Consider the following 71,652-nt stretch of genomic DNA (forward strand, 5'->3'; position numbering starts at 1 on the left):
GTTGCCGGCGTTCCTGGTGTGTGATGGGTCTGAATCCATCATCTCTCTGTAGGGATAGAACGAGCTCATATCAATTGTACATCTCAAGTACCGAAAGATATCTTTTACACAAATCTAATGGCGTCGCGTTGGCGCAGAGCTATACCTTAACTAACAAGTTCACTGCAAATGAGATGTCGGTCTTGTGCATTGAGCTAAGTACAATAATGCGCCTATTATACTCAAGTAAGTCACTTCTGCCTCTAGCACATCTTCGTCATCATCCTTCAGACGAAGATGATCATTTTCAAGATCAAGACTAAGGATAATCATAGGGGTGCTTGAAGGTTTGACCTTGTCAAAATGCCTAAGCATCTATCAGCACGATGCTCAAGTTCCAAACTGAGGCATAATCGTGTTCTCCCAAAATTATTCATCTCAAACTCGGATTTGAAGTGTTCAGCGGTTTCCCTTAATTCTTTAAGGGCTTCTAATGAAGATCATGTCCAACATGAACCGCGATGAAATCCGAAACTTGTTATGGAAATGCGTGGGCATATCCCTTCCCAATTAAGTAGTCATTTTAGCGAGCATTTCAACCTCTTTGTAAATGCGCTGTGTGGTCTAGAGCCACTGACTTGGGTAAATGAAGTTCACCATGAACCTTCATGTATATTCCGTATCTAGATCCCTATAGAGATACGTAGTGACCACATTTGTAAGCTGCATATTCAGTTATTCGGAAACTACCAAACTGATAAGGTAGTGGAGTGCAATGACATCTATTACGAGAGAATATGTCTCATCGTAGTCGATTTCAGGGCGTTTTATGAGAAGCCTTGCGCCATAAGGCGAGATTGCCATCTCTTTTTCTCATCACTCTTTCTAATGAAGACCCATTAGTCAATAGGTTTTATGTTAGGAGGTGTTGGCATCACTAGCTAGAATTCCTCTTCGTTAGAGAATCCATCTTAACCTAGATCACATCTTTCCATTTAGGCCAAATCTCTCTACGTTGGCATTCATTCATCAACGAAGCGTGGTTTCGATATCATCGGACTCAACAAACTCATACGCAACTACATCAACAATTATGATGGAGTTTATATCCCACGTCTCATGTACATTAGTATAATTTTCTTAGAGCTCTATATTATCAGGAATAGGTTCTAACGTTGAGGCGTCCCCCAACGATAACCCTAACCCGAAAGATTCCCATGAGACGGATTTTGAGTCTTGATGATCAAAGGATTGGAATGTGCCAAAGTGTCATTCGAACCCAAGGGCCTCCCACACATCCTAGCTGGGGCCATGACCTGTAACGCTAGAGTGCCACTCTCTTTGGCGTTGGCGCTATGCCTATCTCCATGTAGGGTGGCGCTACGTCCTCTCGTAGGGACGTACTTCCTTGTAGGCATGTTTGCAGCATATTTGTGTGATCTCGTCACTTTAACAAGGATAGAGATGAGACATACTGGGGACATGCCACTACAATTCATGTCGTTCCTGCTGAACATCTGTGTTCTTATCTCCCCCTAACGACGGGAAGATTGTCTCATCAAAGTGACAACCAGCAAATCTAGCGGTAATGAGATCACCTTGCAGGGGAATTAAGTGGTGGACTATTGTTAGAGTCTTAAATCCAAAGTAGTTGCCCATTCGTCTGTAAGGACCCGTTTTAGAGCGTTGTGGCAGCACAATTGGCACATAAAGGCACACTCAAATTTGCGTAAGTACTATACTTGTACCCAGTCATTAGCTGTAAAGCAGAGGTACATTGAGTGGCGGTGGGTCGTAAACGAATCAGCATAGCTGCATGTGATATTGTATCACCCCAAGTGGATATAAGGAAATTAGTGCGTATTACCAATGTCTGGACTACCATCGTAGTCATTTCCGCGAGACCAATTGGGTGTGTTCATGGGAATATAATATCTAACATTAGTCCCAATGCAATAACCATCGAAAGTCTTCGATGTAAACTCTCTAGCATTGTCAAGTCCAATTGACGGAAGAGGATGATTTGGAGAGTGAGCCCGTTGTCATATGATATGTGCTAGAAGTGTAGCATAAGCAGCATTTATAGGTGGACAATGACATAACACGTGACCAGTGTGTTTACGTGTCAACCAATATCATGAGATATTTAAACGTCCGCAAGTTAGTTGAACTAGTCCACAAAATCCCTACGGATTCTATGTCAGAACGTAATGAGTATTTTCATATCCTTTGCATAGGACGGTCTCAGTCCTAATTTCCCTAAGGAACGGGCTTTGTAAAACTAGCGAGAGGCTTTAAAAGCAACCAATAAGAATTTTGGTTAGGCTTGAGCGTCTGAAACGCTATTTGAAGCAAGTTGGTGATTGCAGCATCACCTGGAGTGCCATTACTATGATGGATGCTATCCATGGTGTCATGGATAGGGACTGTGCCAGCCCTAGGTTGGTGGTGGACGGAGGCGGTGCCCTAGGCAGCAGTGTCAGTTACACTTAGTCCAGAAATCAACTTTTGATCCATGCTTCATTTCGCTCGATAGAAAAGATGTCCATGTAAAGTCTTTAATAGATGGATCATCATATCATGACCAGGATGACCTATCATGTCGTGACAAAGCCAATATGTGTCTAAATCCAAGAGATCTTCTCTCATAACTTTATTGGATTTAATAGCTTGAATAGTGACATAAAGTCCACTAGAGAGACACATAAACTTCTCTAAGATGCGCCTTTGTTCGCAATCATTAGAAGTATTGCAAAGAAACTCATTTCCATTCTCTACATGTGTTTTCACATGGAATCCGTTGGCAATTCATAGGTACGATTTTCCCTAGGAGCGTAGAGAGTTTTTGTGACAGTAATCAAGGTGCCATTTGGCAGAGGGAACTTGGGCTATACCATGTCCTTAAATTAATATCGATGACCCAGCCATCATAGTCGCAAAAGTAATATACTCAGAATCAAAATTGAGTCATCATGAGAAGAACTCGAAATTTTATTTATAAGCCAACTGAGTTACATCATTGTCTCTTTGACCAAAGAAAATCTTATACAAAATGCTAGCAAATGCAAAACAATGGTAGTCATCTAACTTCTTTCGGTAATTCCAAAATAAATGTGACCAGGTGAGTAGAGAAATGTTGGTGGAGCAAAGCTCGCTTAAGTACCACTAATCTCATAACCTTCCTAGACATCACACTTACTTTGGGTGAGCCTACTTTGAAGAAAGACTGAACCATTGGCATCTACTACAAAAATATATAGCAATTGCCTATTACATCTCTTGGAAAAATAAAGACTTAAAATAAAATTGGCGATCTATTGATCCTGGCCAGATTTGCAGTCTTCAACCCTTCACTCTAGATCATCTTCTTGATCTTCTTGTTCCACATAATGAGCTTCTCTTGCTTAACAATATGCTTTGTAGGCGGTGACAATTTCTTCACGAGCTCTACAAATGTGTGCCCAATGATTAGACACTCCACATCGAGAACATACATCTCTTTGCTCAAACTCCATTGATTGAGGCGCTTTGAAAGCGTCATTTAGATGGCTCTTAGTGTTGGTGGCGCCACCAACATGGCCAGAGGCGTTGCCTCCCTCTCTCTTTCCACGTTGACCTATTCGGTTCCGTGTTTGCCTATTTTGGCGGTTACCTTCCCAAGTAGAGCGATTATATGGAGCAGAACGTCCAAATGTATCCCTAAGATTATGGTTTCGCTCTTGGCGGCCTCTCTTTGGGGTGCGACTATAATTGGATTCTAGAATATGCTATGTTCCCACGGATCTCGAATTATAGTTCTTCACAAGGATGTTGTCATGCTTTTCAGCAACATTCATAGCTCCAATGAGCTCTTGAAACCTTGTGATCCGTCTTGCAGTCACATCCATTCGATAGTTCTTAGCAACCATCAATGCAGAGACAGGGAAGGTAGAGAGAGTATTCTAAATCAACATCACATTTGTGATTTCTTTACCACAAAATGCCATTAAGGATTTAATGTGAAGTGCTTCCGAGTTGTAGTCAAGAATTGACTTGAAATCACAAAAGCGGAGGCTATGCCATCTCATTTCTGGGTCAGGAAGCATGGAGTCACGGATGTTGCCAAATCTTTCTTCGAGTGAGACCCACAACCTTATGGGTCTTCTTCATTCATACATTCGTACTGGAGTGAATCATCCATATGACGAGTCATTAGGATAATGGCTTTCGCCTTATTTGCCTCTAAGGCTGCTCTATTTGCTTCCAAAGCTTGAGTTTGCTTAACAGTTAGTACGTCTTGGCTAGGCTCGAGAATCGTATCTAGGATTCCATCGGCTTTGAGATGCTGGCGGACATCACGAACCCACCTATGATATCCAGAGGCAGTTGTTCCCAATAGAGCAAAGTCCAATTTGTTCAGGTTACTCATCCTGAAAGAGAACAAGAAATTAGAGTTAGTTTTGGAGCGTAAAAGGCTACCATGAAAACATATAAAATTTCTGAGCATAGTTACTCCCAAGAAATTAGGAATTTTTTAGCGTAATTGCTTCTAAGAAATTCAATTCCAAGAGGTATTAGATTAAATCGAAACAATGAAGTAAGTGGTCGATCATAAATTCTCTACAAACTCTAAGTTTGGAGATCTCAACAAGCTCCAAGCTTAGAGTGAGCACGAACCCCCACAGTTCGGCTTAATTAGGTCTCCCCTGTGATGAAGAAAGTGGGGTAGAAGAAGGGATGTTGCAAGTCCCTGAGAAAAAGAAGAGAAATTGAATAAAAACTCAAAAACGGGAACTTTTAGTAAAAATTACCTTGAAATAGGTCGCCGGAAAAAAAATCGTAGGAAAAAGAGCCCCAGAAAACTGGCCGAAAAAGAGCCCAGAAAAGTGGCATGCGGTCGTTGACTGGCGTTGACCAGGAGCTGACGTGACAGTGGGTCCCTGGATGCTGACGTGGCAGTAGGTCCCCGGATGCTGACGTGGCGACTGACTGTTCTGCTGACGTGGCTGTGGGGTTTGGTGCTGATGTGGTTGTGGGCCTGTGTTGGTGGGAGAGGCCTTGGGCTTGGGCTTCTGGGCTTCCTTTCCTTTCCCTTTTTTTTTTTTCTCTTTCTTCTGCCAGTTTTTCTGTTGCATAATCAGGCGGCTGGTTCAGGAAGATTTAGGCCGATTTTTGGACTTTTTCTTCCCGTTCCTGAATCTTCAGATCAAGGGGCTTCTGCTACCACATTTTGGTGGAAATTGGAGGTCCGGAAGATGGTGAACGGTGTAATATTTTTTGCGGGTTGTATGAAGCTTCCGGTGGCCGGTTCTGGTGGTTCCGCCGCCGGTTATGAGTTCCTGGGGTAGAGCTCTTCAGGTTGTGTGGCGGAGGTAGAAAAGGGTTCAAGGTTTTGTATTCGGATTTAAGGTTTTAGCTTCTTGAATCAGGATTTGGATATTTGTTTCAGGGTTAGGGCTTCGTGCTGATAACGTGTTTTAGGGAAACGATATTTGAGAGAGAATTGCCGTGTGTTCTCATTGATAATAGGGGCCTCTTTATATAGAGGATTACAATGCATAGAATCTGAATTGTACAAGGAAATGTAATCATACAATGAATGAATATCTCTAAGATATTCTCTCTCTAAGATATTCTCCGAGATTCTCTCTAATTAAAACCCTATTACCACTAGGTCAAGTAACCTAGAGTTTGGGCCACACACACAAATAAGGATTTATTTGAACATAATACTAATACAAATTAATACCCACAGGAGTCACAGTCTAGGGCGTAGCCAGATGGTAGGCTGTCTGGGCTGTAGCCTAGATAAGATTTTTGCCCAAAAAGTCATAAGTATATGTATATTTCCCTTCTGCCCATAATAGCCCAAAGAAGAAGAAAAAAAAAATTATCTGGAGCTACTCCACCGAGTCCTCAACAGCAGTACGACACAGCAGGTCAGTTGCTGCTTACTTGCTTAGTTGAACGATTGAACGCTTGAACCCACAAACTCCCGAAGGAAATCACCGTGAGTCCATGATGTCCGGCAACGACCCCGAGCCGCCCCGGTAATTTAGAGATTTAAAGTCCTATTTGGGGGTCATAGATTCACAGGTACAGAAACTCTATCTTTCATCTTCATGGGGATCATTTAAATTCGGATTTGAGGAAATCCCATGAATCTACGCTAAATTTCTGGCAACAATCTTGAAGCCCAATTGTTGGGTTTGTAGGTTTAATCTGAAAAGCTCTAATCTTTGAAATCATCTGGTCGGTTTGTGGTTTTGTTGTAGGCAGACATATTGCTGCTGCGTTTGGATGGAATTCACGGCATGCTCTAGTCTCTAGAGGTGCTTGATCAAATTTTTGTGCACTTCTAATTAGCCTAGACAAGAATCGGTTCCTAAATCCGCCACTAGTCACAGTGGAACTTTGGGGTGTTCTTTATGGCCTTCAACTGACATAAGATCCGGGTTACCCAAAAGTACAAGTACAATCGTGCTCGGCTGCTACTATCTCTTGAATCTGTTCATTGCCTCTGTCTTCACTTGCCACAATAATCAAGGCTTGTCAAGCTCTACTTCACAAAGATTGGTGCTTTAGTGTGAGTCACAAATCTACAGCCAGCGAAACTTTGTTGCTGATTTTATTGCTAGTTTTGCTTCATCTCTAGACATGGGGCTCACCATAGTGGATGCTCCTCTGCTCTCCTGTGAGCTGTTCGTTCCTTGAGGATTTGTTCTTGAGGGTGTATGTATGTATATATAATTAATGCTCCGGCGAAAAAGGACTGGATTTGGCGATACGAGATTGATGACAAAACTCATATCAACGAAAATCTCTTCGCCAATGATTATGTCTATATATAATTAGTTCTTTCTTAGGCCTTAGTTGTGAACATGGTATGAGAATTTCCAAAAACAGAGATGTGTATTTAACATTTAGAGGGATGTATATAAAACTACTCTTTTCGCGGCTAACCTCGATCCATGGTTCCTTTGACTGTTTGAAGTAAAGGCATATATGCACATCTCTTGTTACAAGTATGCAACATTGATGTTGGTTGTTTGCTACTCTGCCATCTTTCTTCAGCATCGCCTTCATCCTAATGTATGGGTGATGATACAAATTAGTTTCATCTAGCTAGGTTCATTGCCTAACTACTCTTAAAACCAAGTACACTTCCAAGTAAATGAATCCCGTACCAACCGACAACTTATCCACATAATTATAAACGAGCAAAATTCTCACTGAATACTTAATCAGTGTTAACATATTGAAGAATCAAGCAAACAAGTTTAGGGATCAATTATTAGAAATCGTCTTTTCTTATTTATTGGAAGTTATCAGATCTGTTACACTGTTAAGCACGCACCTTAAATAATACGTTATTATTTATATAACATCATATTTCATTGCTCAGCTGATATATACTACACCATGCATGACCATGGAGACACTAGTAATTAAGCTAGTTTAGCCAAATTTTCAACACGGCGGCATGTCTGGTGGAGGGGGCGGCAACGTTTCATTTGGGTGTTTTCCATTCTTTACGATGAAGACGGTGTCCATTCCCCATGTTAGGTGACGTTCAAGATGACAGTGTAAATACCACACTCCTGAAATAGAAAAATATTTAGATATTAATTAGCAGCGAGCTGAGGTCAATAATACTAAATAAGATAATATATACTCAATTACCAGGATTTCTGGCCTTGAATCTGACAGCGGCCCATCCACTTAAGGGCACAGTAACTGTGTTCCTAAGAGGAGGATCAACAAGATTGAAGCTCAATGGGTCCTTTTTTACATCAAAATTCCCAAAGCCAGTTCCAACAATGTGGAAGCTATGGCCATGAAGATGCATGGGATGATCTATCCCAGCCACTAAATTTGTGTTTTGAAAAACAATTTCCACATCCGATCCATATTCCAAAACCTTCACCTTTGTGTCCCTCTCTGGTATTTCCAATATCAGAGGGAAGTCCTCAGCTGTGAAGTTAAAAATCAACGGTGGAAAATCTGGGAAACCCTCTTTATAAACCCCGTTGATATAGTAATAGTAAGCTTGTAATATATCTACTCTCGGATCCACAAAGCTTATGTTGTTCATACTGGCAGCTAATCGCGTCCCATTGGGTCCTTCACAGGTTTGATTTCCAAGGCAAGGGAATGTGTTCACCGATACTGTTGAAACCATTCGAGTGGTGGTGGTTTTTACGACATCGGTTTGGTTAATGGCTAGGCTTTTAAGTCTATTGAAAAAGCCAAAGGCTGCATTCGTGTTGTTATAGTAAGGAAGGTAGGGAAATGGAGCAGTTTTACCATTTCCATTGCCATCTTTGTATTCAACTATTGATGTGGTTGTGGTGTTGTCAAAACCAATCGCTAGGTTACCTTGGTAAGCCCTAGCAGCCATGTAATAACGACCAGGTTGTTGGTCTGTGAACAACAGGGCATCAATGGTTTGTCCAGGAGATATTGTGATGTAGGGTGTTGAGATTGGCGCGGTGTAGGCTGCGTCTGCTGCGACCACCGTCAGGTTATGGTTTGCGACTGAGAAGAAAAGGATGCTGTTCATGGCAGCGTTGACTATTCGGAGCAGATGGGTCTTGTTTTGGTCCACAGAGAGTTTGAATGTTTCTGCAGATTAATAAAGAAAGTGCATGGGAATATTAATTGCAGTATATATTGAGTTAGTAACATTTGCTAATTGTTGATTGCTTAACTGACCTGTTTCCCTGTGTAGTTCCTAAGGACTATGGAGATTTAATTGATTAATACATACATATGTACCTGATTTTGAGCAAGGATAGAGGTCTCCTGGTTGACCATTGATGGTGTAAGCATCAGAAACATTGGGAGTTCCTCCGGTTCTAACAAATTCATCAAGTACCTCCATTACATCACTTTTCCACCACTCACCTGCATTTTCAGCGGTATCATCATCAGTTTTTAGTTCTGATGTAAATTCATAAAATAAATAAAAAATTGAAAGAAAGGACGTCTAAAAGAGAGCAGCTTCCTGACTTGTTTATTTCTGTTCTTTTAGAAACTTGAGTACCAGAGACATAAAAAAAAGAACCAAAAAAAAAATAATAATAATAATTAGGATACCTAATATTATGGGAACTTCAGCATAGGGCTTGGGAAAAGGGTAGCTAGTTCCTGGTTTTGGATAGACAATAATTGCTCCATGAACCGTCGCCCGGGACCAATCACTATGAGCGTGCCACCAAAGGGTTCCTTCCTCAACAGAAAATATGATCTTCTGCCTGAAACTCCCACCCGGTTGAATACCACATTGTGTGATGTATTCAGGACCATCAGACCATGGATTCCTCGGTTGCTTGACTCCATGCCTGCAGTTGTCCTCTATATTAGTTTGATTAAGAAAAAGTACTGTTTGTGCAAATGCTTTCTGAAATAATCAGTTGTTGAAGAAAGTCAAACAAATTGAAGTTATATATGTTTGTGTACCAGTGAATAGTGATGTTGTATCTGCCTCTGTTATGAACATTGACATAGACAATATCTCCTGCATAAGCTCGTAAAACTGGTCCCGGAAATTTTCCATTAACTGTCAATATTGACTTGGTGCTGCACAGCCTTGTATATGTGGATTCTTTCACCTATACAAGAGTTGAGAGTCATAAAGTAATTAACAAAGCAGTGCAGATATAATTGAAATGACAAGCTCAGGAACTAATTAAACAATTACGTACGACCCAATTATAATCGGCTGAAGCTTGGCGATGAAGGAAGAGTACTAGTAGAAATGATAAAGCCTGAAGTGCTGATTTCCACTTCTTAGCAGACCACATCTTCCTTAATTTGAATTGAATGCACAGTTGCTTTTGCTACAAATTGTTGGTGTTGAAAGCATTCTAGTTTGCTGAATTTATAGAAGAGGAGGCAAGCTGATGAGAAGAGGGGCGGCCATTTTTCTTATTAGTTTAGTATTGCGTGATTATGACTATTTTTTTTTCTTACACAATGTTATTATTAATTAGTTCATCTTCGTGCCAATTAAATATTTTTAACACTCAAGTGTATATCAGATGCTTCATAATTTAAGTTTCACTTACATTTGTGTATTTATGCCAGAAATGAAGGTATCCATTTATCAAAAGACACGATGTACCGATCAAAACCTTAATTGGCTAATCCGCGCGCACTTAATGCAGGATTAATTTAAAAGAAATCGACATTCACAGTTTGATTTCGTTAGTCTATGATAGGAGTTCATCGTTACACCATTCGGATAATAATCATTATTTTAATTCAAAAGAAAAAATTTCTAAACATGTTTCTGGGAGTGGACATTATTTTCTAGATATATTCAGTAGTACGCTTCCCATTTCAGCACGCAATAAATGAGCAACTAATGTACTCAAAGGGAGAACATCTTGGTTAACTGCCTAAGCTCTAGGCCCTAGCTAGTAGCTACCAAGTACGGACACTCTAGGCCCTAGCTAGTAGCTACCAAGTACGGACAGTTGCAGAGCCATCAATTTAAGTTTAAAAAATAATAATATAAAAACATACAAAATTTTAAATGTAATTTCTATATATTATAATGATAATTATCTTCGACGAGATTTCATATTTTGAAATTGTTGTATGATAGTTTCATCATCTATACTAGTAAAAATATCTTTCTCAATATATGAAATCCAGCAATCATTTATAAACTCGTTACACATTTGACTACGTAAACGAGTCTTCACAATGTTCATAGCAAAAAATAATCTTCACAAAAAGAATTAGTTGAGAATTATTTTTTGACGATACACACACACACACACACACACACAGTCCTTCTTGGCTAAGAACGTCCTTATCTAAGCTTTGGTACAGATTTCCAGTTTTTGACCACTTTTCGATTACATATTCACATCTTCACCGTTCAGTTTTTAGGTCCTAATGTATAGATCATCTCTGCAAAATTTCAGCAAAATTGATGATTTTTAAGACATTCAAAACTGCAATTTACCATAATGAACACGAATGGTTCCAGTTTGACAGATTCAGTTCGTTCGTGTAAATTGCAGTTTTGGATGTCTTAACGATCATCAATTTGGCTGAAAATTTGCATAAGTGATCTATACATTAGTACCTAAAAACTTAACGGTTAAGATGTGAATATGTGATTGAAAAGTGGCCAATACTAAAAATCCATTCCATAAGCTTAGGTAAGGATATCCTTACCTGAGAAAAATCCTACACACACACGCACGTTATTGATATAATAAAATATTTTTCTAATCGTTTCTGTATTGGACTTGAAAATCTGTAAATAGTAAGGAAATAGGAATCATTAACTATAACCAATTGTATTATTGATGTTAAAAGAATTTGGGAAAGAAAAATATTATATAAAATATTAATAGTGATTAATTATCAAGGTTGGGAGGCTGGTCCATCTCCTCAAATAATCCCACAAGAAAGAACAAAAAGAAGAAGCACGTGCAGCATTAGTCAAAGTTAAAAAAATTAAGGTAGAATTTGTTGTGAAAGAAATAACAAAATTCTTCATTTACCAAACAAAGCAAAGAAAGTGCTTTATATTAGTCTTTGAAATTATTGCAATAAGTTGTCTCCAGCTACAATGCGTACCAAAAAAAAAAAGTTAAAAAATTAATTTAATAATATATAACAAAATTAGATTCTAATATAATGTTAATATACTATATATATTATAATTTTTTTTTCAAAAAATTGAGTGGGGAACTGGACCCACTGGGCTTCTACCTCCCTCCGCCCTTGGCTACCGAGTATAATATTTAAAGACTTTTCTCAAATATATGCATGAGAATCTCAGATACAAGATATGAATTGTAACTGGAGACAACTTATTGCTATAATTTCAAAGACTATTATAAAGCACTTTCTCTGCTTTGTTTGGTAAATGAAGAATTTTGTTATTTCTTTCACAACAAATTCTACCTAAAAACTCCAGCATTTCTCTTTCTTTTCCATGTGTATAATCTACAGTGCAGTAAAATCTATAGTACAATATACACTTACAAAATCAGTTACGTGTAGTACTATTTATATAATTGTATTCATCTTTTCTTTTGAACTTTTAACAAGAAGTATGTGCCTACAAGCAATCGCGTAGACACACTAGGTGAGAAATTCTGAGTTTTTGAAAATTGTCCTTGATTTGTTGAAATATAAACAAAAATTATACTTTAATATGTTATTTGACCCTTCTGACATAAAGGAAAACAAAATGGTTGAAATTTTTTTTGTCTCATTTACCAATTATCTACAGCTTGGACAATTGTAGTATTGCATAGCTCCACTATTCTTTTAATTTTTTACTATATTTTATTCATTTTCTTTTTTTAGGAAAAAAAGAATTTTATTATTGAAACATATGATTACAATCGTAAATGAGGGCATTCAGAACAAACTCTGCAGCGTTTGAGAACCATTCAATATGGGTATTAGCATCAAAACCATAACTTGCAAACCTGTGGGCTACTCTATTGGAGGTTCAATAAGCATGTTATATCCCAATCGAAGGCAACTCATGAAGAAGAGCCTTGATATCTTCCACTAAGTTGTCTAGAGTTGTGAAATTCTCACCCTCCTCACAAATAGCCTTGATAGCCAAGAGACAATCACTTTGAACAATAACATTCCTTACTGTCATGGTTTGTAACAATTGCAGCCCATGTTTTTTTTTACATGAAAAAAGAGGATTAAAAGATTTCACTCCTACCCCCATGGTGACTCTAACCACTGAGCTAACACCACTTCGTCTACAGCCCATGTTTAATTGCAAGAAGTTCCACATGCATTGCAGAAGTGACATACTCTTTATGATAAGCAAATCCAGCGATAAATTCACCATTTTCATTCCTCAAGACACCTCCACTCCTCCATGAGTTGCTGATTGTAGAAATGCTCCATCTATGTTTAATTTTAGCATCCCTGCAATAGGTGGGCGCCAAGGTTGATTGCCTTTAAGTCGAGGAGAAACCTGACTTGCAGCAGCCTTGTTTATGCGGCTATAATCTTCAAACTAGGCCATATAGTACTAGCGACAATAGCAGGAGCAGCAATAGCAGAATCATTCCAAAGCTAGTGTAGGTATCTAACTCCATTGAGAAATCAATGACGGTTTGGTAGATAATTTTTTTTCATGAATCTAGTGTAGAAATTGTAAATCTTCTAATGGTTAAATTTTGTGTTATCAACATTGTACAACTATGTTTTTTGTGTTTTGTGCCGTTTCAAATTTTATAAATAAGAACTCTTGTACTTGATGTGTTTGTCTATTAGCCTGGCCACAGATTGCTAGTATATGAACAGATGCTCAATCGGGCATTTGGTGATTTCAGAATTGAGACAATTGGAAGGTGGAAGTGCAAAAAGTATTTTGTTCTCTGGTTTAATTTTAATTTTAATTTTTTTATAAATTAGGTTTTATAATGAAACTTGCCCTTCTAATGGTGAATATTGCTAAGAAGAAAGTATTTACATCCCCTTGCTCAAAATTTGAATAGGGAATCTCTCAACCTATATTCTCAGAAGAATAATATATCACATGTTGGGATGTTTAAACAAAAATCGCTCATCCAACCATATAAAAATATCAACTTCACAAACTGACCCGAGCAAGTTTATGAGCCATTACATTGCACTAGTTGACTTGAAAAAGATTTTTGAGACAAGGCTCACCCAAATCAATAAGATACATTGCTTTTGCAAAATTGGATTCATTGATTGGTGTTATCAAAACTCAAAAGCAACCAAGTTCCCCTATTCCTCCAGGAATTCAACTATATGATGGGGGCCAAGTATCTAAACTCCTATACTTGTAAGAATTTATTCTTATTCATCTCATTTTTACTCCATGTAAGTAAACGTATCACATTAGTTTAGCGAAGAAAATGAACAGGGATGTAGCTAGGAATGACAGGAGGGTTGGGCTAATTTTATACATACAAAATTTTTGCCAAGAACTCTTTTTTATTTTTTTTAGGTTTGGAACCCAATGGGAGGCTCATCCTCAAGTCTTTATTATTCAAAACATACAATGGAGGGGGGGGGGGGGGGGGGGGGGGACATAAAACCAAAACCCCGTAAATTAAAAATTACAAGCATTTGAATCGTACCCTCCCAATTTCATTCCCACTACCAGTTGATGGACTATCACTTGTAAACCATGAAAGAATATTTTTGTACCGCTTGAGTTTTTGGCGATCGGTCATTTTATTCAATACCTATAATATATATACATACATTTCAATATAACAATTAACAATTAACAAGCAAGATGAAAATCAGTAATGCAAATATGCAATTATCAAACACCAGACATCAACTAAGCTTACGGACAGCCCTACGGGGCATCAATATTGCACAGAGCACCTGAGTAGACCCATGAATATTTTGAACTGAGATTGACAACTAAACAAGCCCAAATTTAAAACTGGTTGGTGACTACTGGTGTTGTAAAACACCATTTAAAAAAAAAAAAAAATACTAATCAGCCCATTCGGCCATTCTCAATTATCAAACATCATCAGGCATCAGCAATGACAAATTGACAATCAATTATCAAATATCAAGCATCATCAACAATCAACAACCCATTCCAAACCATTACCAAACATCATTGTAGGCTTTTAGCTGGACAACCCATTCGGCCATTGCCAATTATCAACCCATCATCAACAACCCATTACCCATCAGCAATGACAATCAATTATCAAACATTCAACAAGACAACAACCCATTCCCACTACAGCAAATCAGCAATGATAATCAATCAACCAAAAATCCAATACCTGGGATCTGGGATGGAAACCTTGAAGCCTTGAAGGAGTCGCACTGCGACTGTGGCAGACTCGCAATGGAGCCGTGAAGGTGGCTCGGTGGACTGCCGGGACTCGCTAATCGAACCTGGAACTCTGGAAGGCTGAAGCAAAATGGGGCTATACCCATACTTGGTCGATTTTGGCCCAAATTTTCCCTTGGGCTGTAGCCCAAGTAGCCCTTGTCTTGGCTACGTCCCTGAAAATGAACACTGTCGGAAAAACAACAGAGGCCTCCTCCACACATGTTGCAACGTCATAACATCTCAAAACTTGAACCATAGTACCATAGAATAGCCACATAGGGATACACATCACCTTTTCCTGCCAAAAGTTAGTAGTCCTGTTGGGCAGCATAGTGGGCTTTTCGTTCGGCCTTGTTTTAGTAGCAGCAGTATACTCTTCTCCCTCGCATCACTATCTCACTTCAGTTTTACATTCTTTCTATGTTTCAGTTCTGCCGAGAAAATGCTGTAAAAACCATATACATACTCACAACATATGCACATCAACTTGACAACAATCACAAAAGAACTAAAACTTACCTTTAGCAATAACAGGCATGGATTCCATCTTATGCAACTGCAAACTCTGATCACTGAATATGGCCTTCTGTTACTTACCAACTTGTTTCTCAATGGACAGAACTTATGCAAATAACGTCGATCGGTAACAGGGACCAATTCGTCCATATATATATAGGTGACTTAACCCTCAAGGAGCTTCCCATTAAAGCATTCCTTATCGGATTAGGTTTCCTAGTTAGATTCTTAATGTATCACATCTTGTAGCCTTTCTTGTAGACTAAGCAATGGATTACTATCCTTAATGAATTGATACACTGCTTCATTAAGCTACTAGTATTGATTTATAGTTTGTGTCCATGTTGAACTAGTTTTGACATTAATCTAATTATCAATTTACTATATGTTAATGTGTGACAAGTCCATGTTGATTCTAACAATCTCCCCCTTGGACTGACACATATTAAGCTTGATAATTTGCACCAGAAAATGTCAGATACTACTCAACTTACTGTAGTGCGCGCCAGACAACAAAATCAAACCAAAAATCCATTCCAACATGGTCAGATCACAGTTACTTATGCAGAGCAAGAAACAGTATACATTTTAACAAAAATGCAGAGTTTCAAAACCACTAACACAAGCTTCTGCAATCCACATATGTTCAACTAGAAGTGATACAATATATGTTAATGTGTATTAACTAGTAAACATATATTAGGTCCTACTTTATGTTTCTAAAACCAGAAACTCAAGCAAATTTACTGAACATTGATGGCTTAAAATTATTGCTTGAACCTTAACATCATGCTAAACACGATTTAAGCCACCTGATAGCAAGTATAACTTTAAGTAATCGACAATTTTCAGAACATTTAATAAAAGCTGCAGCAATAACCAAAATCTGAAAATACCTCAAAATTTACTAATAATAAAATCTGTTATTACAAACAAGTTGTGATAAACAAAACTAAAAGATCACAACTAAAAATACAAGAACTCAAAAACCTTAGAAATTTAAATTGCTCCAACTGGACTAACTCTCTACTGAACATAAGCATCTAAATTAGCTAAAATTCCAATGCTTACTGTATGCTTCTGGAATGCAGCTAATGACAATGCCTTGGTGAAAGGATATGCTAGCTGTGAATTTGTGTCAATACTCAAAACAGCTATTTCACCATGCTTTACTCTTTCTCTAACATTGTAATACTTTAAATCAATGTGTTTAGAATTATTTGATCTTTTACTGTTCTTGCTAAAGAAAACTGCAGCCTCATTGTCACAATAAATCACAAGTGTGTCTGCCACAATGTGACTCAATACTTTGGTCTGCATGAGAAAATTCCTAATCTAAAGTCCTTCACACACAGTTTCATATACTGCAATAAATTCAGCTTGCATAGTAGAAGTTGAAACAAGTGTTTGTTTCATGGTTTTCCAAGCAATAGCACCTCCTGCAAGCATGAACACATATCCACAAGTCGACTTCTTGGAGTCTGGATAATTCCCTGCAAAATCCGAGTATGAGAATCCAATGAGTTTCAGTTCCTCCACTTGCCTATAAACTAGCATGTGGCTTTTAGTTCTCTGCAAGTATCTCAACACTTTCTTCCCAGCTATCCAATGCTCATGGTCTGGATTAGACTGGAATCTTGACAAATCCCTACTGCAAAAGACAAGTCTGGCCTAGTGCAGACTTGTGCATACATGAGACTTCCTACAAGTCTGGCATAAGGCTTTGACTCCATATTTTCCTTTTCAACATCACTATTAGGACTTTGCTTCTTGGTTAACTTATCTCCTTTGGGCATGGGAACTTCTCCAGCTGCACACTTCTCCATACCAAATCTCTTTAAAATTTTGGTAACATAATTCTGTTGAGACAAACCAAGTAGTCTCTGTGCCCTATCTCTTTTAATCTCAATACCTAGTACATAGGATGCTTCTCCTAAATCTTTCATGTCAAAATTCTTTGACAGAAAATTCTTAGTGTCTTTGAGCAATTTTAGGTTACTACTAGCCAAAAGAATATCATCCACATAGAGAACTAGGAAAATAAAATTGTTCCCAATTGTCTTCAAATAAACACACTCATCAACAAGGTTTTCTGTAAATCCAAAAGTAGAAATCACATAATCAAATTTCTTGTACCACTGTCTAGAAGCTTGTTTTTAGGCCATAAATTGATTTTCTTAACTTACACACAATGTAGTCACTCTCTTCCCCCCCATAAGTTGGTTTTCTTGCTCTTTGTGATCTTCTAGGCTGAGGATGTTCAGGATTAGGTTGAGCTACAGGTACTTGATCAGTTACTTGGTCAGTTACTTGACCAGTTACGGGTACTTGATCAGTTACTTGGTCAGTTACTTGACCAGTTACAGGTACTTGGTCAGTTACTTGACCAGTTACTTGATCAGTTACTTGACTAGTTACTTGATCAGTTACTTGACCAGTTACTTGATCAGTTACTTGACCAGATACAGCTACTTGATCAGTTACTTGGTCAGTTACTCGACCAGTGACTTGATCAGTTACATCTTGTTCTAAAGGCAATGCTACACTTATATTCTCATCTGACACAATTTCCTCAAAATTTGAGGTTAAATCCTCAAGGTTTGTATTGTGAACTTTTTCACTTAGAAACTTTACTTGATGTGTTTCAAAAATTCTAGGTGAATGATGAGCAGAATATAATTTATAGCCTTTAGATTTATCTGGATAACTTATAAAATAGCAACTAACAGTTTTGGGGTCAAGTTTATTCAAGCTTGAATTATAAATCCTAGCTTCTGCATGACATCTCCAAACATGGTAGTGATGAAGACTGGGTTTCCTGCCACACCAAAGCTCAAAAGCAGTCTTTTCTATAGCTTTTCTAGGTGTCCTGTTGCAAATATAATTTGCAGTTTTTAAAGCCTCACCCCACAGAAATTTAGGCAAACCAGTTGTACACATCATACATCTAACCATGTTCAAAAGAGTCCTATTCTTTCTTTCTGCAACATCATTCTGTTGTGGCTTATAGGGTGTTGTATATTGAGCATTAATTCCATTGTCTTGCAAAAACAAGGCAAATGGACCCTTTTGTTGGCCTGATTCAGTGTACTTGCCATAGAACTCACCACCTCTATTTGATCTCACTGTTTTGATTTTCTTTTCTAGTTGATTTTCTACCTCAGACTTAAAGATTTGAAAGGCTTTTAATGCTTGTGCCTTTTCTGAAAGTAGATAAATATAACTGTATCTAGAAAAGTCATCAATGAATGTGATAAAATACACATTCTCACAGATAGTTTGATGCTAAATGGTCCACATATATCAGTGTGAATGAGTTCTAATAAATTTTGGCTTCTATATGCAGTCTTCTTTCTAGTATTAGTTATTTTTCCCTTAAAGCATTCCACACAGTCTGTTAGATAAAAAAAATAAAGTTCATTTAGAATGTTATTTTTCACCAAAATTTTCAGTCTCTCTTTTGAAACATGGCCGAGTCTTCTATGCCATAAAAATGCAAACATTTCATTTAGTTTGGTTCTTTTAACACCTGTTAAAGTGCTAGTACTGTTTGTGTTATTTTCAACAAGTAAAATTTCTTGTTGAGCCATTGAACAATTTAACTGTAAATAATCATTCGAGATAACACCAGAACCAATTTGAACAGAATTTTTAGAAATAAGAATTCTATTACTATCCATAACAAGTCTACAACCAGATTTTACTAAAAGAGAAACTGAAACCAAATTCCTTCTCATGGAAGGTACATAAAAAACATTGTCTAGAACTAACAATTTTCCTAATCCTAAATCGAGCTTTAAGGTTTCAATAGGCTTGACTACCACTCTCATGCCATTGCCCACACACAGGTTCACTTCATCACTTTTTGAGATTCTCTCCTCCTTATGAATCCCTGCAAGGAATTTGTAATGTGAATAGGTGAGCCTGAATCTATCCACCAAGATTGTGGTTCAACATTTATAAGATTAATTTCTAAGGAAAAAACTGTATTAGAAAAAATCTTACCCTTTTTGGCTAACCAGTTCTTATAGCTAGTGCAGTCCTTTTTCATGTGTCCTACTCTTTTGCAAAAGTAGCACTTGAACCTGAATGGCCTGTTTTCCTTGGCCACTGTAGCTGTTGAACTCTTAGTTATGGCTTTGGTAGGTTAAGCTTATTTTGGGGCTTTTTCCTTATAGGCTTCTCAATGAGGTTAATGGTTGTAGCGGGTTCCTTTTCTTCCTTGATCCTAGATACCTCATCCACACAGATGGATATAAGTTTATCTAGAGTCCAGTTTCCCTTTTGAGAGTTGTAACTGGTCCTAAGATGACTAAAACTGTTAGGCAAGGAATGTAGTGCATAATGCACTATCTGCTCATCCCTAACCCCCATCAAGAGTTCCCTGAGTCTGCCATTTATATTGATCATCTTCATAATATGCTCTCTAACTCCCCTTGGACCCATGTACTTCAAATCATGAAACTCCTTGGTTAGCCTAGCTGCTTCTGCTTTTTCACTTTCTTTAAACTTAGCACCTATGAGTTCCAAAAAATCTGATGCTAGCTCAGGCTCTTCTATACTTCCCCTGACAGTTTTAGACATGGAGGTACGAATGAGGTTCTTAGCCATTCTATTGGATCTATGCCACTTCTTGTAAAGGTTAGTTTCTTGGTGCTCTTTTCATTCAACTCTTCAGGCTTATCCTCAGTAAAGCAATAGTCTATGTTTTCATGCATTCCCATATAGTTCTCTACAGAATCTAGCCAAGCTCTATAGTTGGTTCCAGTTAGCATCAAGACACTGTTCAAGTTCATGTAAGAGTTACCTAAGGAGCAAAACAAAATTCATGTGAGTTCTCAATTTTTAAAGAAAATAACTTTAAGTTTTCTGTGTTTTATTAAGTTTTAAGCAACCAAAACAAAAACATACAGAAAACCTAAACAATCCATACTTGCATTCATGTCAGTCCATAACAAAAACAATGTTAAGCAACACTTTTGAGCAGAAGCATAACATCCTGGAGATCTTTATCAATATACCATGTTCAATGAAAACAAGTTATCCAAAGAAACTTATCCACATCTTTAGACAGAAGAAAAATTTCTAAGTATCCATATTTATTTTCATCAAGCATGCATACTGCTGTTTTGTATTCTAAAACCATACTTGACCACTTCTTTGGAAGATAAAACTAAAGCATAGTTTTAAAACACAAAACACAATTTCAGTTTTGTTACTCGATCAGGTACAGTTACTTGATCAGTTACTTGGTCAGTTACTTGACCAGTTACTTGGTTAGTTACTTGACCAGTTACTTGGTCAGTTACCTGATCAGTTACTTGGTCAGGTACCTGATCAGTGTTCTCTGCCAACATCAATGAAGAATGCTTTGTGCATCATAATCACTTATGCCAACATAAAACTACAAAACTCATGAGGTTTTAACTTTATATTCTACCCAGATGATTGTCTTTATAAGAAAATTAAGCTCTTGCATCTGTCAATTTCTACAATGTGTCAAGCTTTTGGGAGATTCTTATTCTTTATACATTATCACACAATCACAGATACAGTACCGTATAAGCAATCAATTCATCATGCATATTCAAGCACAAATAATTGTTTCGATTCCAAGAAACCATAGAATAATCAAGAAATTGTAAATTTCATCCGGTCACCATTTACTCTATCCTAACGCACACCGGGAATGCTACTAGGGTTCTTGAGCACAATAAAAAAACTTAATAAATTATGCTATGAATCGAAAACAATTTTCACAAAAAAAACCTGTTTTTGCTTTTTCCCCAATTTGCTGCAAAAAATCTCAGCGGAAGCGTGAATTTGTTATCCAGATGCAGCAAAACAATTCTCTTGGTATCTTGATTCACAGCAATCGGGGTTTGAATCCGTTCTAAGATGAAAACACCTCAAGCACTTTCGAATCCAGTCCCATACCCTCTTCTTGATCGAAACTGACCGTTGTAGAACAACAGTCCTTTGTTCTTAAGGCTTCGGGTCGGGTTTTGGGCCTGGCTCTTATGTTTGCTGCGACTGGTTCAAGAGATTAAGTAACTTACTTTGATCAGGTACCTGACCAGTTACTTGGTCAGTTACCTGGTCAGGTACGTGATTAGTTATATGACCAGTTACTTGGTCAGTTACCTGATCAGTTACTTGACCCGTAAAGCAAAAAACCCTCCTTTTTTGTTTGTTTGTTTGTGTGTGTTTGTTTTGCAAAACCCTAAAATGATTTTGATATTTGTGAGCCTATGCTCTGATACCAATTGTAAAAACCATATACATGCTCACAACATATGCACATCAACTTGACAACAATCACAAAAGAACTAAAACTTACCTTCAGCAATAACATGCATGGATTCCATCTTATGCAGCTGCAAACTCTGATCACTGAATATGGCCTTCTGTTACTTACCAACTTGCTTCTCAATGGACAAAACTTATGCAAATAACGTCGATCGGTAACAGGGACCAATTCATCTATATATATATATATATATATATATATATATATATATAGGTGACTTAACCCTCAAGGAGCTTCCCATTAAAGCATTCCTTATCAGATTAGGTTTCCTAGTTAGATTCTTAATGTATCACATCTTGTAGCCTTTCTTGTAGACTAAGCAATGGATTACTATCCTTAATGACTTGATACACTGCTTCATTAAGCTACTAGTATTGATTTATAGTTTGTGTCCATGTTGAACTAGTTTTGACATTAATCTAATTATCAATTTACTATATGTTAATGTGTGACAAGTCCATGTTGATTCTAACAAATGCTGGAAAGTATCAACACTTTGAATTTCAACTTATCAGTTCAGAGTTCCGCTGGACCCCTAAGGGCTTTAGCTTCAAGTCTCGCTCAGGAGGTTGGGATTTTACTGCCCCATGTTTTCTTTTGCACCGTTTATTTATTTTTATTTTTATTTTTGGTTTTGTGGTGGTGGAAAGTTGAAACCTTGGATACCACCCATGAACTTAAATAGCATTGGTATGAATGAGTGTTTACATAGTAACAAAAACCAAGGACTGAAAAATCGAAAAAATCGCCGAAAATTTCGTTTTTTTGGAGGCCCGATATATCCATAGTATATCATGACAATTTCGGTCGAAATTTTCGATATTTCCCGATATTTCCCCATACATTCCATCTCCACCAACAATTCTCACATGCAAAGTCAATCTCCATTTTCGATATTTCCCGATATTTCCGATATTTCTCGAAATTTTCGATATTTCCCCCTACATTCCATCTCCACCAACAATTCTCACATGCAAAGTCAATCTCCGTGGGCCCAGCACGTGTGGTGGATGAGTAGTTGGTATAAAATTCAATCCAAAAAACCAACAACAACACCAAGGATCGAACCTTGGTCATCCCACTACCTTTGAGAGGGTTTGCTAACTCTGCCGCACAAACCTTTATGTATTAATCACAACATTCTAATATATATTCATTTGCCTACGAATCTGAAAACTTAGATACACGTCCAATCCAAGGACTAAAAAATCGAAAAAATGGGCGAAATTTCGCCGAAAATTTCTTTTTTTTGGAGGCCCGATATATCCATAGCATACCATGACTATTTCGGTCGAAATTTTCGATATTTCTCGATATTTCTGATATTTCCCGAAATTTTCGATATTTCCCCATACATTCCATCTCTACCAACAATTCTCACATGCAAAGTCAATCTCCGTGGGCCCAACACGTGTGGTGGATGAGTAGTTAGCATAAAATTCAATCCAAAAAACCAACAACAATACCAAGAATCGAACCTTGGTCATCCCACTACCCTTTGAGAGGGTTTGCTAACTCTGTTGCACAAACCTTTATGTATTAATCACAACATTCTAATATATATTCATTTGCCTACGAATCTGAAAACTTCGATACACGTCCAATCAATAACTAACTTGAAACGCTTAATTACTATATTGAATTTTTTTTTTACTAAATGTTCAAATATTTTACAACAACATTTCAAATTATAACTTCTATAAATAGTTTAAAATAATCTTCATACCTTGCACCAAATAATCTTCATACCTTGTACCTCATAGGTTTTCTACGTAGTTCTAAGTTACTCATGTAATTCAAGGTGTAATGTATGATATGTACAAAAAATGTATATAAGGCGTGATGGCTTAGCCTCCCATTGGGTTTCCAGCCATAAAAAAAAAGATGTTTATCTAAAAAAATTTCAGAGTTATCGGCGATTCAGCATTTACCGTTTCATCTTAAATTATTACAAATGACTATATAACAAGGTTTATTCAAGGTTTTCTTTCTATATATAGTAGACAATCGATAAAATAAACATATCTAAAAGTTTCACTTAAAATTTCCATGTTTTTCTTCAAATTTCCATCATTTTTCTTGATTATTTACCGAAATCGATATATCCTCGATATTCCCGTCGAAATTTCCGTTTTCGGGACCATCGATATTTCCTCAAAACTCGATATTTTGGTCCTTGACAAAAACCCATAATTCATATACCCATTTATATGGTATCAAGTAATTCAAGTTTTAGTCTTTGATGAGAGCATTGGTGAATCTATTTTGCGAGTTTCTATGTTTGGCAGCCAGGTTTGAGAGTAGAGATAGAAAATTTAAATTAACGTTTCCACGGATGCTGATTTAATTTATTTAGAGAAACATGGATGTTCCATATGAGTTTACCATCTGAATTATTGATATCAATTTCTTCGGTTTTGATTGCTATGGTCTTTGGTCCAACCTGTCTCTTTCGAAGTCTCTTGGGTTTCTTATACTATTTTTGATTACCAATCCATTTACTTAACCCTTTAGGTGCAACTTTTAGCATTATTTTTGAAATAATGATCCGTGTTTTTTTTTTTTTCCTGTAAATTTTTTCCCTTTGGTTGTTTTGGGCTTCAGGGCACTTGAATTTTAGAGTCTTATGTTTATCTTCCTTAACTGATCATGTTTTTTCGCTGACTTTAATTGAAACATTTAGCAATTTCTGTGGCCCCAAAAGTTAGTAGCTCCTGATCTAGTGAATTGGAAGTGTATACTTGTTCACTTGTTTTGATTTAAGTGTTTAGATGGATACTGCACCGTGTTTTTCTAACCAGCTACTCATCTCTAGATCTCATTGTTAGGTTTGTCTGTGGTCGAGCTTAATGTACTTGCACAGGTACTTAAGATGGAATATGCTCAGTGAGCCTCCATCTTTTATAATATTGTTACCCTATGAGTTGAACTGTTTTACCCCTTTTCAAGAGTGGCCTTTTAGTTTTCATGGTGCTAATGTTTTCTTTAGTATGGTGAGGAATTTTTTTTTCTTCGTAACTCAATAAATATTAATTCTCAGGAGAGCCCCAAATGAGGATTATAGTGAGGATTAGATGAAGAATTTATTATTAGACTCATTTTTCAATTATATTTCGGCAAATCAACTGTTAGATGTTTAGATATTTATGAGTAGATAATTTCTACAAATTTTCAACTAAATTGAAAATCGTTAAGGCATTTATATTAGTGATTTATTATTTATGAATATGAACAGTTCAAATTTGACAGATTTGGTTCGTTCATATATTTGATCTAGTTTGATACTTAACGATTAGTAATTTCAAAGAAAATTTTCAAAGGTGATCTACTCATGCATACATAAACATCTCATTGTTGATTTTCTGTAATATAATCGATAAGTCGGTCTCCCAAACCATTGATTAGAAAGTCATCAACTAATCCTTATTTTAGTGATCCTCATTAAAAGGGCTCACACTCAATAAATACTAATACTAATTAATACCCCCAGAGTCACATTTGAACTTTGGGGTGTTCTTTATGGCCTTCAACTAACATGGGATCCGGGTTACCCAAAAGTACAAGTACAATCGAACTCGGCTGCTACATGCATGACCATGGAGACAGTACTAGTAAGCTAGTTTAGCCAAATTTTCAACACGGCGGCATGTCTAGTGGCGGAGGCAGCAACGTTTCATTTGGGTGTTTTCCATTCTTTACGATCAAGACGGTGTGCATTCCCCATGATAGGTGACGTTCAAGATGACAGTGTAAATACCACACTCCTGAAATAGAAAAATATTTAGATATTAATTAGCAGCGAGCTGAGGTCAATAATACTAAACAAGATTGCAAAATATACTCAATTACCAGGATTTCTGGCCTTGAATCTGACAGCGGCCCATCCACTTAAGGGCACAGTAACTGTGTTCCTAAGAGGAGGATCAACAAGATTGAAGCTCAATGGGTCCTTTTTTACATCAAAATTCCCAAAGCCAGTTCCAACAATGTGGAAGCTATAGCCATGAAGATGCATGGGATGATCTATCCCAGCCACTAAATTTGTGTTTTGAAAAACAATTTCCACATCCGATCCATATTCCAAAACCTTCACCTTTGTGTCCGTCTCCGGTATTTCCAATATCAGAGGGAAGTCCTCAGCTGTGAAGTTAAAAATCAACGGTGGAAAATCTGGGAAACCCTCTTTATAAACCCCTTTGATATAGTAATAGTAAGCTTGTAATATATCTACTCTCGGATCCACAAAGCTTATGTTGTTCATACTGGCAGCTAATCGCGTCCCATTGGGTCCTTCACAGGTTTGATTTCCAAGGCAAGGGAGTGTGTTCACCGATACTGTTGAAACTATTCGAGTGGTGGTGGTTTTTACGACATCGGTTTGGTTAATGTCTAGGCTTTTAAGGCTATTGAAAAAGCCAAAGGCTGCATTCGTGTTGTTATAGTAAGGAAGGTAGGGAAATAATGGAGCAGTTTTACCATTTCCACTGCCATCTTTGTATTCAATAATTGATAATGGAGCAGTTTTACCATTTCCACTGCCATCTCTGTATTCAATTATTGATAATGGAGCAGTTTTACTATTTCCATTGCCATCTCTGTATTCAACTATTGATGTGGTTGTGGTGTTGTCAAAACCAATCGCTAGGTTACCTTGGTATGCCCTAGCAGCCATGTAATAACGACCAGGTTGTTGGTCTGTGAACAACAGGGCATCAACGGTTTGTCCAGGAGATATTGTGATGTAGGGTGTTGAGATTGGCGCGGTGTAGGCTGCGTCTGCTGCGACCACCGTCAGGTTATGGTTTGCGACTGAGAAGAAAAGGATGCTGTTCATGGCAGCGTTGATTACTCGGAGCAGATGGGTCTTGTTTTGTTCCACAGAAAGTTTGAATGTTTCTGCAGATTAATAAAGAAAGTGCATGGGAATATTAATTGCAGTATATACTATATACTATATATTGAGTTAGTGACATTTGCTCATTGTTGATTGCTTAACTGACCTGTTTTCCTGTGTAGTTCCTAATTGACTATGGATATTTAATTGATTATATAATACATACATATTTACCTGATTTTGAGCAAGGATAGAGGTCTCCTGGTTGACCATTGATGGTGTAAGCATCAGAAACATTGGGAGTTCCTCCGGTTCTAACAAATTCATCAAGTACCTCCATTACATCACTTTTCCACCATTGACCTGCATTTTCAGCGGTATCATCATCAGTTTTTAGTTCTGACTTAAATTCATAAATAAATAAAAAATTGAAAGAAAGGTCTAAAAGAGAAAAGTTTCCTGACTTGTTTATTCCTGTTCTTTTAGATAACTTGAGACCAGAGACATACAAAAAATAAAAAATAAAAATAAAGAATTAGGATACCTAATATTATGGGAACTTCAGCATGGGGCTTGGGAAAAGGGTAGCTAGTTCCTGGTTTTGGATAGACAAAAATTGCTCCATGAACCGTCGCCCGGGACCAATCACTATGAGCGTGCCACCAAAGGGTTCCTTCCTCAATAGAGAATATGATCTTCTGCCTGAAACTCCCACCCGGTTGAATACCACATTGGGTGATGTATTCAGGACCATCAGACCATGGATTCCTCGGTTGCTTGACTCCATGCCTGCAGTTGTCCTCTATATTAGTTGATTAAGAAAATGTACTGTTTCTGCAAATGCTTTCTGACATAATCAGTTGTTGAAGAAAGTTAAACAAATTGAAGTTATATATGTTTGTGTACCAGTGAATAGTGATATTGTATCTGCCTCTGTTATGAACATTGACATAGACTGTATCTCCTTTATAAGCTCTTAAAACTGGTCCCGGAAATTTTCCATTAACTGTCAATATTGACTTAGTGCTGCACAGCCTTGTATATGTGGATTCTTTCACCTATACAAGAGTTGAGAGTCATAAAGTAATTAACAAAGCAGTGCAGATATAATTGAAATGAAAAGCTCAGGAACTAATTAAACAAATACATACGACCCAATTATAATCGGCTGAAGCTTGGCGATGAAGGAAGAGTACTAGTAGAAATGATAAAGCCTGAAGTGCTGATTTCCACTTCTTAGCAGACCACATCTTCCTTAATTTGAATTGAATGCACAGTTGCTTTTGCTACAAATTGTTGGTGTTGAATGCATTTTAGTTTGCTGAATTTATAGAAGAGGAACCAAGCTGATGAGAAGAGAGGCGGCCATTTTCTTAGATGAATATGTAGATCGGAAACAACACTCGTTTCAATTATTGGTACCACCGTGATTATGACAATTTTTTTTTTCTCACAAAGTTATTATTAATTAGTTCACCTTCTTGTTAATAATTTTTTTTTAACACTCAAGTATATATCAGATGCTTGATATTTAAGTTTGATTTACATTTATGTATGCCAGAAATGAAGGTACCCATTTATCAAAAGACACGAATGTGTTGAGGATATATAATCCCACATGAAAAAAATTGGACCTTGCTTATAGGTTTATAAGACTTTGGGCCACTCCATCAATTATTAATTGATTTTATATGTTAACCACATATTACTTTATCATAATATTAGAACCAGGTTATCCCACATGTGCATGCCAATTCATCACATGTGCGGAGGCGTGGGTGTATTGAGCATATATAACATCCCACATGGGAAACAAAAAATTTCTACACATGTTTCTTCTTGGTTAACTGCTTAAGCCTTTTTTTTCCCACATGTTGCTTCTTGGTTAACTGCCTAAGCCCTAGGCTCTAGCTAGGAGTCGTTAAGTACAATATTTAAAGAATTTCTTCAAATATATGCATAAGAATCTCATATATAAGTTAGAATTGTAGCTGAAGACGACTTATTGCTATAATTTGACTAATATAAAGAACTTTTAACAAGAAGTACGTGTCCTACAAGTAATGGCGGAAACAGACTAGGACAAGAAGGGTCAAAGTTTTTGAAAACTGCCCCTGGTTGGTTGAAATATAAAAGATTTCCATACAAAATTATATTTTAATATGTTGTTTGACGGTTTGACTTTGACCCTTCAACATAAAGGAAAGGAACTAAGCAAAACACCCAACATTTCACTTGACGATTAACTAAGCAAATTAAGATGATATCTAACATGCATTGATAGGAAATGATGCTCAAATTAAAGGGCTAGCTTGCATATTAACAAGAAGCACTAGCTACTAGATCGAAAAATTGCACAGCTCCACTACAACAAAATCAGTCTTTTACGGCACACATTTTACGGCGCACATTTGACGTGCGCCGTAAAAGACTGTAATTTATGATGCACATTTCATGTGTTCTGTCAGAATGTCTTTATTCGGGTCATTCACGGCATGCATCTTATGTGTGCCATAAATTTAGAAAGTTATTAACGGCATGCATAATATGTGTGCCGTAAATGAATTATTTTACTAGTTTTTTACGACTTACTTGAAAAGTAAGTCGTAAATGAGTTATAAAGTTTTTTTCTTTTTTTCTTTTTTTGGATCGAAGTATATTAAACAAAAAAGAAAAACAAGACTCCGACTATGAAATCAGAGGGATCTGATAGGCAATATGCTAAGGCTTTAAGGATTTGCAGTTTTCATTGTTGGCTAATAAGTAATTATTGATGGATTCTTGACTGGTTGGATGATGTTAGGGATGCTCTCTATATAAGTTTAATTGTTGCATATGTTGGCAGCCAGGCATAAAGACTGATGAAATTGACCAAACCATTCACCAAATGCTCTATATTAAGTTTAATTATTTTTTTATTAAAAGATATCACGGAATATATTGTTTAACTCTGACCTAGCCGTCTCTGCTAGGGTTTCTCGGTGCAAGTTCGCATCGATAAAATTTCCACAAATTCATCTCTACCCAGTTGATCTCCTTCTTTGTTGATGGCTGGGGTGGTGAATGGTTCGGTGGACACTTTGAGTCAGACGGACTCGGCGTTGGTGACTCTTAGGGATGCAGGGGCCTCGGCGTTTCAGGACAATCATTGGTACATGGTTGGCTGACTGTTGGCACCGAAGGCAAGGCTTCCAGGGTTGAAGGGTACAATTTCTACTATCTGGCATATTAGATCAGGCCTTACCATTCAAGATGTAGGTGAGCGCTTCGTGTTTCAATTTGAGAATGAGGTTGTGCGTAATCGGATTTTTCATGGGGGACCCTGGTTCTATCACAACACGATGCTTGTGGTGGGTGAATATGACGGGTTTGCTTTGCCAGAGACGGTGGCTCTGGATTTGATGGAGACTTGGGTCGTGGTGAGGGGTCTTCCTCTTACTCTGAGGAATAAGATGGCGCACACTATGGTGGGAACGACTCTAGGGCATGTGGTTCAAATGGATTTGACTGCCCTGAAAAGAAAAGAAGAGGAGCAGCGGATCAAGATCTGTTTGATGTGCAGCGGCGGATTCGTACCTGGAAGGTTATTGAATTTTCTCCGGTGGTGAAGCTGGAATTAACATTCATATATGAGAAGGTTAAGGGATATTGTCGTGACTGTGGTTTGTTTGTTCATGATGCGATGGGTTGTGATAAAACTTTCATCAAAGAAGGAAGAGATTCTGGCACGTTCATTTGCGGCAGCTATGGCAGGTTTGTCTTTGACCTCAAGGAAGGATGTGGTGCCCTCTGTGATGGAGACGGAGTTGGGCACAGGGAGTACTGCTCTCAATTATTAATCGGGTGGTTTGGGCTTATCGGATCCTAGTGTTGGGGCTTTGAGCGGTGGAGTCGACCGCACGGCAATAGGGACCAGTTTTGAGTTTTTGAGCTCCAAGATCCTAGGAGGTCATGTTAGGATGAACCCAATTTTGGTGAACTTGCTTGCTGGAGGGGGAGTAAGTCCCCGTGTTCCTTTTCTCCTTACCCAGCATAATGGTGCTTCAGCATCATTGATCTTGAGTCCTATATTGTCTGAGGTCGGCAAGAATGAGCTGGTGAAGTTTTCTTCTATTCAGGTGATGCCAACTGGGAGGAAACAAAAAGCTATGGCAATGTTGAGTAGGTTTGGGAAGAAGTTCCTAGCTTTGCCTGATTCGACGATGGAAGTTGGAGAGAATACCTCCTTGATTGTGCAGCACAAGAATGGGAAATTATTGGTCTCACCTAAGAAGAAGAAGCTTGGACGTCCAAGGGGAAGTAAGAATAAGGTGAAGGCTCTATAAAGGAATAGGAGGAGAAGAAGATCCGCAAGTATAAGAGGAGGGGAAAGGCTTTGAAGTTTGAGTCCACTCTGGAAGTTTCAACCAATGAGGTTGTTAATGTATATGGAACTATGCCAGTTGGGGAAGGTGAATCTGCATCCCTGGTTGCAGAGGGCGAGATAGAAGGTGAGATGAGTGATTTAGTTTTGTTTTGTTTTTCGGGTCGCAAAAACCAGTGCCTTAGTTGTTACCTTTTATGCCTGCTTCAAGGTTTCTTGTTTTTGTCAGAATAATGGTGAGTGGACTTCCTAAAAGGTGGGTGTACTAGGAACTAGATGAGAAGCTATTTGTCTAGAATAGGGTTTATTTTAGTCCTAAGGAGCGATTGCTTTCTGTCGATCCCATTGGGGTGTTTCGTTCTTGTACTGCTTACTGAATTTAATGAAAGGGCTGACCTAATTTCGTCAACAAAAAAGTTTAATTTTTTTTTTGAAAGGGGGTTGGAACCCAGCCTAACTGGGAGGCTCAGCCCCATGCCCGAATATTATTAATAATAGGAGAACCAATGTACAACGAGGGGGACATATAACCTTCACTCAAGTAGTAGTACAAGAATCCTCATAGAGTGCGTTCTGAATAATAACAAGAGCCTCCTCTAGCCAATACTCATCTAAATACGATAAACTAGTGAGATGTGCCAATCTATGTGCAATACTATTCACTTCACGATATATAGACTGTACTCTAGTTGAAAGAATAGAGCTCAGATAAGCCTTGCAATCTTCCACAATACAGCCAATCTCTGACAAGTCCTTCATATCTCCATTAACCGCAGTAACAACCATAGCACAATTAGTTTCAATATCAATATTGATCATGCCTTGATGAATAGCCAGGAGGAGACCAGCTCTCATCGCTTCAATTTCCATGTGTAAAGCAGATCAAGCAAAAGAAAAAGGGCGTGCAATACCAGCTAAAAACGTACCATTTTCATCTCGAATAACTGCCCCAATTCCTCCCCGTCCACTATCTGCATGGAATGACCCGTCAATATTCAACTTCAGTCTACCACTAGGTGGGTGCTGCCATCGAGTCATGGGACGCTTCTGCTTCAAAACTGTAGCCTTGTGAACCTGTTGATGGTCAGAAAGAAGTTTAGATGCCCCACAGGCAGTATTCAAAGGGTTGAAGGTGCCACCCTTCCAAAGAACTCTGTTTCTTTCGGACCAAATTGCCCATAGTAACATAAGAAAGACGTCACGTTGTTGCTGGGATAGTGTCTCAGTGACAACACGTACCCATGCAGCTAAATTAGAAGCAGGTAACATCCTCGGCTCCGAGGTAAGTGGTCCAAAAAACTAAAACTCTTCCACCCTTTTGCAATTTCTTTGGTGATTGAATTATTTCTTAGATCTGGGGAAGTTAGAGAGTTGCTCATGTGGATTAAAGTCTTATATCTTTTAAATTCACCTTGAAATTTGGATTATTTGTTTTGACTTTTATGGATTATTCATTTGAACTTATTGAAGGGCCAACTTCACTAATGCTTGTCATTGCTTGTCTTTGTAGGCTCTATGAGGTATGATTTCTTTATGGGAAATGGTTGGCATGTGACATCATATCAAGCTATCATCAGCCCCTTCAAGTACGCATTAATCAATCTGAAGACAATTCTAATCTAGCTAGCATGTTCTATAGTTGAAAACTATTTCAATTAATTATACTATGATTTTATAATATGAAGTTATTTAATTGATATAATTTACTACATGAATGCTTTTGTTTGCTATGCTTGAATGAAAGGGTTTAATTGAAAGTATTGTCTATTAGGAGAGTGAATGAAGATATTTTTAATGACTCGCAAAAGGGTAATTGAAAGTATTGTCTATTAGGAGAGTGAATGAAGATATTTTTTATGACACGCAAAAGGGTCTTTTACGGCAAGCAAAAGGGTATTTTATGACACGCAAAATGGTCTTTTACGGCACACAATCAAAGTTGTAAAACATCTTTCACGGCGCACAAAATAGTGTTTTACGACGAGCAATTTTATTTTTTTACAGCGCACATTTTGTGTGCCACAAGAGAAATTTATCTTTTACGACATGGTCTTTTACGACACATTTCTTTGTGCCGTAAATTTGTCTTTTATAGCGCACATTGTGTGTTGTAAAAGACCAGTTTTGCTGTAGTGCTCCACTATTCTTTTAATTTTTACTATATTTTATTCATTCATCAATGATTATGCATATATATATATATATATATATATATATACATATATATAGGTATTTTACCTTCTACTTTTTTTTGTTCTCTCAATCATCTTTCTACGTATGTATATCTATATTTCACCAAAGAATTCATTCCAAAATTTTCTCTCCTACAAAAGGTAAGACTTCAACATCAACTAGAGAGTATGCTTTTTTTTTATTATTTATTTTTTAACTTGTTAATAAATTCAATTCAATTCAGTAAAATAACTTTCTTTAATTCTCTATATAAATTAGAAATTTTTAGAGACTTGAAAATTTAACTTTTTTTTTTTTTTTTTTAAGAATATCATATCAATATATTAATACTCAGGCTAAAAAGAACCATTACATATCCTTCCTCTACCATCTATGGGTAGATAAAGAGTTTGTGGTAAACCACAGCGATACATAGATTAGGTCTGATCATTTGATGGTACCCATGCTCATTTATTTAAGAAAGTCTAGAACTATGCTACCAAAGGCAAGTAAATAGGCTAAGGAAAAAACCCTAAATAAGACCCAACCCTAGAAGGCTGACCCACTCCTCGTGAGGTCCAAGATAAGGCCCAAAGACCTCATCCCAACCCCAGAAGGAGAAAGCTAGCCCAACAGGCCCAGTCAAGCTTGAAGCCGAGCAGTCGCATCCCAGCAGCGACCAAGCATCACGCCGCCACTAGAAGCTGCGTCGCTGTGCCTCTGTGTCACCGGCACCGCTGAGACCTTGTCGAGAGGCACCGCGCCATCCCGTGGAGTGCCAACTACCTGCACCATCTTCGAGGAGCCAACCTCCAATGCGATCGCCCATACCCCAACACTATGCTCCAAAACTGATCGAGATCAACTTGACAAGGAGTGCCTCGATTTGAGGTTGATCGATTTTATTCCTTCCTTCGCCGGAGAAGACTAGGTTCCCCAGATCAGGTAAAGTAATAAGCAGAGGGCAATCAGGTTTCTCTGCGTTTCCTTGGTGTTGAGTCGGAACCCTCACATCACATTCCATCCTTTGTTTTTGTGTAATGGCCAGAGCCATGGCTAGTATTCAGATCGGCTGTTGGTGGCCGGAGGTAGACGGTAGGCTAGGGTTAAGGGAGAGCGGTGCTGCTCTCATAGGCGCTGAGATAATATATCCTGATTGTACATACTACTACGTAGTTAACTAGGTTTGGCAGTCAACTGGGGCCCGTAGGAAGACCCATGTACCAGGCCACTGGCCGGGTTCACATCCCACCATGATGGTTTGCATCAGGGACGGCACCCTGGGCATGGAGGGGTCCGGACCTGATCAGCACAGTCCATCTAAATATATATACACCAGAAAGTTGATATAGTTGCAAGGGGACAACATGCGTCCCACATCAAAGATAGGGGAAACCCCTTTCCCTTGCTCGAGTATAGCATCAGCACAACCACCTTTTACGGGTAATAACTCTTTCATCCACTATTTGTATAGTTCAATATATATATTAGTATCTTACTCAGGCATCGAAGGGGCATAAACCGTCCGGTACAGTTTATCCCTCTAACGCTGTGTTCCTGGTACAGGATCAAGGAGTTGGATCGATACCCCAGGCGGTATAGCATTTTGAGTGAGGTACCCGGAGAAAGCCACCAGAAACATTGGCGCGCCAGCTAGGGGTCCTGAATCATGACCAAGCCGGAAGAAACGACAGGTGAGGGTAGAAGTGTTGCCGGGCGCTGATATTCTTTTCGGGCACTTCATTAGCAGGGACGCCAAGTATAGGAAGAGAGGCACTTGGTCTCGGATCCTTGGACCCACAGAGCACGATCAGCCCACCAGTCATCCAGGACTAAGTGGCCCTGGTCTCAGAGCTGGAGTCCATGCGAGCAGAGATCGCAGCTTTCCGAGAACAAGCCAGGATCGATTGGGAACAGCAAAGAATCGATAGGGAGACAAACCTCCTGTCACAACAGACGCTGCAGGAGCTGGAAGATGAAAACACTGTGCTTGCCCGGGCACTGGACCGAAGGCACCAGCACAATGAGGCACTCACTCAGGCCCTAGCTAGAGCATCTCAAGTAACGACAGAGTTAAATGCTACCCCCATTCCAAGAGTAACCGGCATGGCACTGACCTCGTCCACAGTACACGGTCACAGGGTCATCCAGGTACCGGTGGATCTGTACCTGGAGAGCTTGAGGCATATGCCACTACCACCTTTGCCCCAACCTACTCAAAGCAACCCACCTGTAACTGATCCAAACAAGGCGTTACTCTCACAAATGAGCAGCTCCTTGTGTGCCCTTTAAGCAAGGGTAGAGGCAGCAGAGAACAGGGACACCTGGCGGCCCCTGACCGCTTATGAGGACCATCCGGGTCCTTTTAGCCAATAGGTTAGAGGTGCCATTCGATCAAACATATCAAAGCCGTTGAAGATTGCCTATACGGGAATTGGGGACCCGTACCAGCACCTACAGACTTCCCGCTCACAAACAAGCGCCAAGGGATACACAGATGAGGTGTGTTGTAACATGTTCCAGGAGACATTATCAGGGGAAGCTTTGAGTTGGTTCTACGAACTGTAGGCCGGTTATGTAGGGAATTTCAAAGAACTAGCAGGCAAATTCTTAGCTCGGTTCATCCTACGTACCGACGGGATACACACCCCGAAGGGGCTACTGAAGGTTCAGCAGGGGGAGAATGAAACGTTGAAATCCTTAGTCAACCGGTGGCAAGCGGCTACCGCTAAATGCCGAGACCTTAACAAGGAACTGGCTGAGCTGGTTTTCAGGAGAAGCTTAAGAGCCGGGGAGTTCCTTTACCAGATCCATCATCGTCCCCCACCTAGCTACGACGAGCTGATGGCCACGACCATCAGACATGCCCAGGCTGAATTTTAAACGTACGAGGATAACATCAGACCAGAGATGAGAACCTCTACCCTAGCCCCGATGGTGAGGGAGGAGCCAAGAAAGCGGGAGTGGGTGCATGATCAGGGACAATCACCTCACAACTCGAGTAAGAGAAGCAAAGAGTCCTCGTCCAGGTCTAGCAGTTACGTGACCACTCAGTCTCATGTCGAAGAAAGGGCACAGCAGGCCCGCGAACACCACCACCACCCCGGTATGAGGTATTTACTATCCTCAACGCCTCGTATGAAACTATTTAGAACGAGAACAAAGATGAGATACCTAGACCACCATCCAGGAAGTTTCCGAAGAGTAAACTTACTCAGCAGGATACCGGAAGGTTCTGTACATACCATGAAGATACCGGCCACAATACCAACCTCTGCATGGCTTTAAAGAATACGATCGAGTCGCTAATTCAGAAGGGCAAGTTTCAGTGGTACCTACCCTCTAAAGAGATAGGAACTATCGATGTATACGGCCAGATCTTCACGATCCATGGTGGAGGCCCGAAGGATTTACTACCCCAGAGGAGGAAGCGAAATTCCAGTTTCGGCCACCAAGAAGTTTTCAATTTCCGCAAAGCCCCGTGCAACAAGAGGGCGACGCTGGGTGGAAGTCAGTCACGTTCCTGCAGGAGGAAGAAGCTAATCTAAAAATGCCCCATGATGATCCCTTCCTGATCATGCTCCAAATGGACCACTACATAATGTCTCGGGTACTCGTAGATACCGGGGCTTCGGTTAGTGTACTATTTCGTGATGCATACAAAGCTTTGAACAGGGGAAGGGCCAAGTTGTCACAGGATAATGAGCCCCTCATCAGCTTTTCAGGAGATATAGTCCAACCACTGGGATCAGATTACTTATCGATCACAGTGGGAGAGAGCCCAATCTGTTCAACCATCAAAACAGAGTTCATTGTGGTTGACTGCGCTTCATCCTATAATGCTATCCTGGGCCGACCGGCATTCTGGCACCTGAGGAATTTCATTGCAGGCCACATGCTCATGATGAAAGTACCAACCCCAGTCGGAATAGCAACCATTCAGTGTGATCAGGCTGCGGCAAGGCAGTGCTATTCTTTAAGGGTATCTCGGGGCAAAGGAAAGTCAGAAATGTTGTCCATGGCCACTGACCCTCTCACAGATAGGTATGAGGACCGCAGAGATGATACTGACTCTGACGAGGAACGTCCCGATGCCGTGGAAGACATCGAAGAGGTCGTGCTATCTAGGAAGTTCCCAGACAGGATTGTCAAGATAGGTACCAAGTTGGCTCCGACTATCAGGGAAGACCTAATCTTGTTCCTCCGCTCTAACGCATCAGCTTTCGCCTGGTCATATGAAAACATGCCCAGTATACCAACTGGCATAGCCATGCACAACCTAGGTATTGTTCCTTACTTGGCACCGGTAAGACAGAAGCGCAGAGCCTTCACACATGATAAGTATCGGGCTATCCAGGTTGAAGTAAAGAAATTGATGCCCATCAATTTTGTCAGGGAAGTAACATATCCCCGGTGGTTGGCCAACGTGGTCATGGTACCAAAGAAATCTCCAGGATCATGGTACATGTGTGTAGACTATACAAATCTCAACCGAGCATGCCCCAAGGATAGCTTCCCGCTCCCATGAATTGACCAACTAATCGATTCTACTGCTGGGTACCGATTACTCAGTTTCATGGATGTGTTCAGTAGGTACAACCAAATTCGAATGAATCTGGCAGATGAGGAGCATACCGCTTTCACCACAGACAAAGGTCTTTATTGCTACCAGGTCATGCCCTTCAGATTGAAGAATGCAGGTGCCACTTATCAGCGACTTGTCAACTCCATGTTTGCGGATGTCATCGGTACTATCATGGAGGTATATGTTGACGCGCGATATGCTGGTCAAAAGCTTAACCCCCGAGGATCACGTAACCAACCTATCAATTGTCTTCGTTATCATATTACGCAACAGTATGCGGCTTAACCAGCAGAAATGCATTTTCGGGGTCGAAGTTGGGAAGTTCCTCAGGTACATCATTAGCCATAGGGGAATTGAGGCGAACCCATAGAAGGTGTAGCCTATAGTAGACATGATATCCCCAACCTACAGGAACGAGGTCCAATCCCTTACAGGTAAGGTAGCCGCTCTGTCAAGATTTATCTCCAAACTAACGGATAAGTGCACTCCTTTCTTCAAGCTGTTGAAAACCCAGCAGGTCGAGATAATAGCTTGGACCGCTGAGCACGAAGCTACTTTTCTCGGCCTAAAGGCATACTTGGCAGAGGTACCTTTACTTTACAAACCTGTTCCAAGAGAAATGCTTTACATATATCTCGCGGCATCTTCTACAACCGTCAGCTTCTCTCTGATCAAGTGGGATTCTGATTGTGAGTACCCGGTGTACTACGCTGGAAAAGGTTATACTGGTGCGGAATCCAGGTACCCAGACATTGAAAAAGTAGCATTAGCCCTCCTAGTATCGGCCCAGAAACTCAGACACTATTTCCAGGCACACTCGATCACCGTTTTCACTAATTACCCATTGAGACAAGTTCTACAGAAACCATAGACATCGGGAAGATTAATTAAATGGGCCATCGAATTAGGAGAATTCGATATTAAATACCAGCCCCTGACAACAATTAAGGGCCAGGCTGTAGCAGATTTCATTTCTGAGCTTATTTCCCCTCATGATCCACCATCAGGAACACCGGAACCACTAACCTCGAACCCACAACCACCAAGAACTTGGCGATTGTACGTGGATGGCGCATCCAACAAAAAGACAAGTGGCGCTGGCATCTTTCTAATCAGCCCAGAGGACCAAGTCTACGAGTATGCCTTCAAGACATCCAACAACGCCGCAGAGTATGAAGCACTCATAGCAGGCCTACAGATCGCTCAAGAGCTAGGAGTCCAGCACCTTCACATCTTCAGCAATTCCCAGTTGGTTGTGAACCAGGTCAGCGGTAACTTTGAAGCAAAAAAGTCGCACATGTCTTCTTACCAAGCCCTAGTTAGGGCACTGGTTCAGAGATTTGCCTCCTACGTTATCACTCAAATACCCAGAGAAAAAAAATGACAAAGCAGATGCCCTTGCAAAGATTGCGGCTACTTCCCCAAGCCCAGCTTATTGGGCTACCAAGGTCGAAATACTAGAAAAACCGAGCACCTCTAAAACGGTGTTAGAAATATTCACGGTGGACCACACTGCCTCATGGATGGATCCAATATTAAGGTATATAGTCGACGGTCTGACCCCGGACGATAAGGTCGAAGACAGGAGACTCCAATTAAGGTCAGCTTGATACACGATCATGAACGGAAAATTGTACAGAAGAGGTCATTGCTTCCCCAGCCTCAAGTGTGTGGCACCAGAGGACGGCCACAAAATAATGAAGGATATACATGCTGGTGTATGCGGTAACCATGCAGGGGCCCGATCTCTTGCACACAAGACCCTGAGGGCAGGATACTTCTGGCCAACCATGTCGGCCCTAGCTCAAACAATATTGTGTTCGTGCCGTAAGTGCCAAATGTATGCAAACATCCCAAGGGCACCACCCATTGCTCTCTCCATACTCCTTGCACCTTAGCCATTCTACCAATTGTGCATGGACCTGATTGGTAAGCTTCCCACAGCAGTGGGACAATTCAAGTACGCCATCATTGCCGTTGACTACCAAACAAAGTGGGTAGAAGCAGAACCTCTTGTCGCTATAACCACGGAGAAAGTGAAAAACTTCTTGTGGAAAAACATTTACTGCAGGTTTGGAGTCCCGTACACCATAGTCACAGACAATGGCACCCAGTTTGACAATGATGAGCTTAAGGCTTACACCGAGACACCTGGGCTAGGTGTCCCCGGCTCACCCCCAGACCAATGGTCAGGTTGAAGCTGTCAACAAGATAATCAAGAAAATACTGAAGAAGAAATTGGATAAGGCCAAGGGTCTTTAGGCCTCTAAACTCCTCGAGGTATGGGCTATCAGGACCACTGCGACAAAAGCTACCGGAGAGACCCCTTTCTGCATGGCTTTTGGGTCGGAGGCGGTCCTCCCCATTAAAACTCAAATCCAAAATCCCAGGATTGAATACTTCGACGCGGATACCAACACAGAGGGCCTACAGCTCGATACTGATTTGCTCGAGGAACGAAGGGATGTGGCGCACATGCATAATCTCGCAAACAAGCGGAGAATAGCTCATTACTATGATGCCAAGGTATAGTCCCAGACTGAAGTTAAAGGACTGGGTCATGAAACAGGTTTACCCAGAGCCCCGGGGAATGGATCCATCCTGGATAGGCCTTTACGAGATGGTTGAGGAGGTAGGCCCCGCGACCTTTTACATTCGGGACATGGATGGAGTCGTTTCACGACATCCATGGAATACACAACGCCTCTGGTACTATTACAAGTAGCTCCCGGAGCATCTTACCCTAGCTTTTGATCATCCAGCTATGGAAAGCTACCCATCGGGTACTCATTTTGTAAGCCACTAGTGTTGTTTTGAATGAAAAAATGGATTATTCAGACCATTACTTGCATTTTTTTTTTTTGCCTTAATAACCTGACGTACCGGACAACCAAGCTACATTGTTAGTTACTTTATTCCGGTAATGAGTAATTTAAACATACACGCTTCAGTAAGGCATAAAATACAAGCAATCTTAGCCCCTTTAAACATTTCCATTCAAAAAAAAAATCCGCTTGGAGGCAAAGGAATTTAATAAGGGACTACCCCAAACACTGGCTCGAGGCCATTGTTCAAAAGAATGTGTGACAAAATAAGAGCCCCGGAAGGCAAACCCCCTAACTAAGCAGCGGGTTGACCACCACTTGCCCCTTCCTCAGGTCCGGCACTCTGGCTTCCCTGTTCCCTCCTCTTAGCCTCCTTCTCTTTCTTCTTTTCAAGAAGACCCCGCCTGAATTTGGCTTCATCCAGGTACCCGGCTGCCACCCACTCTTTGTACTTAATAATCACGGCCTTATCTTGAGCGGCGAGCAACATATCAATGAGGTCTTGGGAGCCTTTGTATTCGGCAACGACCTCTTGCCTTTGGATGGGAAGTTTCTCCTCTAGCTGCTCTGCCCTCGCCTTCCATGACTTGGCAGACTCCACAACTTCTTTCTCAGAGTCCCGAGCTCTCATTAACTCATCCCTTGCCCCAGAGAGTTCTCGCTCAAGCCCCGTGATCTTTTTCTCCTCCGCCTCCAGTTCGGCCACCTTGGGGGTCAAGGACTCCACCTTCCCCTTCAAGGAGTCCCGCTCCTTCTCCAGCTTAGCCTTCTCCCCATGGAGATACTTCACTTGCCCGGAGAGGTTGCTCACTTCCTCCTTCAAGTTGGTATCCTCTTCGCTGACATCGATGGTGTAAACATTGTATAGCGCCTATACTAGGAAGCAGAATTATTAGTGATACTCTTTTAAAAATAATAATAATAATAAAATTTCGCAGGCACGTGCATCGTACCCGCATCATCGATTGACTCCCTTGCCAGCCTCATGTTCTTTTGGGGAGTGTTATCCTTGGCCCGGATGCGGTTCAGGTTTATGTCCTTGAGGTCCCCAAGCATCGACCTCATAAATTTCTCATCTGCCACACCGTACTAGGAGAGTAGCTGCTTGATCGGTTTATTAGGGACAACCGACAGCACCGGAGACAATAGCCTAAGCGACTGGGTTGAATCCGGAGGGGCTTGATGACTCTTCTTGGAGTCCCCCTTCACATCCAGACCAGTGTACGTCACCTCCACATTCACCCCATTGCGGTGGTGATGACGATGAACCATTTTCCTCTTCTCCCCGGGCAGAAGCGTGCCTTCGCTACCTAGGGACCCGCTTGAAAGAGAAGCCTGGGACCCAGTCCCTTTTCCCTTGCCCCCTTCTGGGTCCACAGGGTAAGCACACCTTCAATACCAGAAGCCTCCCGCCTCACAATTTGGGCATTAGGGTCCGGTTCCCCATACCCTTCATCCGGTATCTCCAGCAGGATATCCTCAACGGTTGTCCGGGTCGTCTTGCCGTCCAGGTCCACGTCGATCTGTAGGGCCTCGTCTCCCTGGTTCATCAGTCTATCCATCAGCGCCAAGTCGTCCATTCTGTCTTCTTCCTTGCCTTTCCTTGGCTTCCTCTTCAGTACTTTGACTGCAACACGAATAACACGGTTCAGTAAGAAGACAAATAAAAAAATTGTTAGTTGGTTCAATTACTCGGGTGTCGCTCCTCACCGGGTACTCTTCCTAAGCCCAACCTATCCAATATGGAGTACTAGATGAATCTGTAAGAACTCTTTCTTCCACGTCACCCCATAGGCGTACATAAGTCCCAGGCAATGCGCTTCTTCTCCACATCTGACAGTACATAAGACTGGTCCCAGATGGCTTGATAAGTCCCAGGCACCTGTCATTTGCTATTTTTGATCTGCCACCTACCCCCGACGAGGAATACTTTGTTCTTCCACTTCTTACTTTGAGAAGTCGGTAGATCGATAACAAGCGGCTCATAGTCTTGTGCAATAAAGGTTACCGTCCCTCCAAACTTCTTCGAGTAATTCACTCGGTATACTGCCCGAAACTCATTTATTATAGGCCAGCCCTGCTTGCACATGTCCCACATTACCAGCATACTGAAAAGTTACCTCTAGGCGTTTGGGGTCAATTGCCCTGGTGACAAGTTCAGCATCCTTAATATGTACTGAATTGGTTTTGGCAGCGGTAACGATAGTCCTTGATGTAGCTGGTTCTCGTATAGCGCTGCCCATCCCATAGGCGGATTACATGCCAACTCGTCCAGTCCCAGAGGCCTAAGGTCCACTTGGTCTAGTATGCCCCACCTTAGTCATACCGAAGTAATCTCTTTCATGGTCATGCTTCTTACTGGCTCATCACACACTGTTCTGTCCATCAAGGTATACCTACGCAATGGCACCCCTGACGGAATGGCAATGGTAACCTCGTCGTCCGACCCTGGACCTTCCTTGCTCCCACTAACCTCTTCACTCCCAGAACAAACGGATACCACCCCGACAGATGAAGCGGTCTCCTCATCCCGGTACCCACCGCGAGTACCGCTTTGGGCGAGATAGGCATCCTGCCTGCCTCTTAGAGGCTTGATGCGACGACTCCCCCCCAGCTGTGGCTCTTGTTTCTGATTCCATCCTATTAGCCTACGAATACCCTAGTCGTCACGTCCACCTGGAATCAGAGAAGGGAGAGTCCGCCCAGATCCAGATATAGGGCCCCAAGGTAGTGTGGATCACCCCCCACTACCATAAACCCAGAAAAAAAAAAAAAAAAAAAAAAAAAAAACCTAGACATTCATCAAACCCAGAAAATCTATACATTCCTACACCTATATATCAGTGCTAAACATAGATTTAGTCACCAATATGCGTACTTGGTGCTGCAATCAACAGTTCAAAGGCAAACGAAAGCCAGATTCTTCAAAGCTAAATCCCAGAGATGAGCATAGTTCCAAATTGCAAACACATCAAAACAAAACCAGAAACAGAAGCAGAAAAAACCCAGACATTTTCTAGAAATGCAAGAAACAATTTCTTACCTCGTACTACTGCGGTCGCTATTTCGATCAAACCCTTCGTAAAATCAGGTCTGCTGCTCGTCTCTCTTCTTCACAGTAATATCAAAGACCAACGTAAATTTGGGCAGAGCTTTCTCACAATTTTCGCAGAATGATAACGAAAAAACAGAGGCTTTCCGTCTTAAATTCAACTCTTCTGCAATCACAACCGTTGATAGCGAAACGTCGCCAACCGCCCGATCACGCCACGTGTCCCACCAACCCTTTAACTCCTTCAGCACGCCAACCACCAGAACCTAAGGCGACGGGCATTTATTACCCCCTCTGAATCCGACCCGCCACGCGCCTTGCATGCATTTGTAACCCCATCGGGTACCTGAGGCTCAAACCCTCTTTCAAACCCCAATGGGTACTAGAGACTCAAGCCCTCCTTCAACCTCATCGGGTATCAGAGGCTCAAGCCCTCTTTCAAACCTCATCGGGTACCAAAGGCTCAAGCCCTCTTTCAAACCCCATCAGGTATCAGAGGCCCAAGCCTTCTTTCAAACCCCATCGGGTATCAGAGGCCCAAGTCTTCTTTCAAACCCCATCGAGTACCAGAGGCTCAAGCCCTCCTTCAACCCTATCGGGTATCAGAGGCTCAAGCCCTCTTTCAAACCCCATCGGGTACCAGAGGCTCAAACCCTCTTTCAAACCCCATCGGATACCAGAGGCTCAAGACCTCCTTCAACCCCATTGGGTATCAGAGTCTCAAGACCTCCTTCAACCCCATCGGGTACCAGAGGCTCAAACCCTCTTTCAAACCCCATCGGGTACCAGAGGCTCAAGCCCTTCTTCAACCCCATCAGGTATCAGAGGCTCAAGCCCTCTTTCAAACCCCATCGGGTACCAGAGGCTCAAGCCCTCCTTTAATCCCATCGGGTATCAGAGGCTCAAGCCCTCTTTCAAACCCCATCGGGTACCAGAGGCTCAAGCCCTCCTTCAACCCCATAAGGTATCAGAGGCTCAAGCCCACTTTTAAACCCCATCGGGTACCGGAGGCTCAAGCCCTCTTTCAAACCCCATCGGCTAGAGGCTCAAGCCCTCCTTCAACCCCATCTGGTATCAGAGGCTCAAGCCCTCTTTCAAACCCCATCGGGTATCAGAGGCTCAAGCCCTCGTTCAACCCCATCAGGTACTGGAGGGTTAAATTGGGAGCACTGTGGAGTAGCTACCTGTAGTGTAACCCGCTCAAGACATCCCTTGCATATGCACTTGGGGGACTCCCTACAGGCACATCTGTGCCAAACCTTATGACCAGAAATATCAAGTCCCCACCCAAGAAACATCTTGAATGGGAACTTGGGGGACTTGTACATACTACTACGTAGTTTACTAGGTTTGGCAGTCAAGTGGGGCCCGTAGGAAGACCCAGGTACCAGGCCAAGGGCCGGATTCACATCCCACAGTGATGGTTCGCGTCAGGGACGATACCCTGGGCACGGAGAGGTCCGGACCTGATCAGCACAGTCCATCTAAATATACACCAGAAAGCTGATATAGCTGCAAGGGGACAACATGCGTCCAACATCGAAGATAGGGGAAACCCCTTTCTCTTGCTCGAGTATTAAAGCATCAGCACAACCACCTTTTACGGGTAATAACTCCTTCTTCCACTTTTTGTATAGTTCAATATATATATTAGTATCTTACTCAGGCATCAGAGCTGCATAAACCATCCGGTACGGTTTATCCCTCTAAGGCTGTGTTCTTAGTACAAGATCAAGGAGTTGGATCGGTACTCCAGGCGGTATAGCATTCTGATTGAGGTACCCGGAGAAAGCCACCAGAAACACTGATAAATTTAACTTTTTTACCATGAAGATCATAAAAAGTGATGATTGGTTTAGAGGAATCTGTTACATTTGAGTATTGTAATAATTTATAATTTTTCTTTTATCAGAAGAATGATATATAAATGAATATATGCAATTTTTTTTAACGATCAAGATATGCAATTTTATGATTTTTTATTTTTATTTTTTTATATGTGTAGTATAATCAACTAATGATGAATATATGAATCCTAACCCTCCAAGTTCATATTCTTGGCTACGCCACTGCCTACAAGAAACATCTTATATGGCTTACACTGCTGGATCATGTTATTTGGACTTAACCTTCCGATTTGGGCTTTCCTTAGTATTGATTCTTGGACTTGGGCCTCTTTAGCGAAAAGTTTCAATTGACCCAAAAAAAAAAATGAAAGAGAGCTAAGTGACCCTTTTCCACTCTGACTCTGCCATGTAAAGAAAAAGCCAATGCCCTTTTTCTCTGTTCTTGTCCCTTTGGTTCTTCCAACCCTAAACTAGCTTTGATCTTTCATAAATTCTCAGACTTGTTCTCGAAGCAGAATTGTCTCTTGATTTTAATGTATTTCAGGTAAAACCCATCTACTATAAAGCTATCTTCCTTTGTTGTTTAAGTTGTTTTCCTTTATCATAGTTTGCTGCTAATTTTTGGTAACCAGAATTGGAAAATTGGGGATTCTGTTGCTTCTTGAACACCCCCCCCCCCCAAACAAAAAAAAAGAAAAACCCATATAAGGAATAAATGCTTCTAGAGTTAGTGTTGTTGATTTCATATACATGCATAGGGAAAATTCTACAATGTGTTAACGTATGACATACATACAATTGCCTTAAAAGTGGCAAAATGAGTCATCAAAATAATAATATTAGTCCTCAAAGTAGTATCATGAGTCCTTAAAGTGGTAAATTTTCTTAGTTACCACATGAATCCTCAAAATAGTAAAATATTAATTAGTCCTCAAAGTGGTAACTTGAGTCCTTAAACAGGTAAATTTTCTTAGTTTACCATATGAGTCCTGAAAATAGTAATATTAGTCCTCAAAGTGATAACATGAGTCCTCAGAGGGGTAAAAATAGTTGATGTATGAGAAATGTTAACATACCACAGCTTTACCCATATGCATAGTTCTGATTTCATGTCTTGGATTTTTTAGGTGTAAAAAGTAAGGTGCTTTTAGCATAGCAAAAGCAGAAGATACTAGGTACAATGGAACAGAAGCATATGTTATCTGCAGTTGGAGGTTCTGAAGCTCAAGTAGCTCCTAGGGATAGGAAATTAGACAGATTTAGTGGTCTTCCAGACAATGTGGCTCATCATATTCTTTCATTCCTCAATTTTAGGGCACTCACTCGACTGGGTGGTGTTTCCAAAAGGTGCAGAGAGTGGTATCTGTCGAACCCATCATTTGATATCTATGATTATGGACGAAACAAGCAAGATCAGTTGGGCTTGTTGAATTTTATTGGTAGGTTCTTGGTCCATCGTGGGAATAGTAAGATGCCATATGTTCGTATTAGTTGGGGTTTCTGTTCTGGCATTTCTGATGAGATTTTTCAGTTGATCACATGGATCCAAATTGCAATAAGGTGTAATGTTGAAGAGCTTGAATTTCAGGTTATGAATTGGCATTCACCTGAGACTATAGAATTTCCATCTTGCATTGTTCTTTGTCGATCTTTGAGGTCTCTAGTGCTTGACTTCCATGCAATTCTTAAGTTTCCCACCTTTGCTTCTTTCACTAGTCTCCAAAACTTAGAGTTAAAACATGTTGGATGAGAGGTTTTGCCAATGGATGTCAAGTAGTTCCTGCAAATGCATTAAGGATTTGCTTCTTTTTTAGGTTAACCCAGATAACATGATCATCAAAAGCTCATCATTGGAATCATTCAGTTACGTGCATGGTTCATGGTTTCAGTGACCTCTGCAATCTTAGCATCTCAGGTGAGAAACTTGTTCGCGTACATATAGAGTGGGGATTTTATAAGCCCACCAGCAGATCTTTAAACATTTCCGTTCCAAATCTTAAAACTTTGAAATGGTTTGGAAGAGTATTGAATCACCAAGAGTTGGGGGATTTAGTGAGCTTAGAAAAAGCTGAGATTCTTCTGGAGCACAAGGAAAAGTACAAATTTGACAATGTATCTTTGGTTCTTGGCAGTATATCCATAACTAAAGTTCTTATTCTACTCGAAGAAACTCTGAAGGTAGAGAGATACACTCCTCTTCAGACTTAAATTTGGAGTTTTGGACTCACGTAGATTATCTTTTGTGGAATCTTTTTCATGGAGATTATGAGGAATGTACTGCATGTGTGAGGCTGGGGATGGAAATACTAGGGAAAGCTAATTTATGTTTCTTAAACATCGAATGAGCATATCTTTTAGAATAGAGTGTTTCTATTGGGACCTCCAAAACTACTCACTTGACTTTACTCTATTATGAATTATTAAATGACATATATAACCTACTATAAAATGACTATTAAGGACAATAATTATACCAACAAAAATATTATATTTATTTTAAATAGACTTTCCAATTCAATAATATTAGATTGTATTCGTTATTATTTTCCTTATCTATTTTTCATTTTTCAATTTCACTACATACTCATTAAAGCATTCATATATATTTAATAAGAATTAAAAATATTATTAAGATAATGTGACATAAAAATGTATGATATATTCATATTGGTGAGGGAAAACAAAATAAATCCTATTATAATTTATGACCTGAATCTAAGTCTATCTATTATATTTGCAAAAAAAAAAAAAAAAAAAGTAGCAGTTAAAAAATATATATTTTAATAATTAATCATGAGGGACAAAAAGTAGAGAAAATAAATAAACATTAAGAAAAAATGATTTCTTCATTTTCTTTAACAGCTAAAATACAAAAAAAAAAAAAAACCATAGAATAGTTTATGTTATTTTCTTATTGATTAGAAATTAATTTTTGAAACACAATACCTTGTGTTTGATTTTTTTATATTTTATTGGAAAAGCAATTTATGCATGTTGTTTGATTAAGGTATGTATATATAGTTAAGATTTATAGAGTAATTAAATCATTGAAATGACTAAGTTTTTTTATTTTAAAGATAATAATTTGTTTATGAGTGAGGTTATTTGAGGAACTTTAGTGAGTAATTTTAGTATTTAAAAATTTGATAGGAGGTGTAAAAAGCAAAGAGGTCAAGTGAGTAAATTTGGAGGTTCCAATAGAAAAACTCTTTAGAATACTGGTCACACTAGGGGTAATGAAAAGTCAGATTACTGAGCAAATTTGTTCGGAAGCGGTGTACACTAGTCTAGATTATGCCTAAGTTGCAATTTATATAAGGGGTTCTTTTATAGTACTTTTATTCCTTGGTTTATTGTAATTAAAAAGGAGAAAAAAACAACTGGTGGGAAAGCGCAAAGGGGATAAAGATGGAGAGATTTGAGATGTAGAGAATAACTATATATGGGACTAAAATTAAAAACTAAAAATCATTTATTGTTTAAGGATATCTCTATTTGTGTTTGGCCCAAACTCTAGGTTACTTGACCTAGTGGTAATAGGGTTGAATTAGAAGGATCTAGATTCATATTCAATGTACGATTACTTATATGATTGAGATTCTATACATTGTAATCCTCTATATAAAGAGGCCCCTATTATCAATGAGAATACACAGCAAATTCCTCTCAATTCTCGTTTCCCTACAATACGTTATCAGCACGAAGCCCTAACCCTGAAACCCTAATATTATAGCCTTCGATCTCAAGAGCCCAGTTAACAACCAATTGAACGAGCCTCTGTCCCACACAGCTCTCTTGCCAGCGAAAAGAACAGAGGAAGAAGAAAACAAAGAAAAAGAAAGAAGAAGAAGATGGCAGATGTGGCCCACTGCCACAAGAAGAAGAAAATAAAGAAAAAGAAAGAAGAAGAAGAGGCCAGAAGTGGCCCACTGCAGCAAGAAGAAGAAAAGAAAGAAAAGAAAGAAGTGGAGGGGGAAGACACGGCCAGAAAGGAAAAGAAAGAAAAAACAAAGGGGCCCGCAACTTTCACTTAGGTCAAAAGCAGAAGAGAGAAATAAAAGGGAAATAGATAGGTCCAAGAAAGAAGATGCGGCCCACTGCAAAAGAAAAGAAAATGAGGCAGCAGCCCATCTGGCCCACTAACCCGACCAAGCCCATTGCTGCGCCTGGCCCACTAACTACACCAGGCCCAAGCCTTCGGCCTAGAAGCCCACTGACGTCATCAGCCACGTCAGCGCGACATGTCATCTTGCCACGTCAGCACCAGTCAACCCGCCTGTCAACGACGGTCAACCCCCGGTCAACGAATTTCCGATGACTTTCCGGCGACTTTTTCCGACCACTTTTTCCGGTCAAATTTTCCAGCGACCTATTTTGAGGTATTTTTTACTAAACGTTCCCGTTTTTTAGAGTTTTTAAATTTATTTTCTCTTCTTTTCGGGGACTTGCAACCTCCCTTCTTCAACCCCCCTTTCTTCATTATAGGGGAGACCAAATTAAGCCGAACTATGGGGGTTTGTGCTCACTCCAAGCTTAGAGCTTGTTGAGATCTCCAAATTTAGAGTTTGAAGAGAATTTATGATCGACTACTTACATCATTATTTCGATCTAATCCAATATCTCTTGGAATCGAATTTCTTGGAAGCGACTACGCACGAAAATTCCTAATTTCTTGGAAGCGATTACGCTCAGAAATTTCATATGTTTTCGTGGTAGCCTATTTCGCTCCGAAACTAACCCTAATTTCTTGTTCTCTTTCAGGATGAGTAACCTGAACAAATTGGACTTTGCTCCATTGGGAACAACTGGCTCTGGATATCACAGGTGGGTTCGTGATATCCTCCAGCACCTCAAGGCTGATGGAATCCTGGATATGATTCTTGAGCCTAGCCAGGACGTGCTAACTGTTAAGCAAGCTCAAGCTTTGGAAGCAAATAGAGCAGCCTTAGAGGCAAATAAGGCGAAAGCCATCATCCTAATGACTCGTCATATGGATGATTCGCTCCAGTACAAGTATATGAACGAAGAAGACCCCAGAAGGCTGTGGGTCTCACTCGAAGAAAGATTTGGCAACGTCCGTGACTCCTTGCTTCCTGACCTAGAAGTGAGATGGCATAGCCTCCGCTTCTGTGATTTCAAGTCAGTTCTTGACTATAACTCGGAAGCACTTCGCATTAAATCCTTAATGGAATTTTGTGGTAAAGAGATCACAGATGCGATGTTGATTGAGAAGACTCTCTCTACCTTCCCCGTCTCTGCATTGATGGTTAATAAGAACTATTGAATCGATGTTAATGCAAGACGGATCACAAGGTTTCATGAGCTCATTGGAGCTATGAATGTCGCTGAAAAGCATGACAATATCCTTGTGAAGAACTATAATTCGAGATCCGTGGAAACACAGCATATTCCGGAATCCAATTATAGTCGCACCTCTAAGAGAGGGCGCCAAGAGCGAAACCCTAATCTTAGAGATACTTCTGGACATTCTGGTCCATATAATCGCTCTACTTGGGAAGGTAACTGCCAAAATAGACGAACACGGAACCGAAGAGGTAAACGTGGAAAGAGAGAGGGAGGCAACGCCTCTGGCCATGTTGGTGGCGCCACCAACATTAGGAGCCATCTAAATGACGCTTTCAAAGCTCCTCAATCAATGGAGTCTGAGAGAAGAGATGTATGTTCTCGATGTGGAGTATCCAATCATTGGGCACACATTTGTAGAACTCGTGAAGAAATCATCACTGCTTACAAAACATATTGTGAAGCAAGAGAAGCTCACTATGTGGAACAAGAAGATCATGAAGATGATCTAAAGTGAAGGGTCAAAGACAACAAATCTGGCTGGGATCAATAGATCGCCAATTCTGTTTAAGTCTTTATTTTTCCAAGAGATGTAATAGGCAATTGCCATATATATACTTTGTAGTAAATGCCAATGGTGTAGTCTTTCTTCAAAGTAGGCTCACCCAAAGTAAGTGTGATGTCTAGGAAGGTTATGAGATTAGTGGTACTTAAGTGAGCCTTGCTCCACCGACATCTCTCTACTCACTTGGTCACATTTATTTTGGAATTACTGAAAGAAGTTAGATGACTACCATTGTTTTGCATTAGCTAGCATTTGGATTAGATTCTCCTAATGGTTAAGAGACAATGATGTACTCTGTTGGCTTATGAATAAAATTTCGAGTTCTTTATGACTCCATTTTGATTCTGAGCATATGACTTTTGTGACTACCATGGCTGGGCCATCAGTATTAATTCAAGGACATGGAATAGCCCAAGTTCCACTTGCTAAATGGCACCTTGATTACAGCTGTCACAGAAACTCTCTACGCTCTTAGGGCAAATCGTACCCTATGAATAGCCAACGAATTCCATGCGAAAATGCATGTAGAGAACGGAAATGAGTTCCTTTGCAATACCTTTAATGATTGTGAACAAAGACGCATCTTAGAGAAGTTTATGTGTCTCTCTAGTGGACTCTATGTCACTATTCGGCTATTAATCCAATAAAAGTTATGAGAGAAGATCTCTTGGATTTAGACACATATTGGCCTTGTCACGACAGGATAGATCATCCTAATCATGATATAATGATCCGTCTACCAAAGACTTCACATGGACATCCTTTCTCTCGAGCGAAATGAAGCAAGTTGATTTCTAGACTAAGTGTGATCGACGCTGCTGCCTAGGGCACTGCCTCCGTCCACAACCATCCTAGGGCTGGCGCAGTCCCTATCCATGACGCCATGGATGGCTTCCATCATTGTGATGGCGCCCTAGGTGATGCTGCAATCACCAACTTGCTTCGAATAGCGTTTAAGACGCTCAGGCCCAACCAAAATTCTCATTGGTTGCTTCTAAAGCCTCTCGCTCGTTTTACAAAGCTCGTTCCTTCTGGAAATTAGGACTGAGACCGTCCTATGCAAAGGATATGACAATACTCATTATGTTCTTACATAGAATCCATGGGGATTCTGTGGATTTATTCAACCAACTTGTGGACGCTTAAATATTTTATGATGTTGGTTGATACGCAAACACGTCGGTCACATATTGTGCCATTGTCCACTTATAAATGCTGCTTATGCTACACTCCTAGCACATATCATATGACAACGGGCTCACTCCCCAGATCATCCTATTCAGTCAATTGGATTTGACTGTGCTAGAGTGTTTACATTGAAGACTTTCAATGGTTATTGCATTAGGACTAATGTTGGACATTATATTCCCATGAACACACCCAATTGGTCTCGCGGAAACGACTACGATGGTAGTCCGAACATTGGTAATGTGCACCAATCTTCTTACATCTGCTTGGGGTGATGCAATATCGCATGCAGCTATGCTAATTCGTCTACGACCTACCGCCACTCAATGTACCTCTGCGTTACAGCTAGTGACTGGGTACACGTATTTTGTACTTACGCACATTTGAGTGACTTATTTATGTGCCTATTGTGCCGCCACAGTGCACTATGATAGGTCCTTATAGACGAATGGGCCACTCAGTTGGATTTGAGACTCCAACAATCGTCCGCCACTTAATGCCCTTGCAAGGCAATCCCATTACAACTAGATTTGCGGGTTGTCACTTTAATGAGACAGTCTTCCTGTCATTAGGGGGAGATAAGAACACGGATGTTCAGCAGGAACGACAGAAATTGTCGTGGCCTGTCCCCACTATGTCTTATCTCGATCCCTATTAAAGTGACGAGATCACACAAATATGCAGCAAACATGCCTGCAAGGAAGGACGTCCCTACGAGAGGACGTAGCGCCACCCTACACGGAGGTAGGCATGGCGCCAACGTCAAAGAGAGTGACACTCTGGCGTTATAAGCCATGGCCCTAGCTATGACGTATGGGAGGCCCGTGGGTTCGAAGGATACATTGGCACAAACCAATCCTTGAATCATCGACACTCAAAATCCATCTCATGAGAATCTTCCAGGTTATGGTTATCATTGGGGGACGCCTCAACGTCAAAACCTATTCCTGAGAATATAGAGCTCTATGAAAATTACACTGGTGTACATGAGACGTGGGATAGAAACTCCATCATGATTGATGATGTAGTTGCGCATTTTGTTGCGCATGAGTTTGTTGAGTCAGATGATATCGAACCATGCTCCGTTGATGAATGAATGCCAACGTAGAGAAATTTGGCCTAAATGGAAAGATGAGATCCAGGTTAAGATGGATTCTCTAACGAAGAGAAAGGTTTTCGAGCTAAAGATGCCAACACCTCCTAACACAAAATATGTTGACTAATGGGTCTTCGTTAGAAAGCGTAGTGAGAAAAAGAGATGGTAATCTCACCTTATGGCGCAAGGCTTCTCACAAAACGCCCTGAAATCGACTACGATGAGACATATTCTCTCCTAATGGATGTTATTGCACTCTACTACCCTGTCAGTTTGGTAGTTTCCGAATAACTAAACATGCAGCTTACAAATGTGGTCACTACGTATCTCTATAGGGATCTAGATACGGAATATACATGAAGGTTCATGGTGAACTTCATTTACCCAAGCAAGTGGCTCTAGACCATGGAGCGCATTTACAAAGAGGTTGAAATGCTCGCTAAAATAACTACTTGATTGGGAAGGGATATGCCCACGCGTTTCCATAACAAGTTTCGGATTCCATCGCGGTTCATGTTAGACGTGATCTTCATTAGAAGCCCTTAAAGAGTTAAGGGAAACCGCTGAACACTTCAAATCCGATTTTGAGATTAAGGATTATGAGATAACACGATTATGTCTCAGTTTGGAACTTGAGCATCGTGTCGATAGATGCTTAAGCATTTTTGACAAGGATCCTCTTCGTCTGAAGGATGATTGTCCGTAGTCTTGATCCTGAAAAGGATCCTCTTCGTCTGAAGGATGATGACGAAGATGTGCTAGAGGCATAAGTGCCTTACTTGAGTACAATAGGCGCATTATTGTACTTAGCTCAATGCACAGGACCGAACATCTCATTTGCAGTGAACTTGTTAGCTAAGGTATAGCTTTGCACCAACGCGACGCCATTTTGATTGGTGTAAAAGATATCTTTCGATACTTGAGATGTATGATTGATATGGGCTTGTTCTATCCCTATAGAGAGATGATGGATTCGGACCCATCACACACCAGGAATGCCGCCAACACTGACCTGGGTCCATTATCCCCATCCCAAAACAACATGTGTTTTGGAAGGTTTTGCTAATATTGGATATCTCTCTGACCCATACAAAGGTCATTCCCAAAATGGTTAAGTGTTCACCATGGGAAAAGATCTTGATATCTTGGAGGTCTATAGAACAGACCCTAGTCGCTATATCTTCAAACAATGCAGAGATTATTGATCCATAATTACGCATGTTCGAAGCAATTGTGGTTTGAAGTTTACCACAGATGAGCCTACGAGCATTTAGGATCATGCTGCTTGTTTTGAACAAATGAGGCAAGGCTACATTAAAAGCGATACACCAAGCATAATTAGCAACAACAGACTCTCCTCGAGATCAAAGTGAAATAGATTCAATCTGAGGACAGTGAGGCAGACTTGTTTACTAAGTCATTGCCCAAATCCACGTTCGATAAACATGTGGCAAGAATTGGCTTGCGGAAATTATCTAAACTCCCATGATCGTAGTCATCAGGGAGAGGAGCAGACATCAGGGGGAGATGTCTACATGTTCACCTCAAAACGTGAAGGGTGTGTTGTGCTCTTTTTCCCCTTCGACAGAGGTTATTTTTGTCCCACTGGGTTTTTGTTACTCGGCAAGGTTTTTAGCTAGGCAACGAGAGAAGCACCGCATTTGGACAACACAAGGGGGAGTGTTTAAGGATATCTCTATTTGTGTTTGGCCCAAACTCTAGGTTACTTGACCTAGTGGTAATAGGGTTGAATTAGAAGGATCTAGATTCCTATTCAATGTACTATTACTTTCCTTATATGATTGAGATTCTATACATTGTAATCCTCTATATAAAGAGGCCCCTATTATCATTGAGAACACACAGCAAATTCCTCTCAATTCTTGTTTCCCTACAACATTTAAAACTATTTTATTGTATTCCGAAACTATTTTATGTACTCTCTCTCTCTCTCTCTCTCTCTCTCTCTCAACTCTATTTTCCATTTTTCCTTTTTTGAATATTACCAGAAATATAAGCATTAATTTCACAAATGAGTTATGAGAATTAAGAAGCATCATTATTTGTCTAATTATCTCATGTATAATTGTATATGTTGGAAATTTATGACAGTTAAGTTTTTTTTTTCTTTTTCATTTTTATTAAAAGATGATCAAATGATTTCACTCCTATCATTATAATGACTTGAACCCAAGACTTGGATCTTAGGTAGTGAGTGTTGTAAGACCTCGAAAATTTGTTATTAATTCCAAAATGTTTCCTGGGATTAATAAAGTGTTCGTTTGTATGATTTCGTGGTTCGAGGGTGGAGTGGAATTATTTTCGGGCGAATAATTATTCGAAGTGCACTTTTTCGGGAGTTACGAAGTTTGACTTTTTATACGTTTAGATTTTGTGAGAACTTTCTTCACGAAAGCTGTAGAGCGCGTCAATATGAGTTCGTAGACATGTGGAACGTGGAAATCGGAGTTCGTATGAAGAAGTTATGGCCGTCGGAAAAAGTTTCCATTTGGGTATATATGGGATTTTTCCAAAAATTAATCAGAAAATCTGAAGTTTCCAAAAAGGGAAACTTTTCTCTCTCTTTGGTCCCGAGCTCAGTTTCGCCTTCTCACCTTCGCCGGCCGATTTCTTCCTCGTCCGGCCACCTTTTGCTTCTATTCCAAAGGGAATCCTGCTCTCCTCAGTCCCCTCTACACGTCTGTGGTGGTGATTCGTCGTGGGAAGCACTGTAGACGACACTACAAGGCCGAGAAGTTGCACTGTGGAGCTGCAAATTACCTCAAATCGCCGGCCTTGGTTCTCCCAGCTCCGGCCACTATAGCTCGAGTTATTTGGGGGCTTTTCTAACCCAGAGGAAGTAGAAGCTACACCCAAGAAGGCTTGCAGCGATTTGATCTATGGTGATCGAATTTTGAAGATTGGGAATCTAGGGTTCATCGGTTTTCAAAACTTGCGAGGTAAATTCCGGCCAAATGGCATTGATTCTGACTTTGTGCTAGTTATGAAAGTTTCAATTGGAGTTGAGATGAAGAACTTTGGTGTTGGAAGTTTTGCCAAATTCTGACTTTGGGTCGGTGGCGGTGCCGCCACTGCGGTGGTGTTTTCCGGCGGTTTTCGGCTACCTCAGGGACAGTTTCTGTTCCTGATTTCGATCTACTCGTCGATACGAGCATTTCGATATATAGTTTGTAATTTTTGGAGATCGTATGAGCATGTTAGGGTTTTAGGGTTTTCGATTTTCGATCCATGAGGATTCGGCCGTTCGATCGACTTGTAGTTTTGATTTATTGTTCGTAGAAGTGTTCCGAAGACGTTGGTTGGTCTCGGATGAGGATCCAACTGTTGAATCGTCGTATAATTGTGTTTGTGAATTGTGTGCTTTGTGTTATATTGAGTGTGACCTTGATGTGATTAGGTGATTGACGGAATTGTGTGAGCGGAGTTTGGATGATTTTGTGCTTGTCTTGGTTTGTGTGAAGACGCAGCAGGATTTGGAGATGAGTAAATCTCATGGTGTTTCGGTCGATAAAGTAGTTATGTTTTAATTTAGTATAGTTAATTGTTAGCATGAAAAATCGTATTTATCAAAATAAATTATTTCTTTTAAAATATATGAACTTGATCGACAACGGTTCAAGGGTAGGTTAAAACAAGGTTTTGATATAAAATGATTTTTGAGAAGTATAATTTATAAAACTATAGTTGGTATTAGTGGTCATTCTTGCGTGAATGACTACGTGTATATATATATATATATATATATATGAATGGCGTGACATTGTGATGTGCGTATGAACTGTGATTTATTCAGAATGTGGTATTGTGCGTTTACTCTTTGTGGAAAATTCGTTATATCAGGGGCTTGTTGATTTGTCGTGTTGAAAGAGTAATTGAGTTGGGGTAACATTTTGAGTCATGTGGGATTCTTTGTAAATGTTTGCTGATCTTCGGATTTGGAGTCACTGTGGGTGACTGTTTGCTGATCTTCGGATCTAGAGTCACTGTGGGTGACCGTTTTCTGATCTTTGGATCTGGTGTTTATTTGGAGTTGATGGGTGATCATCTACTTTAGTCAAAGTCGATGGGTGAACATCGACTATCGACTTTAGTTTGGAGTTGATGGATGATCATTGACTTTAGTGTGAGATGTTGGACTTCTTCATTGATTTTCCTTTTCCTTCTAATTGTTGAATTTTAAGTAATCTCCTGAACTAAGTTATATGCAGGGATTACTGTCTTTTGAATTGTTTGTTTTAATGTAATCTCCTGAACTAAGTTATATGCAGGGATTACTGTCTTTTGTATTGTTTGCTTTATTGTAATCTCCTGAACTAAGTTATATGCAGGGATTACTGTTTTTTGTATTGTTTGTTTTAATGTAAATTCCTGAACTAAACTCTATGCAGGGATTTATATCTTTTGTTTGTTTTCATGTGATCTCCTGAACTAAGTTTCTATGCAGGGATTATTGATTTTGCTAAATTCTTATTGTGGGTACAATTGTGGGTTGTGATTTGTAGTGATTGATAAATGAGTTGGGGTGGCATGATTTTGGCAACCGCATTATGTTGAGGGAAATGAGTATGATTTCCTGGTTCTGCCGTTGAGGCAAAGGAATAGTGATCTAATAGATTGTGGGGACGTAAAATAAATTGAGAGACAGAGCATGTGGGTTTTTAGTTGGGTTGAAATTGTTGAGCATGTTATTGATTAATTTGAACTTGACGTTTTGTTGTGATAATTGCATATTGTTTTTGTTAAGCTAAGATGGTGAAAGCATGTATTTTGTGGAATTAAATATTGTTGCTTTAATTATCTCACGAGCTGAGAAATTATAAGCATGAGTGACGTGAGTCACTATAATTGAGTTTACTCATACAGGCTGAAAAGCTTACCGGGTTTGTTTTGTTCATTCCCGGTGCATTATTATATGGTGTAGGAGTTTTTGTGCAGGTTTGATTATCGAGTGATCGTCGTCGAAGCTGAGAGGTACGTTCGGTAGCGTGGACATCGAAGGTAATCTTAGTTTTAAGTCTTCCGCTGTGTAGTGAGTTGTGGTGGGTGTGTTTACTTATTGAATTGTCATTCAGTTTGATTTGTAAACTATCTGTAATGTAATATTTGACTCTAGAGAACGAGTCGGTGTTGACATCGTGAGTTCAGTTTGTTTGTTGCTTAGTTTAAATGAAAAATTTTCTAAGTGTCTTTTTATGATTGTTGTTCTCGCGTTTCGAATTTGAATTCCTTTATTCAAAATTCGGGGCGTGACAAGTGTTCTAACCATTAAGCTTAACGTTACTTTACTACCATTGTTACTTATATTGGTCTATTCAGCGAAAGTTCCACGCCTTCTCCCTTCAATGATGTTTCTTTCTTGAGCATGCACATTGGGAGCTTGAATGATGACATGGTCCCTGCAATGGTCTCTCTGCTGAGTGGAATGGCTAACTTGAATGATGACATGGTCCCTGCAATGGTCTCTCTGCTAAGTGGAATGGCTAACTTGAATACTTTGCACATAAGTACATACCCTTCTGATCTAGTTGATAAACCAAAGGTAAGCTAAAGCATGTGGCTCAATCTCTAAAAAGTAAAACTTCTTGTCAGTGTCAAGTGTTATTTCTAAAGCTTATGGTACAATCATGTTTGCGTGTAGTGCTATTATTGGAATAACTTTTCCATTATTTCTATTTTAAAAATTATTTGTTAGTATCTTTTGAATTTTTTTAAGGGAAAATGATATGTACGGTACCACGTCTTTGTATCCTTATAACTTTTAATACCTAAGTTTTGAAAAATATCAATACGGTACTTGATTGGTACCAACAGCAAAATATAGCGTTTATTTAAGATTTTTGGTATATCCGACTGGATCTAAAGATATATATTATTTTGTTTGAACTTTATCATTACCGTGCAAGTGGTACAGTGGTTGTGGATTTCATTTGCCAATCTGGTGGGGTGGGTTCGAGTCTCCCCAACAGCAAAATATGGTGCTTATTTTAGATTTTTCCATATCCGGTTGGCTATCAGATATATATTATTGTGTTGGAAGTGTGTCAATATCGTCCAAGTGGTATGGTGGTTGGGGCTTTGATTTGCCTGTCTTTGGGGGTGAGTTCGAGTCTCCCCAACCGTAAAGTTGAGAGTTTATTTTTTATTTTTCCATATCTGGTTGGCCAGGGTTATCTTCGGTATTTGACTTCCATGTGGGTCCCACTTTTGCTGAGTTGGAATGCCACGTCAATGGTCAACGGTTGAAATTGACTGAATCCCGACAGAATGACCTATTTGATGAGAATATGATATCACATGGGTGTTTTTCATGAAATTGAAAGTTAAGGGACTGAATCGATGTTGGACCGATACCACAGGATACTAAATAGAATTTAGCCCTATAGATATTACTCAATCTTCCAACCCAAAACCCTTGAAATCCTTCTTTTAGCAAATTCAAAGTGATTCTAGCAACATATCAAGATCAATAACCAACCCTCTGAGTAATTTTGGTGGAGGGGAGATATACTTATAAGAAAACAATATCATGTGATTTTGATTTATTTTTCTTCTCGTGGTAGAAGATAGAGATAAAAAGTAGAGACAATAATCTCTCATGTTTAAGGGTGTTTTGGTAAAAATAAGGAGGTCGATTTAGCTTTTCAAGTATTATAAAAAGTAAATTAGAGGTGTACTAAGTTTAGGAGGTCCAAATAGTAAATTTAGAGGTTCAACTAGAACCACCATTTTTTAATTCTCTCTTACCCAAAACACTCTAAGGAGGTATTTTCTAATAAAAATAACATGGGCCAGAGCCAAAGCCCAGGCCCAAACACCATCAAGCCCAATCCAAAGTAGAAGACTGCACTGGCCACGGCACCTATCTTGTTTATATAAAACCAAAGTCTTTTCCTCTCTCCCCTGCAAAACTGTCTCAGAAACCAGAAAACCCTGCAATCGGAGTCGAAATCCAACCCCATTTTGCCCACGCGCCTTTTTCTCTTTTCTCGTTCGCTGACCTTCTCCGTTGCCTTGCTCACCACGAAGAAACCCACTCACCCCTTGAACCAGTCAAGCCCAAATTCCAAATCCCACCACTGTCTAAAGATGTATCAGTTTCGAATTATTGAAACGAATCTCACCCCAATCGAAAATAAAGGCATCTAAATCAAAATATTGGGCTCTCCAATTCTATCCAAGCACACCTCTAATTTACTCTGTCCTCGATGTCCAGCAAATTTAAGGAGTCTCTTCGTTGGTAGAGTAATATATATGCTACCCACTTATATATTTGTATAAATAAGGTCATTTGTTTCATTCCATCCATAGATTAGTGTAGTTGAAAATGAAAAACAAACCGAGAACCCTGGAGAGTTTCAGTGATCTTCCTGACCAAGTTGCTCATCACATTCTTTCCTTTCTCACCATAAGAGACTTAACTCGGTTCGGTTCCACGTCCAAAAAATGCCGGGAGCTTTACCTATCAGCTCCATCATTGAACTTTAAGGTAGATGCCTCCTCTCGAAGATTCATGACCAAGCGAGCTAAGTTGCTCAACTCTGTGGAAAGGTACTTGCTTCAACGTGGTAATAATCCAATACTCTGCTTTCGCGTTTCTTGGGTTTTCCATGAAAGTGAAAGGGCAAGGTTGTGTGATGAGCAGTTCCGATTCGTCTCGTGGATCCAGAATGCTGTAAGGTGCAATGTCGAAGTAATCCAACTAGTTTTTGATCAAAGTCACACTGCAGTCCTGCCAGTCCGTAAGTTCCCATTGCCCTCATGCATCTGGATTTCTACTTCTCTGAGGTCCCTAGTGGTAGTCTCAAGTTTTGTGATTATTCAAGTGCCCTCCTTTTCTTTCTCATGTAAACTCTATTCCTTAAAGTTGAGAGGCGTAATAATAGAAGACGAGAATTTTTGCAAATGGATCTCATGTTCTTGCAAATGTCTTGAGGAATTATCGCTTGAAAATGTTCGTGGCGAAGGTTTGAAAAATTTTACTATTGAAAGCTCCTCTTTGCAATCGATCAGTTTGTTGAATAGTGGATTCTGCCATGTCAATGTCTTATGTGAGAAACTGGAAGATCTATATGTAAATTGCAGAATTTATTCTAGTGGGACATCGATGAATATTTCTGCTCCAAATCTCAAACACTTGAGGTGGTGGGGAAATTTGATGAATCATCTAAATGTTGGAAATTTAATGCGTTTAGAAAAAGTTGAGCTTTTTCTATCCCCTAAAGTAGATGACTTTGACAGCCTATTGGAGGTTCTTTCTGGTATTCGCAGGACTAAAGTTCTTATTCTAGATGGGAACACTATGGTAAAGAGGCTTATCCCTTTCACTCCCTCAGTCTTGGTTATGTGGCTAAGATATGGACAGTAAAATTAAAATATGAATCAATAGCCAGTTTGTATGTTTATAATTTCAACATTGGTTTTAAAACTCAGTAATAACAGCTGGTAGCTATGACTAAAGAGATAGTTTATATAATTTTTCAGTTTGAAAAATGAAAACTTAAGCTTGACTTGACATCTATATACTTCTATATCGTCATGATTTACAGAGAGAATAACAGATTCTTAATGATTTTATTCTATTCTGCTTACGTACTGCTAAGTACCGCTTTTGGCCTTCATATTGCAGGCTATGTTCAAGGAAGGTTCCATGCCATTACCATTAGATGAGATTAGTAATTTGGGCATTCATATTTACAGCTTGAAAGATGTCCTAGTCCCGGCAATGGTCTCTCTTCTCAGAGGAATGACTAATTTGAATACTCTCTGGATAACATCTGCCAATTTGCCAACCTATATGCACTTCCCTAAGGTTGATGTAAGTAATAGTTAGTGCGAATGTTGCCTCTATATGATATTTAGAATGATGATCATACAAAAGAATAAAATGTTTCTTTATCTCTGGCATATATTATTATTATTATTATTATTATTAATTTTGGATGAATTTTGAAAAGATATTATATTTGAACTTGATTTTTATTTTTCCAGGCATCTTTGTTCAATATGGGTTTTTGGATATCACAAAGGCTTGCTTTAGTTTCTCAACTTAGGGAGGTGAGAATAGAGCTTGCAAATTATGGGACTAATGAGTTTGAGTTAGCAAGGTATTTGCTGGAGCATGCTCATAATTTGAAGAAAATGGTCATACTTTATCCGCCCTGGCAGTCCCATCTTTTAAAGAAGATTATCAGAAAGAAGATTGCTTCTACTGCCAGGCTTGTCTTGCAGGAAAAAAAGAAATGAGCTGGGAGTGTGCATTTCTTTTGAATGAGGCCGCCCTGTTACCTATTTCTTTGGTGTTCCATATTGATCCATGTTTGCAGGGTTGGTATTTTTGGTAAGCAAATTTATATGTAATATGGAAAACTAGCCTCCAGTGTAGCTGCATTCTCAATTCTTTTGAATGGATGCAGTGTCGTTTCCTTTTCCTTGTGTTGTAACACAAGTACTCAATTGATCAATGTATGCATGCACATTGATCACTTTAATTTAGAATGTTGGCTTCCGAAAGGGGACATGTTGAAAAAATTTTCATGATAAGCTACATTTCGAGTGTAATACAATCCATCTTACCTTGCAAGTCTTGTATGACATCAAATATTATGCAAAATTTGAGCATGATAGCCAGATATTTTGTCTTTCTAGAATCAAAACATATTGGAGGTTCACTCCACCATATTGGAAATTTGATGAATCATCTAAATGTTGGAAATTTAATGCGTTTAGAAAAAGAGGCTTATCCCCTAAAGTAGATGACTTTGACAGCCTATTGGAGGTTCTTTCTGGTATCCGCAGGACTAAAGTTTTTAATCTTGATGGGATGACTATGAAGGTAAAGAGGCTTATCCCTTTCACTCCCTCAGTCTTGTTTATGTGGATAAGATATGGACAGCAAAAATGAATCAATAGCCAGTTTGTATGTTTCTATAATTTCAACATTGGTTTTAAAACTTGGTAATAATAGCTGCTAGCTAGGACTAAAGAGATCGTTTATGTAATTCTTCAGTTTGAAAAAAGAGAACTTGACTTGACATCTATAGACTTCTATATCGTCATGATTTACAAAGAGAAGAACAGATTCTAAATGATTTTATTCTATTCTTCTTACGTGCTGCTAAGTGCCTTTTGGCCTTCATATTGCAGGCTGTGTTCAATGAAGGTTCCATGTCATTACCATTAGATGAGATTAGTAATTTGGGCATTCATATTTACAGCTTGGATGATGACCTAGTCCCGGCAATGGTCTCTCTTATCAGAGGAATGACTAATTTGAATACTCTCTGGATAACATCTGCCAGTTTGCCAGCCTATATGCGCTATTCTAAGGTTGATGTAAGTAATAACTAGTGCAGATGTTTCCTCTCTATATGATATTTAGAATGATGAGCATACAACAGAATAAAATGTTTCTTTATCTCGGGCATATTATCATTATTTTTTGGATAAATTTTGCAAAGATATATAATTTGAAATTGATTTTATTTTTCTACGTATCTGGGTTTAATATGGGTTTTTGGAAATCCCAAAGGCTTGCTTTCGTCTCTCAACTTAAGGAGGTAAGAATAGAGCTTGCAAATTAATGGGAGTAATGAGATCGAGTTAGCAAGGTATTTGCTGAAGCATGCTCATAATTTGAAGAAAATGGTCCTACTTTATCCGCCCCAGCAGTCCCATCTTTTAAAGAAGATTATCGGAGAAAAGATTGTTTCTACTGCCAGGCTTGTCTTGCAGAAAAAGAAGAAATGAGCTAGGAGTGTGCATTTCTTTTGAATGAGGCCGCCCTGTTACCTATTTCTTTGGTGTTCCATATTGATCCATGTTTGCAGGGTTGGTATTTTTGGTAAGCAAATTTATAATGTAATATGGAAAACTAGCCTCCAGTGTAGCTGCATTGCCAATTCTTTTGAATGGATGCAGTGTCGTTTCCTTTTCCTTGTGTTGTAACACAAGTACTCAATTGATCAATGTATGCACATTGATTTTAGAATGTTGACTTCCGAAAGGGGACGTGTTGAAACATGTTTCATGATAAGCTACATTTCAAGTGTAATACAATCCATCTTAACTTGCAAGTCTTGTATGACATCAAATATTATGCAAAATTTGAGCATGATAGCCAGATATTTTGTCTTTCTAGAATCAAAATATATTTCAAAATATATCTCAAAAGGATTGAGCCAAATCAGCCAATACAATGATAGAATAAGGCCCGAACCGATCTCAACAAAGCAAATCAGGGTAACAAAATAAGGGATAATACTTGAGCAAACTATAACTCAAACCAAATGACAATGACAAGGAAAATCACTGCTTAGCACGAAGACCCATGTCACCCATCACAGAAACCTCATAATAACCCAAAAAAAGAAGAAGAAGAAGAAGAACAACAACAACATCATCATCAATTCAATTAACTTCAGTAACCTCCAGATCAAAATCCAAATGCGACGTAAGTTTGCTCTAACCTTCACTGAAAAATTCTTACTAATTTGGTTCATGTAGCCACCATGCGTGTGTTTCTGAGAGTGTCTGAAAAGGGATCCCATAAATGTTTTGTAGCTTCATCACACATAACTTCCTCTTAACTGATCAAGAAACAAAACTGACAAAGGCAGTTCTTTCATTTTGTAGCACCATTTCATGTTCAACTTTCTTAAACTGCTCAATTCACCAATCAATGGAGGCAACTCCGTGATGTTGATGCAGTTAAATATGTCAAGAAGTTTTAACTTTTTGAGATTTCCAATTGAGCTTGGTAACTTCAAAAGGTCATAACAAGACCTTATCCTCAGTACTTAACAGTTGACCAAATTTCCAGTTTCTTCAGGAAAAGCTTCTATATCAGAATGATCAGTGATACTGAGTTTCTTTAGCTGAATCAGATCACAAAGCTCTGGAAGCAAGTTTCTCAAAAATTTGCACTCTTGAATAGTCATTTCCTCTAGGACTGGAAATGCATCGGACATTTTGACAATGTCGTTGCTGAAACTTGACACACTTGTAGAGAGAGATCTTCTTTAGAGTATTCAATTGCATGGGTTTCCTTGTTATGCAAGCAATTGAGATGCCCTCTAATCTTATACTCTTCAGATCTGATGATGAACCCAATACTTCAAAATTACTTATATCAGCGCTCTGGTAATCGTCCTTTGCGATTACTAAAACTTTCAAGTTGTTCATTTGCTCCACAAATTTGGGTAATGCATAGGATTTTGTCTGAAAATTCAAGACGAGAACCTCTACTTCTGGCACTTGCATGTTGGGCCATTCCATTGAGAACCCCTATCTGCAAACCACGTGTTGTGGGAACAAATTAAATATATACTGTAATGTAACACTATAACTAATTTACAGTAAGTTGTCAATTAAAGAGATAAAAGATGGGAGAACGCACCAGTTGAGATAGACAATAGACGAGCTTTCATTGGTTGATACTTTCGTTCCCTCCACCATTTAGGAAGATCGTTTCCACATATCTCTATGATTACTCTTTTTCTACGCTCTACTGGTTCTAGTTTAGCATGGTAAATTGCTAGCTCTCTAAGCAAATCATGTTGGGTAAGAAAGCGTTCATCATAGAAGTCGTCCCCCTCCATCTTCATCTCTCTAGTTAATTATGATAAAAGAAAATTCAGTTTTAAATGCGCAGAAGACTTGGTATACCTAGTAATTATGAAGTCGTAAACAATAATACTAACATACATACATACACACACACACACACACATATATATATACAGTATACAGATCCTATCCAGAGCGGAGCTCCGCTTTGAAAATTAACGTGTGAAGTTCGAGTTTTTGGTCACTTTTCGGTCTCATATCCATATCTGTCAATTTTATGCCAAATTGATGATTGTTAAGGTATCTAACTCGCTTAAACCAATGGAGGGACTGAATCTGTCAACCTGAACCGTACTAGCTTTAAGGCAATTATCAATGCCTTAATGATCATCATTTTGACTGAAAATTTGCAGAGACGATCTATACACTAGTACCTAAAAACTGAACGGTCGAGATGTGGATATGCGACCGAAAAGTGACCAAAAACTAGAACTTCACACGTAAATTTTCAAAGCGGAGCTCCGCTCTGGATAGGATATATATATATATATATATATATATATATATATATATGTACCACATACCTGTGATCTATAAGGTTAGCCAATGTCCGAGTCCTGAGTTCATAGACGTTTGCAATGCACTTACTGTGTTCATCTAGCCCATGTAACTCCACCCACATATCAAAGAGGGTAGCAAGAGGGATTTGATAATCTTCAGGAAATGAACCTAGGTCGAAGAAACATTCCTTGACAAGGGCCATATCTTCATCTAAGGCATCTAAGCTGCTTTGCAGGCAAAGAAACAATTTGGTCTCAGTATCAAGAATAGAGGAACCTTTCGCCCATTCAGCTTCTGTTTTTCTCCAAAACTCTATAGGTTTTTCACACAGTGATCTTCCCACAATTGTAATGGCAAGTGGAAATCCGTTACATCGCTGTACTATCTGCAGGGAATTGATCCAGTTAGGCTAAATGAAGTCAATCAATTACTATTTGAGTATTGAAGTTTTTGAATATACGGTATGAGCATCGTTTAGTTTTCACTTTTAGTTCCTAAATCAAGTAAACTTACGTGGAACAAAGAAATTAATTATCTCACCTTTCTTGAAAGTTCTTCTTTGATGAGGGAGCTTCCGTCTCCCAATGACGCATAGTGATGAAAAAGTTTCATAGCATTATGTTCGTCCAATAGTTTTAAATGATATGAAGAAGCGAACCATGGAAATTCAGATCTTGATGTTACTAAAATCTTGTAATTCGACATTTCAAAATGAAAGTGCCCAACAATGGATTCAGATCCCGACCAAACATCATCCAGGACCAATAGTATAGGATGATGTCTTTTTTCCACAAAATATCTTTGCAGCCACCGACCTACTTGTTCTTCGTCTTGAAAAATAGGTACATGAGAACGCTGGTGATCACATAGTTGTTGCACAATAAGGTCCAAACTGCCCTTTTGTGAAACAGTGACGAAGATGATATTGCGGCCGAATTTATGTATTCAAAATAAATAAATAAATTAGTGAAGTGTTATTTAACTTAATATGACAAATCAATGTAGTATTTAGGTAAGATGATATTGTGCGTGTAAGATACCTTTGACTTGTTGATCTTGACAAAACTTTTTAGCTAGAGTAGTCTTCCCGCATCCTCCGGGAGCAGTCAGCACAAGCATTGACTCACCATCATCAGTAAGAAGCTTTCGCTTCAACTCCATTAAAGGAACTTCCAATCCAACTATAAGGTCAGGAAGCGGTGGAAGTTCAAGTGCTGCATGACTTGATGAACTTCCAGCAGATTGATTTTGTATCATATCATTCATATGATCCACCTTGATTGCTAGATTATCTAACTCAACTGCGATCTTCTTCACATCCCTTGATTCCTGGACCTTGAGTATAACTAACTGCATTTTAAGAGATTCGTCCCATTCAAGAAGCTTTCTGGCGTATTTGTACTTTTTTAAGTGCTTCCACCGGCTAACCTTCAAGCACTTTTCGACCAGCTGCCCGCCTTCCTTGATCACTTCTTCTAAACCTTCTAGTTCCTCCTTGGAGCAGTAAATTAGCTTGTCGTTGCATTCAACAATCTGTTGGATCAGTGGCCGTAAGTGGTCTAGACTGGATTTCATGTCCTTGAAGAACGCTTTAAATATGTGATTCTTGTGAATCAGATGTTTAAGGCCTTCATACAAAGCATTGAATACCGTTCCTAGAACAGCACCTCCAACAAGTGACCCCGACTTCTTCATCAATCACAGAAGTACTTGTGCTTGACAGCCCTTGACTAACTCGATCCAAAACTGAAGGTATGTGATCAAGCATGTAAGACTTGCTTAAGTTAATTCATATTCACCCTATTAATTATAAGCTTCCCGCATGAAGAAGAACATAGTTTTCAATGTAAGGCTCTAATAGGAGGCCGGCCATTGACGGACCAAGTCACTGGCGTCGTCCAATATGCTAAGCCCTAGTTGGAAGCGAAATATCCAAGTTGGCTCCCATGGCATAATTTCCAAGCAAATAGCTGGTACTAATCAACCTGAAATATATTATTCTGGACCACTGGTGGAGCTAAACTACAGTTCATCTGTCCATGTCAGACAATGATAGCCAACCCAAAAGAATATTTGTTTCCTGGATTCCTGGAATAAGGACTTATAATGGGTTTTCCGAGTTCGATCAAGGACGGACTAAGAGGTCGATCATCCCCGTGTTTGGGTAGGTTTTTAATTCTTGCAACTTGCAAGTATATATATTTCACTAAAATTAGAATGTTGTCTAAGAAAGAAGACTTAAAGAACGATCAATAGTTGATGTTCAGAAAGATACAAATTATTGCCAAGTTGGTGATTTCCTGCGTTGCTCATATATGAAGTTTCCTACAAACTGCAGGCTCGATAGGCCGTGAATGCAATCGATCCATGTTTTGAAAATACACTACAACAAAATTGGTCTTTTACCGCACACATTTTACGTGTGCCGTAAAAGACTGTCATTTACGGCGCACATTTCATGTGTGCTGTTAGAATGTTTTTATTCAGGTCATTCACAGCGTGCAATCGTGCATCTTATATGTGCCGTAAATTTAGTTATCTATTAACGGCGTGCACAATATGTGTGTTGCAAATGAATTATTTAAAATAGTCTTTTACGACTTACTTTTCAACTATGTCGTAAATGAGTTATAAAGTATTAATTTTTTTTTTCAAAGTATATTAAAAAAAAAAAATTTCTTTTGTTTTGATTGAAAAAAGAAAAACAAAAGCCATTGGTACGTATATGTATATTAAATTGTGCTTCGTTTTCTTTCAGTCTTCCTGATTTCATCTCAGGGTCCATAGACTCCGACTAGCCGACTCAATGGTGGTTCACCGGTCACTCCCTCGTCGCCTCTCTTTTTTTCCGGCGACCTATGTGCTCTCCGAAACCTCTCTCCATCCGCGAAAGATAGGCGTCCGATTGAAGCATTTCCTTCCTTGAGTATCGTCGGATCTTGTATCTCACTCGCAGCGATTCGGACCTCCATGGCCGTCAGAGGCGTTGATTTCAAGTGGTCAGTGCGTTTCTTCCTGGTCCGTCTAGTGGAACTGTGCTAGGTTTCTGATCTCGAATTGTGGTTTCTGGTTTTTGTTTTTTTGGATCGAAGTGAGTATCCTTTATTAGGGTTTCGATTTCAATCTCTGCAATTCGTTTTCCGTTTCGGATTATCTGTTTGTGTGGTTTTCCTTAATAGGATTTCTGATAGAGTAATTGTTGCGATTCATTGGAAGTGGTACCATACTTGTACATATCCGTTGCATATATGGATCGTGGTGAATGGTGTGTAACTGAATTGGAACTATAGACTAGAAAGTAAGGCCGCAGTGTTCTTCTACCAGTTGTTTTCTTGAAGATTTGATTACTAATCAGTTTAAAATTTGGTGTTTCTGGCGAATTGATGGTATCATAATCACGAAGCTGAATATGTGAGAGACTTAGGATTTGAATACTGTTTTCAGAATTGATAATGCTATTTAATGATTCCTCTTATTTTGGGATGTGTATTCTAGGGTTGTATTGGCTAGGATAATCTATATACTATTGTGATATAACTTTAATTTGGTAACTAGAGTGTGAGGTGATGCACATCAATAATCTGTAAAAAGAAAAAGTAGAGGTCCCTTGTAGCTCGACTGTGACTAGCGCTTTTCTCTCTTTAGATGTTAATCATGACTATGACTAGCCTCTACAATCAGAATAATACATGTTGGCCTCTACAATCAGAAGAATACAAGTTTGTGTGGTTTGACTTGAATCTAGGTGTTAGATGAGTAACTTGTTTTGCATATTAGTTCATGGTCGAAGAATACAAGTTTGTGTGGTTTGACTTGAATCATGTACCTAGCAAATATGTAATCTTCAACCAGAAACCAATTCAGTTGAACAAAAACTTGAACATCAAGAAACAAACAAACTGGTTTATGCATGATAGCCCTTTATATGATGAATACTAGGCTCACTCACTCTGGTGTACCTTACTCTAAAGGAAACAGTAACAGGAAACTTAGAATTCTGGTATCACAGAATTTGTTTAGATAGGATATATTATTCATGACAAATTTAAAGTTAGTTATAGATTTAAAGAATCTGCAATGCCTGCACTGAATGTGTTTCCGTCACTAGTGATGGATAAAGCGCAAGAATGGTGCAATCAAGTGCTGGAATTGTTTACTGGATTTGCTCCCTGTTAGATGCCAAGTGTTTTTGAATGATCAGTCAAGTCTGCCAAAAATGAAGTTAGATTTGGATAGGATTGAGTGACATTGGTTTTAAACCCATTGCAGAATTGCACACTGCCGGTGCAAGGCAAACAAAGGCAGACGATACCACTGATGATGATTTACCAAGTACCTTGGAGCGCCAATTTATAGATGCAGTAGCCTCTGATTCAGCACACTCCAATGATCCAAAGGTTGTACTTGCTCAAGGACACATTTTATTTGTTCACATGCAGCAAAAGTTTAACTTTATGTAGTATCTTTCTTGTTTATATCTTGCTACACTAGTACTAATGATTCACCTGCCCATGTTTTGTGCTAATCAATTTAAACGTGATACTCTGTGCAGCATTTTGGTCAATCTCCTCTAGCTGCTTATCAACCAGCTTTTGATTGGGAAAGTGAAAGATCATTGATATGCGGTCAAATGGTTCCAGAAACTCCAATATCTCAGTATGGCAATTGTATAATCTTTTCTTCATGTAGGAGTTCTTATAAGCCTGATTGCTTTTCCCTTGTGCTTATTAATTGTTATTTTCTCTACTTCTCTCAGCGGCCTGAAGATCTCAGTGAAAGTTCTGTCCCTATCATTTCAAGCGGGACTAGTTGGTGAGTGTCTTTTAACTGGTGCCATATCATTATGCTTATTTCTCTATACTGTTGCTTCTGTTACTTAACAGCTCTTTCAAAGTTTCTGACTTTGTGTTCTCTTTCTCTACATGTGTCCTCTCCTCCCTCATGTATAGCCATTTTATGGTACAATTTGCTTATATAATAGGGAGAGAAGAGAAAAGTTGTCAGAGGATTTCTATTTTCGTCATGCACCAACTGAAACACAGTGTAAGA

At 39.5% G+C, this 71,652-nt stretch overlaps 4 protein-coding genes and 1 long non-coding RNA gene across 12 annotated transcripts in view; 2 read left to right on the forward strand and 3 right to left on the reverse strand.

Annotated features, from left to right (window-relative positions):
- Positions 1-5,639: 5,639 nt before the first annotated feature.
- LOC112193654 (laccase-15) lies at positions 5,640-9,810 on the reverse strand. Its single transcript, XM_024333879.2, has 7 exons — positions 9,666-9,810; positions 9,421-9,572; positions 9,058-9,302; positions 8,737-8,865; positions 7,642-8,583; positions 7,316-7,559; positions 5,640-7,045 (listed from the first exon to the last, which is right to left on the reverse strand). The coding sequence occupies exons 1-6, from the start codon at positions 9,762-9,764 to the stop codon at positions 7,429-7,431; spliced, it is 1,698 nt and encodes a 565-aa protein (XP_024189647.1). The 5' UTR covers positions 9,765-9,810; the 3' UTR covers positions 5,640-7,045; positions 7,316-7,428.
- A 15,152-nt stretch (positions 9,811-24,962) lies between these two features.
- Positions 24,963-27,787, reverse strand: LOC112193653 (laccase-15). Its single transcript, XM_024333878.2, has 6 exons — positions 27,612-27,787; positions 27,367-27,518; positions 27,005-27,249; positions 26,695-26,823; positions 25,476-26,522; positions 24,963-25,390 (listed from the first exon to the last, which is right to left on the reverse strand). Exons 1-6 carry the CDS (start codon positions 27,708-27,710, stop codon positions 25,260-25,262), a joined length of 1,803 nt encoding a protein of 600 aa, XP_024189646.1. The 5' UTR covers positions 27,711-27,787; the 3' UTR covers positions 24,963-25,259.
- A 3,573-nt stretch (positions 27,788-31,360) lies between these two features.
- LOC121052282 lies at positions 31,361-32,092 on the reverse strand. The gene is made up of 2 exons (XM_040516989.1): positions 31,750-32,092; positions 31,361-31,680 (listed from the first exon to the last, which is right to left on the reverse strand). The coding sequence occupies exons 1-2, from the start codon at positions 32,090-32,092 to the stop codon at positions 31,361-31,363; spliced, it is 663 nt and encodes a 220-aa protein (XP_040372923.1).
- A 28,306-nt stretch (positions 32,093-60,398) lies between these two features.
- Positions 60,399-64,475, forward strand: LOC112195259 (F-box/LRR-repeat protein At3g58900). Of its 4 annotated transcripts, XR_005808796.1 has the most exons (6): positions 60,399-61,780; positions 62,105-62,293; positions 62,467-62,815; positions 63,244-63,310; positions 63,622-63,810; positions 64,007-64,475. XR_005808796.1 is itself a non-coding variant. In XM_024335632.2 (4 exons), the coding sequence occupies exons 2-4, from the start codon at positions 61,583-61,585 to the stop codon at positions 62,719-62,721; spliced, it is 642 nt and encodes a 213-aa protein (XP_024191400.1). In that variant the 5' UTR covers positions 60,399-61,026; positions 61,121-61,582; the 3' UTR covers positions 62,722-63,233. The 4 variants fall into 4 exon arrangements, 2 of the variants coding, with proteins under 2 accessions (XP_024191400.1, XP_024191399.1); XM_024335632.2 differs by lacking the exons at positions 63,244-63,310; positions 63,622-63,810; positions 64,007-64,475 and having other exon boundaries at positions 60,399-61,026; positions 61,121-61,780; positions 62,467-63,233; XR_005808797.1 differs by lacking the exons at positions 63,244-63,310; positions 63,622-63,810; positions 64,007-64,475 and having other exon boundaries at positions 60,399-61,217; positions 62,467-63,233.
- A 4,856-nt stretch (positions 64,476-69,331) lies between these two features.
- The window catches only part of LOC112193451, a 3,236-nt gene continuing 915 nt past the window's right edge, over positions 69,332-71,652 (forward strand). The window contains exons 1-6 of one of the 5 annotated variants that reach the window (XR_005808019.1): positions 69,332-69,698; positions 69,795-69,901; positions 70,873-71,000; positions 71,156-71,259; positions 71,360-71,415; positions 71,553-71,652. The exon at positions 71,553-71,652 is cut by the window's right edge and continues 254 nt beyond it. This is a non-coding gene — a long non-coding RNA (uncharacterized LOC112193451). Of the gene's footprint in view, positions 69,902-70,872; positions 71,001-71,155; positions 71,260-71,359; positions 71,416-71,552 lie in introns of all 5 variants that reach the window. The other 4 variants (XR_005808015.1, XR_005808017.1, XR_005808016.1 and 1 more) reach the window with 4 other exon arrangements.

Source organism: Rosa chinensis, chromosome 3 (assembly GCF_002994745.2).
Source record: "Rosa chinensis cultivar Old Blush chromosome 3, RchiOBHm-V2, whole genome shotgun sequence".
NCBI lineage: Eukaryota > Viridiplantae > Streptophyta > Magnoliopsida > Rosales > Rosaceae > Rosa > Rosa chinensis.

Bases quoted from the DNA above. Each gene is read 5' to 3' on its own strand.
- LOC112193654 (XM_024333879.2), bottom strand. From the start codon at position 9,764: ATGTGGTCTGCTAAGAAGTGGAAATCAGCACTTCAGGCTTTATCATTT. The intron at 9,573-9,665 runs GTACGTAATTGT...ACTCTTGTATAG, and splicing joins CAGCCGATTATAATTGGGTC to GTGAAAGAATCCACATATAC. The intron at 7,560-7,641 runs GTAATTGAGTAT...TTTCTATTTCAG, and splicing joins ATTCAAGGCCAGAAATCCTG to GAGTGTGGTATTTACACTGT.
- LOC112193653 (XM_024333878.2), bottom strand. From the start codon at position 27,710: ATGTGGTCTGCTAAGAAGTGGAAATCAGCACTTCAGGCTTTATCATTT. The intron at 27,250-27,366 runs GTACACAAACAT...GGACAACTGCAG, and splicing joins TACAATATCACTATTCACTG to GCATGGAGTCAAGCAACCGA. The intron at 25,391-25,475 runs GTAATTGAGTAT...TTTCTATTTCAG, and splicing joins ATTCAAGGCCAGAAATCCTG to GAGTGTGGTATTTACACTGT.
- LOC121052282 (XM_040516989.1), bottom strand. From the start codon at position 32,092: ATGTTACCTGCTTCTAATTTAGCTGCATGGGTACGTGTTGTCACTGAG. The intron at 31,681-31,749 runs GTACGTTTTTAG...TGGAAATTGAAG, and splicing joins AGTTATTCGAGATGAAAATG to CGATGAGAGCTGGTCTCCTC.
- LOC112195259 (XM_024335631.2), top strand. From the start codon at position 60,803: ATGAAAAACAAACCGAGAACCCTGGAGAGTTTCAGTGATCTTCCTGAC. The intron at 61,781-62,104 runs GTAAAGAGGCTT...TTCATATTGCAG, and splicing joins TTCTAGATGGGAACACTATG to GCTATGTTCAAGGAAGGTTC. The intron at 62,294-62,466 runs GTAAGTAATAGT...TTATTTTTCCAG, and splicing joins TGCACTTCCCTAAGGTTGAT to GCATCTTTGTTCAATATGGG.